The sequence below is a fragment of the Mustela nivalis genome (assembly GCF_964662115.1).
Source record: "Mustela nivalis genome assembly, chromosome: 11".
NCBI classification, from domain to species: Eukaryota; Metazoa; Chordata; class Mammalia; order Carnivora; family Mustelidae; genus Mustela; species Mustela nivalis.
The window spans coordinates 73395143-73467231 of NC_139030.1; the positions used below are offsets into that span (position 1 = coordinate 73395143).

Consider the following 72089-nt stretch of genomic DNA (forward strand, 5'->3'; position numbering starts at 1 on the left):
ACCTGCCTAGACCCAGAGACCACGGCAGTCAGCATATGGAAAGGCCCGCCAAAGGAGAACCCATGGTTTGCATTTATGCCCAGTCCAGCACAGCTCGCCTGGGTCTACCAGCAGAGGTCCCTGGGAAACAGAGTGAAGGAGCAGGAAGCAGCCAGGTCTGGTGGGCTTTGAGAATGGAACCTCTGTTCTTTCCAGTTCAAGACCAGTGTGAACCTATAGCCTGTTGATGTGAGGAGAAAGGGAGAGGAGGAAGCCAGGATCATTTAGAGGCTGTAGCCAACTTACTTGTTCAGTGGTAACTCTGTACAAGGGGCTACAGATCAGAGGTCCCACAATGCAGGAGAGGAGAGGGTTGCATTTTTGTTCTGTTGCACTCAAGGCAGGTCAAACAGTTAAACGTGTCTAGGGGGCATGTGGGCAGATCAGGAGTCAAGATGCAGGGAGTTCAAAAGGAGGAATGGAGGCACCTGGGTGGCTCAAGCGGTTAAACGTTTGACTTCAGCTGAGGTCATGGTCTTGGGGTCCTGGGATCGAGCCCCATATCAGGCTTTGCACTCAGCAGGGAGTCTGCTTGTCCCTCTCCTGTTCTCTCTCTCTCTCTCTCTTTCAAATGAATAAATAAAGTATTTTTTAAAAATTAAAAAACTTTGGGGCATCTGGGTGGCTTGGTGGGCTAAAACCTCTGCCTTCGGCTCAGGTCATGATCCCAGGGTCTTGGGATTGAGCCCCACATCTGCTCTGCGGGGATCCTGCTTCCTCCCCTCTCTCTCTGCCTGCCTTTCTGCCTACTTGTGATCTCTATCAAATAAATATATAAAATCTTTTAAAAAATTAAAATTTTTTTAAAAATAAAAAATATAAAAGAAAAGGAAAAATGACATTTTTGCTGGCCCCCCTTTCTGCCCTCTTGTCCTCCAACAGCTCGGCCTCTGAGGGCATAGCTTCCTGAGAGTAATTTCTGAAGAGACCTTGGCCCACGCTTTCTTGGTCCTTACCCTTAAGAGTGGGGCAAGGGGCGCCTGGGTGGCTCAGTGGGTTAAAGCCTCTGCCTTCAGCTCAGGTCATGATCTCGGGTCCTGGAGGTCCCTGCATCGGGCTCTTTGCTCAGCGGGGAGCCTGCTTCCTCCTCTCTCTCTCTCTCTGCCTGCCTCTCTGCCTACGTGTGATCTCTGTCTGTCAAATAAATAAATAAAACATCTAAAAAAAAAAGTGGGGCGAGCTTCTGCCTCAGGGAGCAAGAGGTAAACAAGGAACAAGGGCAGAGCCATCATCTGTGCCTCCAGACCCCAGCTGCACAGTGGGAAGCTCTTGTTTCCGGACTGGGCAGTTTATAACAAAGCTGGCGCTATCCTCCCATGCTTCTGAGGTATGTGGCGCAGCTCAAAGTGCACTGATTAATATTTCATCTCGTGACGGTCTCCGCTAGAGAGATCATGCCATCACAAACGTCAGAGACTCGCTGGGGAATGATTTTCTTGCTGGTTCAGTTGACAGGCTTTCCTGAACACGTGGGACATGAGGTGTGAGCTGTGAAATTTGCTGCGTGGGTGAGAGAGTGGGCAAATGAACCGCGTGAGCTGGTGAGACGGTCTTCGTGGCCAATCTCAGGGCAACTACTGGCATTCCTTTTCCAATATTTGTTTATACAGCATCCAATATTCCTTTCCCAATATTTGTTTATACAGCATCTCCTTAGCTGTTGCAAAAGAGGTTGCTGTGAAATCCGTGAGCATTTTCTAAGACATGGAGAACAGGAAGCTGTGTTTAGCCATGCAAAGTGGTTAAAAAGTGAGTTCTAGGAGCTGGACCATTCAGGGTGACTCTGAGCTTGCCTCTGGACAATTCTGGGACCGTGGATGACTCTCTTCACCTTTTTGTACCTCAGTTTCCCTTTCAGCAGTGGGGAGAGTCAGAATATTTACTCCACTTACAAAGCGGTAGGACAATCTCTATAAAACACCAACTCTCTACAAAACATGGTTCCTGGCTCTAAATGCTCCAAAAATTTAACTAATATTATTTTTGTAAATTATGCCTCCTTCTGAATTCCTTGCTATGGTTTCAGGTATTAAAAACAAAACAACATGGATGCCTGGGTGGCCCAATCAGTTAAGTGTCTGCCTTGGGCTCAGGTCATGATTCCAGGATCCTAGGATCAAGCACATGTAGGACTCTCTGCTCAGCAAGAAGTCTGCTTCTCCCTCTCCCTTCCTCTGCCCCTGCTCATGAACTCTTTCTCTCTCTCTATCTCAAATAAATAAATAAAATATTTTAAAACACACACACACACACAATAATACAACAGGTCCCAAATGGAGTCCCTTACGCTAAACCCCACATCACCAAATCGAGACTTGACTTAGAGTTTCGGCTCTCCCCGAAATAGAACTTTTAACCAGTCAGTCTGGTCTCGCCTGACCAGCACTAGGTAGGTCATCTCCCTGACAGACCCTTGCCATCTCCTAAGAGAAAGTGGCCTTGGATAACCAACCGTGTTTTTGCAAGTATAAAATCTCTCATCTGTACAGCAACTCGGACGGAGCTCCTTTCTATCTGCTAGATTGGATGCTGCCTGATTTGAATTGATTTTTGCTCAAATAAACTCTTAAAAATTTTAACACATCTCAGTTCATCTTTTAACACAGTTGCCCACGGGTATCTGTCATGTCTTTATTATCTAGTAACAGTCTAGTCTCCTTCTGCTTCCGTGTCCGAAGGATGTTTAAAAGGAAGAACTGTAATTTGGGGTGTTCTGCGTATGTGTGTGGATCTCTGTTTTCTAAAGCCCCCCATGGAACCACAGCTAGGTTGAGTCCTATATGTCCAACAATAAGGAATTTATTATATAAATGTTAATAAATGCATACAATGGAAACAGCTATTTAAAATAATTTTTTTTTTCAGAAATTTTCAGTGAGTTAAAAACTTATTAAGGAAAAACATCCAGAAATAGCATTTGAACTGCAGTATGACCTCAAGTCTGTGAAATACTTAGGTCAAGAAAAAAGGCTGAAAGGTAAAGTGTGGGTGCTCCGGCAAAGGGGTGAGCCTTGATGGGGGAGCTGGTGCTGTGTTCTTTGGGAACATCACGGCCTGGGGGGAGACAAGATGGCGGGGAAGTAGGAGGAGGCGCCGTTTCAATCTGTACCCTAAAGTGAGCTGATTACCTACCAAAGAACTCCGATCACCCATGAAATCCGCCTGGGAAAATCACGGCGTGACATTGCCCAGTGACATGGTAGAAACTGCCAGTCTTTCAGATGTGGATAAAGCTTCCTGCCTCCAGGAAGGTTCTGGAATAACTATCAATTAGATGTTGACTCTACATTTCTCAGGTTCCTCTGAGCAGCATATTTTCTTTCTCCCTGTCCAAGTGTTGATTCAATGATGTTGAGCTGGTATACTTGCAGCCATTGGTCATGTTAATTAAGGCTTGGGAGGGAAGCAAAGAGGGGACGTGAGTGAAGGTGAACTCCTAAGGGTGTTGGACAAGGAACTGGAACTGGAAAGTAGAGAGACAGAGGAGGAGGAGGAGGAGGCAGGCTTCCCCTCCAGCAAGTATTTAAGAAGCATTCAGAAATGGGGGCGGGGGGCTGCAGCCCAGTCTGAGATAAAGGAGCTGCCCTTGAGCAGAATGACCCTCAGTGGGCTTGGGCTCTGAAACCCTGCCCCAGCATCAGTGGGCTGGTCCCACCCACAGCACCCCCCGGAGGTGTTAGAAACATATGCCCCATCCTCTAAGGTGACAGAAACTGCATCTTAAAAGGGTTGTGGGGTGCTTTGTGTTCATCACTAAGGGTCACTGAGGGAGGGGAGCTCCGGAGACTGGCCGCCCCTCGATGGGAGGAAACGACAGCCCAGGGGCTGCCTGCAAGGGCAGGGAGGGTTGGTCAGACAGCCTCGCCCGTGCTGGCAGCCGCTCCTGGCCCAGGCCAGACAGCCGTGGAGACAGTGGGTTCGATTGTTGGCATCTGTTCCAAGGTGAACCATCTCAGCCACATTTTAAACCATTAAGCCTTAAATGATTGAAAGGTACTTCATAACAACGTCGGCTCTTGCAGGACCTGCTGAATGGCGATGCTTGGCGTAATCAGGAATCATTCCCATTCGGCTCCAGCGGGCAGAGCGCTCACCTCAGGATGTATTACAGCTGTCCGGGGAGAGGCATTTGCTGAACTTGATTTCTAGAGTGGGAGGGTTGCTAGCCTCTGAAGTTTTTTCTCTGCCTTCTCTTTGGAAATCTGCCTCAGGCAACCGCATGGCCCCTGCTTCCTAGAGAAATGGCAGGAAAAACCTTGCCAAGTTTGAAGGGTGAGAGAGACCAGCCCTCCCCCATCTCTTAACACTTCTGGAAACATCTGGGGACTTCCAGGGAAGTCTGCTTCCTGCAGGGATAGATGTTTACTCTCCACTGGCCCCAGGTCCCTAAATGGCAGGTGATTTCCTGGGTCCAGAGTCCTTTCTTGGATTCTGTCTCCCCATCTCTTAGGGAGTAGAACAGAATCTTCCGTTTCTACAGTGACATGCTGCCATGAGCGCTGTCATAGCCACGGGAACAGATAACTCAGTGGTCAGACCATGTAACTGCTCAGAACAGGTAACTCAGTGGTCCCAAGTAGCCCAAGCCTCGTCTTTCAATGTAGTGGAAACACTAAAAGCCAGGGGAAAGCCTGGGAAGATTCCAGGAGAGCAGCATTCTGGAAACTGAACCCCACGGAGTCACGGTCCAAGGGTGGAGGGTTCTCAGCCCTAACCAGGACCCCTGGCTTACAGGGAGGTGGTAAGTCAGCCCTCCACCATACTTCCCCTGGGCTGCACCCCAGGCGGGGAGCCAAGGTCCCAGTGCCCCAAATTCCCTCCCTCCCCCCGCTCCTCCTGTCACACTCCTTGAAGCTCCTCTTCCTCCAACACCCAGCTGCCCAGGGAACCCTCCATGGTCTGCACTCCTCAGGCTCTTCTCACCAGAATCCTTGTGCCCTCACCTGGTATCTCCTTCAGGCTGACCTGCCCTCCTCCCGCCATCACTCTGAACCTGGGCCAAGAGGGACCTAGAGGACCTGCCACCAGCCATTCTCCTGCTGGATGGATTTCCCTCTTCCTTTCACAGTAGGGCCTGTGGCTGGCACTGCACTGACCGGGGCAGTGTGGGAGTCGGCTCTCAGCACTGTGGCACCCTGAACCCAGAATTCTCCTGAACTTCATTTCTTAGAGCGCGGGTGACTCACACCCATGTTAAGAGTGGGTTCTGCTTCCTCATTTTGAAGCGTCCCCTGCTGGAATCGAAGCTTCGAGTCCTCCTGTTCAATGACCATGTCCCTCCTCTCCCCAGTCCCATAGCTCTTTGCTCTCATTGGGAACCACTGCCAACTTCACCAATAAAAATTTATTTTTACCTCTGCAATCTACTTGCTTTCTCCCCTAATGGTGTGTTAGCTTTTGGCCGCGACATCTAAATGCTTCTGCAGCTTCTGAAACTCTTGCCACTGTTCAGCCATTTTTATACTTCTTGGAACATTTGAATTTTGAATAAGCAGATAAGTATTCACGTTTGCATAAAATCCTTTAAGCGGGCAAACAAGACAATTACAAGTCTTAGATATATTTTCAGGCACTATGGTAAATTCAAAATCAGTGACAGTGACATGCTTAGAGTTACATGTTACAGAATAAGGAAGTGCTGGAGGAGTTGTTTTTATGAACTCACATACCACTTACACAATAGTGCCAGGATGTCTCAGGCCTCCCTCTCTCCACTGCATTCTAGCTAAAGGGGATGTTCTGAAGTTATATTTCCATCATTGCAAACCGTGACCTTTTCCCAGGAAGAGGGGAAAAAAAACCAAGACTTCTCTCTAGAAATCACATCCCCGTACCTTCTCTATTGCAGGCAGACTAAAGTTATGCTTGGTTTGCAGTTAATAAACAGCAGTTAACAAGGGGCCCTAGCCATGGAGGTCAGAGGTTAACAACAAGGTAGGTGCTGCTACTGCTGAAACTTCCTTCTAGCCCATACCTCCTGCTTTTTGGTTTGAGACCCCCCCCTCCTGGGCACCCACCCATCAGATGTGATCAAGCATTTCTATCTGTGCTGGTTCATTATTGTGTCAACATGGCTAGTCTATAGTGCCAAGATGTTCAGTCAAACACTAGTCTAGATATGGCTATTAAAGTATTTATTTAGGTGAGGTTAACATTTAAATCAGCAAACTTTGAGTAAAGCAGATTACTCTCCATACTGTGGGTGGGCCTCATCCAATCAGTTGAAGGCATTAAGAGAACAAGAGGGAGGTCCTCCAAGGAAGTAGGGATTCTGCCTCCAGACTCCAACTGCAGCATCAACTCTTTCCTGAGTGTTCAGCCTGCCAGCCCACCCTGCAGATTTCAGACTTGCCAGCTCTCACAATCACATGGGTCAATTTCTTTTTAAAGATTTTATTTATTTATTTGACAGAGAGAAAGATCACAAGTAGGCAGAGAGGCAGGCAGAGAGAGTGGGGGGAAGCAGGCTCCCTGCTGAGCAGAGAGCCTGATGCGGGGCTTAATCCCAGGACCCTGAGATCATGACCTGAGCCAAAGGCAAAGGCTTAACCCACTGAGCCTGGATGGGTCAATTCTTTAAAATAAATCTACACACACATATACACACACATACACACACACACACCCCCTACCGATTGTTCCTCTGCAGAATTCTAATACACTATCCAATGACATTTTCCTTCCTGAAATTATATTTAACCCTCGTTTATTTATATTTAACCCTCATGAATAACATCAGACAAGCCCCAGTTGAAGGACATTCTACACAGCCCCTGAATAATACTCAAAATTGTCAAGGTTATCACATCAAGGAAAGTCTGAGAAACTGTCAGGCCCAGAGGAGCCTAAAGAGATGTGACAACTGAATGCAGGGTAGGGTCCTAGAGGGGATCCTGGGACAGAGAAAGCCTGTTATGTAAGAACCAAGGAAATACGAGTTAAAGTATGATCTATAGTTAATAATAGTGTATCAATATTAGTTCGTTGGTTGTGATAAATCCTAGTAACACAAGCTGTTCATGGTAAGAAAAGGGGTGTGGATTATATGGGAATTCTCTGTGCTTTTCTGCAACTATTCTGTAGATTTAAAACAATTTTAAATAAAAAGCATATCTTAAAAACATATTTATTTCTGGACTGCCTGGGTGGCTCAGTCAGTTGAGCGGCTGATTCTTGATTTCCGTCCAGGTCATGATCTCAAAGTCGTGGGGTCAAGACCTGTGTTGGGCTTCGTGCTGAGCATGGAGCCTGCTTGGGATTCTCTCTCTCCCTCTGCCTCTCCCTCCTGTTTTTTTCTCTCTCTCTCAAACACACACACACACACACACACACACACACACATATGCATCTATATATATCACTTTACTTCCCATACATGAATTCATTTAAAAATATGCATTGAATCATAAAAAAATATATTTTTAAATGTTTTATTTTACTTTTTTTGTACATATAATTTGTTCAGAAAATGTGTCTTGAACATTGGGCATCTACCAGACATAATGTCACATGTTGACTATAGTGATGAACAAGATTAACAAGGGATCCAGGACGCTTGGGTGACTCAGTGGGTTGAGCCTCTGCCTTCGGCTCAGGTCATGATCTCAGGGTCCTGGGATTGAGCCCCACATTGGGCTCTCTGCTCAGCAGGGAGCCTGCTTCCCCCCTCTCTCTGCCTACTTGTGTTCTCTGTCTGTCAAATAAATAAATAAATAAATAAATCTTTTTTAAAAATGAGGATCCTATTTAAAAACAAAACAAAACAAGGTGGGGAGGACATGGGGAAGGGGAATGACAATCAGCCAGACATAATAAATTTGGGAGCACATGGGTAAATGTGTGAGGGGGGTTAGAGGCAAAGAACAGGTGGTCTTCTACAGTAGGTGGTCCAGGAGTTTCCTGGAAGGAGTTTAAGGATAAGAGGAAACTGGCCTGCCAGAAGTGTTGGAGGGAAGCATGGCGGGAGGAGCAGGGATGGCAGTCCAGGCAGAGGGAACAGCATGTGAGCTGGCCTCTTGGAGAAATTGAACAGAGACCTCTATGCTGGTGGGGAAGAGCAGGTGATCAGAGATGAAGAGAAAGCAGGCAGGCACAGGGCTTGTACCTGACCTTTCTGAGTTCGGAATGTTTTTTCCCCTGCACCAGGAAGCCATCCTTGGGTTACACAATCTGATTTACCTTGTAAAATACAAAAAAGGATAAAGAATTAACATCTCTAGGGCACCTGGGTGGCTCAGTGGGTTAAGCCTCTGCCTTTGGCTCAGCTCATGATCTCAGGGTCCTGGGATCGAGCCCTGCATCGGGATCTCTGCTCAGCAGGGAGCCTGTTTCCCCTGGCCCCGACCCTCTCTGCCTGCCTCTCTGCCTACTTGTGATCTCTCTATCTGTCAAATAAATAAATAAATACATCTTAAAAAAAAAAAAAAGAATAAACACTTCTAGTCTCTTTCTTTCGAAATAACATTTGTTAACCTATTGGTATATTTCATGCCATTTTTTATTCTGTTGTTTTCTTGGTCTTTTTTTTTTTTTTTTAAGTATATATAGGGCATCTGGGTGGCTCAGTCGGTTAAGCATCTGCCTCTTGAGTTTGGCTCAAGTCCTGATCTCAGGGATTGTGAGATCGAGCCCCAGGTTGAGCCCCATATGAGGCTCTGTGCTGAGCATGGAACCTGCTAGGAATTCTCTCTCTGTCTCTCCCCTCACCCGTACTTAAACTTTCCCTCTAAGATAATTAATTAATTAGTTAATTAATTAATTAAAAAGTTGGAAAAGTGTTTATTACTATACAATGAGAGTTCCCCCCAAACCTAAAATAGTCTACAAAACCATCTGTCTGCTTAATCTTCTGATATATACATATGCCCTAATTTATCTAGCCATTCTCCTGTTTGTTTGTTTTTTTTTTGGTGGGTTTTTGTTGTTGTTGTTGTTTTGGTGTGTTGGTTTTTTTTTTTTTTTTCATTATAAATGGCATTATGATGGACCTGCTTTTGGGCAAAGCTGTCCTGTCTATGGTAGCCGTGTGGTGCTCCCCGTTCGCTCTTCCTGACAAAATTCTGGACACGTGTTTTTCAGTGTGTCATGAAATGTGCCATTAACAAGCTCCCACAAACCATCATGGTTTCTGGTTTTCTGGTTTAGGCCCCAGATCTCGCCTCACAAGGCCATGGACCCACAGCCGTGGCAAAGCCCCTGTCAGCCTTCTGTGCATGACCAGGAGCATGAGGACCTTGTGCTGAGCAGTTACCAAAGCAAATAGAGTTTCTAGTGCTTGCCAAAGACATCACCATTCTCCACAGAAGAAAGAAACCCCAAGCTGACTTATACTTGTCTTCCCTTCAAATTATCCTTCCTCTCTGTGACGCCATGTCTCTCCTCCGTGTATTACTCCATTTATGAGGAAGCAATTAAGTTATTTAGGTACCTCCAACATCAATAAATGAACTCAAATATCCAACCAACCTGATTGTTTTCTGTGTGGACACTGTGGGGCGGATGACGGGGGATGGGGACAAGACAACGCAGGTGGAGACAAAGGTTAATGGCTTTGTGAACCCATGAGGGATGTCGACACCAGTGCTGTGATTCCCCATTTGACATGACTATCACGAACGGTGCTGTGCTTGCTGAGGAAACCCCAGACATCCCCCCGGGTGAGCTTGCCAGCTGTGGAAATGCTGAAGCAGGTCAGACTGGTGAGGAAAAACCTCCGGACAGGACGGTCAGTGGTGCGGGCATGGCAGGCCCCCCTCGAGGCTTCGTTCAGCTCCTGGCACTGTGTGGCTGGTGGAGGTGTGGTGGTCTTTTGGTGTAATCCCGTGGCTACCTTAGCTGCCCACTCTCCATTTTACTCAAGGGGGATGCTCAGTATTTTTGTAACAGCCTTTCCCAATCCGCGTGTCTGTAAATCCTACAGTGTAGATTGTATCAAGACATGACGTACTTTATAAACATTAGAGTAATTATGGCGTCTATTTTAAGGATGCGTATGTGTTAATAATGAGGAAGGTATGATTTGGCTTTTCCAACTTTTTAAAGATTTTATTTATCCATTTGCGACAGAGAGAGAGAGAGAGAGAGCATGAGAAGAGGGAGGGACAGAGGCAGAGGGAGAAGCAGGCTCCCTGCTGAGCAAGGAGCCCGATGCGGGACTCGATCCCAGGACTCTGGGGTCATGACTTGAGCCAAAGGCGGATGCTCAACCTACTGAGCCACCCAGGTGCCCCACTTCTCTAATTTTCCAAAGTGAACTTTTAAAGGAATTTTTTCCCCTAGTATTTCCTGTTTTACCAAATCTGATCAGGGCATGTGACATGAATAAAGGCAACAGGTCGATGCTCTTTTGCAGATGAAGAGGTCTGGGTTTTATCAAGCGAGCAGTGATACCATACCTGTCCCTGCATCACGGGCTGGGCTTCTCGGTCACACATGACAGACGTTACTGCATTACTGCCTTGTCTTGGCTTCTTCCTCATCATGCCGCCCTGGTCCCCAGCATCTCTCACGGACCATTCCCTCTGAATGGTCCCAATCCAGAATTCTGTCCTGGATTTCCTCCTCTCCTCTCTCTACAAGCTTGTCCGTGGCCACCCTGTCTCAGTGGAGGACTCTGAAACCAGTCACTGCCTCCACTGGCAGTGACTTCCAAATGTCTTATCTTTGGCTCTCACCACCCCCCCCCCCCACAACTCCAGACCCATGTCCCAGACTGATGCCCGGTTGTGATCGCAAACTCAGGCTGCACCGCACCAAAGCTCTCTGTCTCTTTTCTCATTCTGTGTCTAGTTCATCAGCAGGTCCTACTAGCTTTGCCCTCAAAACACACCCAAATCTACCCACTTCTGCCTTCATGTCTTCCATCCTGGTCCGAGGCACAGCCTATTCACACGTGGCCTTCTTGATCCTGTTACTGCCTCTGACGGTCCACTAAAATGTGGTCTCTCCATGAAAACATGAGAATTAGAGCTTGATGGCCCTGTGCTTACATCCTTCTGACAGGCCCACACAACACATGCCTGTCCAAGCTCCCACCCAGCTTACGAAGCCCTGACCTGGCCTGGCCACTCTGGCCTCTCTGAGCCTGCCTCATTTCCCCTACCATGCACACTCTGTGCTCTGGTCTCTCTGGCCTTCCTTGGCTCCTCCTCCTTGGCACACTCCCTCGCTCCAAAAAGCTAACACCTTTGTGTTAGCTTTTCCCTCTGCTTGGAATGTTCCTCCCTGCACCTATCCTCAGTTGCCATTGTTCTCAGGGTTCAGCTACATGCTGTCTGTGCAAACCTCCTTCACCACAGTTACATGTCTCCATTCTAGTTCCCTTTCAACCCTCCTCACTCCCTGGTGTTTATACTGTTTGGTTGGGTGCTCATTTACTGGCAGTCTCGTGCCCAGCAGTTCAGCTGGAGCTGGGTCTTTCGAGAACCCAAAGTCCATGCTCAAAGGGTCATGGGGAAAATAAAGAAAGAAATGAAGGATTTGGTTTCACTGCTACAGAAATGTTCATGATCTTGTTGCACTCGTCAGTCCTTGCCTCCCCGTGCATTAGGAGACGCATCCAGGGTGAGACCAAGAAGACAAGCTATAGTCCTTGCTCCTTGTGGGCTGGAACACGGAGGAGATGGATGCTTGGGGACGGGTGCGAAATCTCAGCCCTAGGGTGCTAGCTGGGGTTCTGCAGGTCAGAGGGTAAGGGTAAGTGTAGCTGTCCTCTGACTTAGAAACGTTCTTAGTTACAGCACTTCTCACCTAACTTGGCATTATTGGTTGCTTCCCATATACCACCATTTGGTCCGTTCCTCTAGGTTTCAAGAGCCCCTTCACCACTGTTACTGTATATACTGGGTTTTCTTTGCCATTATGCTCTAGAGGGACACAGAACCTTCACAGGACTTGTTGAATTCAGTCAGAATGGAACAAGACCTTTCAACATTCTTGAACTGATACATTTCCACTTAGCTAAATCATGAATAAAATTATAATGTTCTTTATGGAACATAAGAAATTTAAGTGACATGTCCACCCTATTATTGTGATCTGGGACTCTAGACTGCTTTTTAAAAATGCTTTTGTCCTGTTTGCTTGGGTTGAGTTTTACTTTTTTAATAGTACAGGAAACCTATGCCAAAGCCCTTTTCTATCACATTTTGTAATCAAAGTAAAACTATTATAGGTGTTGGGATGCCTGGGTGGCTCAGTTGGTTGAGCCGCTGCCTTCAGCTCGGGTCATGGTCCCAGGGTTCTGGGACCAAGTCCCACATCAGGCTCCTTGCTCAGTGGGGAGCCTGCTTCTCTCTCTGCCTTTGCCTGCTTGTGCTCTCTCTCTCTCTCTCTCTCTCTGATAAATAAATAAAATCTTTTTAAAAGAAAACTATTATAGGTGTTAATTTGCTACCAATGTACACTGTCATTTTTTTCCATCTTTTATTTTGTATTTTTAAATATTTTTAAAAATATTTTCAATATTTTCCATTGTTGACTCATCTTTGATCACTCACTCAGAAGCTTCTTCAGAGGCCCATTACTTAAATCCTTGCATACCTGAGGCTCTCTGACCAACAGAGGACAGTTTGGCTGCGTGTACAATTTTTCAGTTGGTTTGCAAAAACCGCTTATCTCATGACTTTGAGTTTCTCATTCCTGTAAAGCCCAGAGCTTTGCGATTCCTTGACTGGGCTTTCTTTTTTCTTTTATTCTGACTCTAAATTAAATTATTCCAGAGATAAGTGGACAGGGACAGAACAAGCTGGCCGTTCATGGCCACGTCACCGTGCTTGGTGTGCCATTTAAATCATTTATCACATTAGCTGCAAAACATGTTTGTGACATTTCGGCAGCCTTCCATTTGACTGGGGTCCAATATGCGGCCCTAATTAATCCAGAGATGATGCCAATCATTTCCCATCTGTCTCTTTTGCTGGCACTGCTTCTTTGAGACCAAAGACCCTGCCAGAGGGTTAGGGTATACCTTCCTCCATCTAATTTCATTCTTAGACTCTTTGACCTGTGGCTTGGGATATACGTCTGATAGCTTGGTTCACTGTTACCCACTGTGGCTCTACCACACGTGTCTCTCTACAGACTGCTCATATCTGCCCACGATGAGACACTGTGTAGGTCATCCTCAGACTTGGCATAAGATCCAGGTACATGACAAGATGCCAGTAATTTAGACAGAATCCATTCGCAGTGACTTCTGAGGCCAGTACCTAGAGCTTGGAGTACACCCTCCCCCCCAAAAGTAAGAGCCTCTCCCAAGAGGTTCTCCTACATTGGTTTTCTTCCTGAAACATACCGCGTTTCCTGAAACATACCCCGTTTCCACCCACCCCCTTCATTAGAAAACAGAAGCTTTCAGAATTATTATTATTATTATTATTTTTTAAAGATTTTATTTATTTATTTGACAGAGAGAGATCACAAGTAGGCAGAGAGGCAGGCAGAGAGAGAGAGAGGAGGAAGCAGGCTCCCTGCTGAGCAGAGAGCCCGATGCGGGACTCGATCCCAGGACCCTGAGATCATGACCTGAGCCGAAGGCAGCGGCTTAACCCACTGAGCCACCCAGGCGCCCCTCAGAATTATTATTTTTATATAGTATACCTCTCTTCTCTGCTGTCCGTTCTTATTGTGAAAATATTAAGCATTGAACCCATTTACCTCCCCCTCCTCCCTGCAAAATGCGGTGACAATTGAAAAATCTCTCATCAGCTTTGTTCGGGGATCATGACAATGTAAGGAATCAACAGAGGGCTGCAGGCACCTCCTACAGGCAAAGCCCATTCCATCCGTGTAGAGGAAGAATGGCAGATTGTCTCAGTTTAACAGATCTATCCCTGGCTTTGTTCATGTCCACTCAACTATTTAGAGTCAAAATGGGTTCAGGATTTTGTGGTCGGGGGTGTGCTGCAGAATGAATGGTATCCCCAAAACCCAGCCTCCCAAAGTCCCAGCATACCAACAGTACCTGGGACCAACGGCATGCAAACCCGGAGACCAAATCCAGTAGGTTTTCTTCAGGTCAGCAATCTGTTGTTTTCTGAGAGCTTCCAAGGTGTGTCCGTCATCAGTCATGTGATGAGAGACAGGAGAACTTCTGCATCGTAGAACTGTAAATGCCTTAGGGGTTAAATCATTCAAGTCTCTGAAGGGAAACTGAGGCCCATGACCACAAAGCGAAGAGCCTCGCTGAGACAGGCAGACAGTTGTTCAATATGCCCAGCACGCTCATTTAAGAAAGACAGGAACATTAACGTCACGTGGTCAGAAAATTTGCATCCACGTGGCTTACATTTTCTAAAAGCTGCTCTTGAAAGGGCAAACCCTCTCGCACAACAAACATGTCATCACACCATCCCGAGATGACTTCCTGGGGTTCCAGTGAGCCTGGGTTTCCCTGAGAAGTGAGTGGTTTAAATCAGTTGTTTGGCTGCCCCCAAGAAATCACAACACAATTATTGGCATTTTTACTTTGGTCCTTGAGCTTCAATTTGAAAACCTGATGTGAGCGCGGACAGTGGGTAGTGCACAATGAAGTCTATTCGAAACATGACACAACATTTTTTTTTTTTTTAGATTTTATTTATTTGTTTGACAGAGACAGACACAGCGAGAGAGGGAATATAAGCAGGGGGAGTGGGAGAGGGAGAAGCAGGCTTCCCGCCGAGCAAGCAGCCCAATGCGGGGCTCAATCCCAGGACCCCAGGATCATGACCTGAACTGAAGGCAGCAGCGTAACAACCGAGCCACCCAGATGCCACACAATGCAACATCTTAAGAAAAGATTTACTATACATAATCCTACCTGGAGCATCAGCACACTGGACACTTTCTGAATGTTTCTAGACCACCTGGAAATTCATTTTCATTAGAGGGGAAAGTACGATTTCTTCTTTGTTTCTACTCTGTTGGCTACCGTACCCATTCACTGTGGTGACAATCATTTCTAGAAGGCATTCGGGTGTTTTGAGAAAGCAGTTTTAACTGGGATTTGCGATGTGTGGATTTCTTCTGTTGTTTCCATTAGATTCTTCACTCTTATATTGGGGGATCAGCATGAGCTTCAAGATCTAGATACAAAAATTAAACCCACTAGGAAAAAGATGACAAGCAAACAGTTAATGTCTAGAATACATCTGAGAATGTATGGGTTGAATTCTGGCGTTTCTCCATCAGCCATAGCAACAAAGTGATACTGGGTCAAATTTTTAAAACTCCAGCTTTGCTGGGCACTCTTATGAGACCAAGCCTCTGGCGGTGGCGATTATAGTCCTTTCCCCAACTAGGAGCTTCAGAGCTGGAATGCCAGCTATGCAGGGAAGCTGGAGAGGAATGTGTTCACCTCTTAGCCTCGACCTGTGGGTCAGAAGGAGACATCCCTGGAAGCCAAGCTTTGAAAGCAGAAGATAAACGTGATGGATATCAAGCGACTTAAAAGGGAACAAAGGCAGCTGGCCGCCTGGGGATGTAGGGGCTCCCATTACTCAGCACCTCTCAAAGCCCCCACGTTGTGGGCCCTTGGTACGGCATTCACTCAGACTTCCACAGCAGTAGAAGAGCGAGGAAGCTTAGAAGGGGAACTATCCGTCCAGGGCTGGTGACTTTCCCACTCTACCACTCAAACTGCCTACAAGAGTCAAATGTTTAATCTCGAAATCTAAAGGCCACTGAAATGTGCCTTGATTTGTCCCAAAGGTCTCCCGTGGGGAAAAATCAGGGCCCAGGGCTTGCTTTCTTGGGGGTTAGGGGGATGGGAGCCCACAGCATTCACTGCTGTCCTACTCACCCTGTTGGGGACCCGCTAGGAAAAGCCACAGCTGCTGCCCTGTCTCTGTCACCCCGGGCCATGGGCAGAAGGGACCTTTGAGGACTCCTCACACTGTCATTCCAGGCTCTTTATACTAGGGGGCTTCTGCTGCTTCTCTTAAAATTGCCTGAAAGTCCAGCACATCCCAGAGAACCAGACCCTGCTTCGGGCTCCCCACAGGTTCCCTCTGCATGCTTTCCTGCCTCTGACATTCGTCCAGGGCCCCTGCCTCCCTCCCAACCTTCCTGAGGAATTCTACCCCATCCCTTAGAGCCCAACTCCTTCACCTCTCTCAGACCCTGTTCTCACAGCCCCGAGGACATGCTGTTCCCATCTCTTGGCATGGTCTGCTTTTTGTGGTTCATCCACCCAATTAATTCCAGTGAAAATATTTGTTTACTCAACAATCATTATGTAATAATACATCCTCTGGTGAGCAATTAGCTTTTGGGGCAGCATTAAAAAATCCCCTGGATTGAAGTAACTTTGATGAGAGTTAATCTGTGACTGTCCTTGTTGTCATCAGTGCGGGAGTGGCTGCCTCTCAGACAGGTGGGGGCCTCCCCCGTCCTCCTCTGGAGACTCGCCTCTGGACTTTGATAACCTCTTTGCTCTCTGGGAAGATGTCACAGACTCGCTCGCCGGCCCTGTTCCTGGGTCAGCCATTTCTGCAAGCATCTCTGCCAAATGGTACCTCGTGTGGGTCATAGTCTGCATTTCCCTGACACTCTGTAATACTGTAATGTTTTCCTACACTTATTATTAGTTATGCTTTCTCCTTTGTGATGCCTGGCCATGATTTTTCCAGTTTACACAGGCATGTATATATTCTCACACACGCATACCTGTGACACATATGTACCCACACAGATCGCTCACAGATTCACGGCTCATTGTTTATTCTGCACAACAATCGCTTCACAGTTGTAGGTTTCACAAATATCTTCCCCTCCTTTACAGTTTTTCTTATCACTTTATTACAATTTCTCTCATGGGACAGAATATTTTCATTTTATGTGGGCAAATTAAAAACATTTTTTGTCAAATCAAACACATGGAAAGGAAAACACACTGTGGGGGGGGGGGGACACTCTTGCAGCCACCACAATGTTGGGAAAAAGGCCACCAGATGCTCCTCGAAGAACTGCTCTTCTGACTTTGAAGGTCATACATGCCCACCTTCTGAGCCGTTTCTCTAGACACTTGCCTCTGAGCTCTGTGGCTTCGTGCTGCCTGTCTTGGGGGCCGCCATATAAACAGAGCTACACATTTTTTTTCTGGGTTCTTTCACTTAAATTTTAGGAAACCAACAAATTCTAAAATTTTTATGGAAATGGAAGGGTCAAGAATCACTGCAACACTATTGGATAGTGAGGCTGTGTTGTTTCCAGGTGACGGCCATCATGACCGAAGCTGATGGGACACATTGTGTCTGTGTCCATCTTTCAAATGCATGTGCATGCATTTCTTTGGGGTACATGCTGAAGAGTGAAATTGCAGGCAAGTAGTTGTATATAGAATAACTGTAAACTCCCTTTTCATCCAGATAATTCATGTTTATGCCTAGGATTATGTCCCGGCTTCATGTTGCCTTATTTGAATATCCAATTGTTCTGGAGTCATTTATTGCAAAGATTACCTCTTTCTCACCGTGCTAGACAATTTACAAGTCTTTCTCGTAAATTGTGTTCACGTATGCTATTTCTCCTGCTGTCTCCCCCAGAAACCTGCTCATTCATCATCTTCCAACTTCAACAAACACCTCCCCCACCCCGCCACGCCCCACCCTTCTGGAAATGTTCATTCTCTCCCTCCTAGGTACCCTCGTGCAAGTGGCCCTCCCCTCTCTCGGCTGTCATACAGGAATGCGACTGACTGAGGTTTTGCTGGTGATCAGGCCTGTGAACGGTGCCTAGTTCATCCCCCACCTGCTCAGCCCCTCTCCAAATTACTGAGTGAAAGGGTGTGTAACCAGCAGCCTTCACCCTAGCTCTGGGGATGCTCACCCAGCCTGACAAATCCTTCCAAGCGGAAATAGGTCCTTCTGGTGGCCTGTCCTGCAAATGAAGAAGGAAGTGCCGCGTCCAGGAAAGGAGCTGGGAAGTGGTCAACCAGGACTGAAGGTGGTCCATCTGGCTCCAACGCCAGTGGCTGCTACGATGAAAGTCTCACATTCGCTTCTTTAAGGTGGTGTTGGTGGAGTCCACACCTGGAAGCTCTCCCTTCCTACGGCTGCTGCTCCTCCTTGTCCAGTCCTCCTCTGCACAACAGCAGAGCACATAAGCCGTTTGGACCGACTCTGCCTTCAGACATGCTTCAAGGCGTGCAGGTGCCGCGTCCCCAGGTCCCCCTCAGCCGGCTGCAGGCTGTGCTGACTTCCCCTGCGGTGGCGCGCGGATCCAGGGAACTTATTTTCTTGGCTCTGTGTCAATACAGCACAGCTCCCTGCTTCCTCTCCTTGGAGCTCCATTTCATTTCTCATTGTGTTCAAACTTCCTGCTTTTGTGTAGGGATTCCCCTATTTCCGAGCAAGCCCTTACTTTTTCCTTAGCTGTCTTGTTGCTTAGCCACCCTGCGAGGGTATCAGAAGCTCCCTGCCCCCAGGGCTGCTAAGCCTGAAACCTCAGAATTGACCTAAAGGGCGGCAAAGTGCAGGGGAGGGCCCTCCCCAGGCTGGCAGCTGCATTGCTGTTCTGATGGCACCTTCTGGACTCTACCCTAGCATTCCGGGAGGATCGCCTCAACCGGGCCTCAGCCTTGTTGAAATAGATGGAGGAGACTTCAGAGAACACATTTAATTTGAATTCCTTACACAGGCAGCCTTTCAGAAGGTTCATTTGTTAATTGGTTTATCTGGGAACCAGAAGGCTGTTTTTCAGCTGAAACTGTAGTATACGGGTTGGTTAGGTCCACAGACGTCTATCTAATACATCCTCAAATAAAGGATCATTTCAGTGAAAAATGCAATAAACAAAAGTCTAATCACTAGTAATTATGTAAATTTAAAAGCGCACCCCAGTAAAATTCAGTACGGAGCCAAGTCGGCTCTGGAAGGCAGTGAACACGAACCCAGACATGTACTGGGGTATTAAGTGGGACTATGCAACATTGTAATGAGCTTTATAGAAATGTAATATTATACCCAGTTTCACGTAAGGCAGGCTTTACTTCATCTTGAGCACGTGAACTGGTAGAACCCCTTCACTGTACCCATCAAAGATTGATCATGATATCGTTAGGTTTTAGCTTGGAAGTTTAGTAAATATTCCATTACTCATCAGCGAATTGGAAAGACTAGATCCAAGTGCTTCTCGAATCTTAATTCCATTTAGTCCTCATAATAACCCCATAAATTAGATACTTCTGTTACCACGCAATTACGCTCTTTGTCCAAAGCCGCATGGCAAGCCAGCAGGGAGGCTGGGCTGTGCACTGAACCAGTAGGCCCATCATTCCTTGAGCTGCACCCCCCCACATGGATGGCTTCAGACAGTAAAGGGTGCTGAGAGACAAAGGACAGGACAAGACAGGGTCCTCGGGTGACTGAGGAGCAGGACCACTTTAGCTGCAAGGTTTCTTGTGAGGCTAGAATGAAGAGAGGGCACAGCAGTTGATGGCCCAAGGGATGGGCTTCTCGAGGATGAACAGTTAGGGGCAACTGTGCCCCCCAGGGAGCCAAGCCCACCACCTCCACTGAAACTCAGATTTTCCCTTCTCCCTTGGTCTCTCACATGTGGAAGCCCACGCAGAAGGATATGACAGCATTTGTACATTTGCGGACTTGCCAAGATCCTCGGCAACACCCCAGCCAAGAGTTCGTGAGATGGGAAAAGCAGAGAGAGGTTTGGGTAGAAGAGAGGCAAAGTTTCCACATAGTCAGAGTCCCTCAGAGAGACACAAAGATGATAGACAGACATCTAGGAGGAAGATGATAGACAGACAGACAGACGGCTAGAAGAGAGCAGGAAAGCAGGTGATACTACCCAGGCCGAGAACATGGAGTGCCAGCACTCGAGGGCAGGAGAACATGGGGTGCATGGGCTTGGGCCAAGAACTCATCCTCCCTTCTTCCACCTCTTCATGCCAGTCGGCCCTCCTGGGAGTGGATGACGTGGCCCATTGGGTGAGGGGCACCTTCTTCCCTCGGTCTGCACCTTCAAGTGCCAGTCTGTTCCAGGAACACCCACACAGATGCACCCACCTTTCCGAGCAGCCCTTGGACCAATGAAATCTACAAACAAAATCAGCCATCACAGGTTCTTAAGCCTGGGAGAAGCTCGGCAAAGTCTGGGAACCGGAAAGACCAGGGGAGCTTTGGACACTGTAGGAGACGTAGAAGGAGACAGAGACAGAGAGAGAGACACAGAGATACAGAGAAAGCGAGAGAGTGAGGGAGACAGAGAGAGAGAGAGAGAGAGGACAGAGACACACAGAGATCAAGAGACAGAGACAAAGAGACAGGACGAAGAGAAAGAGACAGGGGCAGGTCATGTAATTATTTCTCATTTCTATGGAGTGTCACTGGCTGATTGACAGGGGAGTAACAGGACCTGACCCTGTGTAACAGTTTAGAAAGACCCTTCTGGGAGGAGAAGAAAGCCCCTCGGGCTGCCTGGGTTGTCCCCATGTCCCTGCCATTTGGGTAGGTGCTGTCCCTGCCAAGCCTTTAGCTCAGGGAGTGAGAGGCGACGTCTGCGCAGCAGATCCTCCCGCAATATGTAAATTTAACTCGAGCAGTATCCACGTGGAAACTCTGGGATGTTTACAAAATGTACTCTCTATCACTTATTGAAAAGAGCATATTTGATTCTGTGCCACATTGGTAACATCTGTACCATACTGGAAAAACATCTATATTGGTTTCCCAACACATCCGGGTGCGTTTGATGGGACTTGGTTTCCGCAGGTGGAAGCTCAATGGTGATTTCCGTGGGTTCTTTCCAATCTTAGGAGGAAACAATGAGCATTAGGTAAAAAATGAGAAGACAGTTAACCCTGGCAGGAAATGGAGGCCATTCTTGATGTAGTCTCCACGTGCTGTCCCGATTTTAACTCTATAAATGTTCAATTCTGTCATTATGAAACCAATCACCAAGGTATATTTCAGAGCAATAAGGTGGCTCCCACATGTGTGTCTTCTGCTTAGAATTATTCTGCAAGCACAGCATGCCAGGACGTTAATATACTTTCCAAATGGACATTCATTAAACATCATGATGGAGGGAAATTCGCAAGTCACAGAGTACCCAGTCTTCTCATGACAGACCCACTGATGGCTCCTTCTCTAATGCACTCCTTGACTCAAAGCATCCGTGGCTGTAATCACGTTTGAGCAGTGGCGACTTACTCAGCTATCAGACTGCCCACATTGGTCTTAAATTCTAAGAGTGCAGAGAGCCTGAGGAGGTGTGTGAGAGTGTGCTGTGGATATTTGTAGCTTGCATTGAGAAGATGGTCTTTATGAACTCCAAAGAAATGACGTCACACAGTCTCCTGTGCCTGGCTCCCGCTAACTCTGCCTCCAGAAATAAAGGCAGGATTCAAGAGTGTTTTCTAACCTGCTGGGCACTGGGCTGTGATCATTTAACCATCACTGATGATGTAGCTATTTTTTTTTTTGAGATTTTATTTATCTATCTTTTAGAAAGGGCAAGCAGGGAGAGGGGCAGAGGGAGAAGGACAAGCAGACTCCCCCACTGAGTGCAGAGCTTAATCCCATGACCCTAAGATCATGACCTGAGCCCCAACCAAGGGTTGGTTGCTTAACCGACTGAGCCACCCAGGAGCCCCACTGATGGTGTTATAACCAACCCTCTGGTAATTGTATAGATGAAGATGGGGAAGAGAGTCAGAGTCAGTGTTGGTCTACCTGGCCATTCCATAGAAGACCTGGGATTTAAACCCAGCCAAGCCTACTTCAGAGCCTGGATTCCCAGCTACTTTACCCTGCGTCTTGGAACTCCCTTCCAACAGAAGAATGTCTTCTCCAAGACAGCCATCCGGACACAGCTCTGAGCCAGCTCTGATGAGGTCCTTGTCTTGGGCAGAGCCGCTTTCTGGGGGACCAGAGGCCCTAATTTACTCCCCCATGTGGCATCTGCAAGGCCCACCTATCTGCTTTGAACATGATTTCACTACTTGCTGCTCCCTGAAGCCATGTGAACATGGAATGAAGATGGAGACAAGTCATAGTTCACCCAGGGTCCAACTTTCAGACCCAAGACAGAGTTTGAGAGGACCTGCACTTTTCCCAGCAGGTTCTAGATTTTGGGGGTGCTCAGACCCACATGTGGCCAGAAGAGCAAAGGAAGCTGTCATAGCGATTTTTATTGGTTTGATTTGTGTTTGTTTAGGGCCAATTAGAGTAAACGAGGACTGTGAATGTCTCTGTGTCCTAAGGGAAGCACACCAACTTTGTGACCAAGTCCTTATAAGGGGCAGTGTGATTCCCTCCAATGGCCCAAGCCCAGAGGACAGGGAGACAGCAAGACAGGTTGAGACTATCTCAGGAGGAGCCCCGCAGCGTTCCTAGCCCGGCCCACTCCTCAGGAGGATTGTGAGACCCTGGGCTAGGGCACTCCTGAGCTAAGAACGTTGCTGACCCTGGGCCTCAGCCTCCTCATCTGTAAAATGGGCATGATGGTAGAAGCAGCTGCAGCCCCAGGACCCAGCTCGCAGACAACTCCACGCTTATCAGGAAGTCCCGTGTTTCTGCACAAGTGACAACACAGGGAAGAAATGGTGAAACGTGCTTGCTTGCTGGCATTTTTACGAGCCTGTGCTTAGCTGTCCCGAGTTGTGTCTGCTGGTTCGGGAGCGGCTACGGAACTGCAGGGCTTTGAAGAGACTGACAGCAGAACACTGGGTAGTTGTTCCTGACCCTCTTATACCGACTGAAGGCTATTTAGTGAGACCTGGAACCACTGAGGGCCTCTGAGTCTTCATCTGTGCACCCAGGAGAAGGATAAGAAAGCTGGGGGTACCACACGGGAGAAATTAAACAGCACTCCTGGGCCAACTCCTCGCAAACACTCAACAACTCAAGTTGATTACTTTAATTTTTATGACTATCACTTGCAGGTAGATTTGGGGAGACATCTCAGAGGGCATTTTGCTTTAACTGTGAGAAAGGGAAGGGCCAGCTACAGTTGCTTATGTGGGACCACTAACGCCTGGCAGGCTCCCAGAGGGGAAACGTCTTGCCTCCCTCTCAGACCGCAGCCCCTCCCTGCTGCTTCTCTCCCCAGCTCCCTCACACGCCCCACCCCCAACCAGACCCCAGGACACTGGGACCAGCATCTCTGCACCCTTTCTGTGCCAGGCAAAGGTGAAGAATGAGTTTTCATGTTTCCATCTTTGGTTTGTTAGGAATGTGGATCGGAACGGTGGTTCTCCCACTGGCTAGTGCTAATCAGGGCCCCGTCAGAAGATTTTTAGGGATACAAATCACTGGGTCTTACTGCTGAGATTTCTACCGGGTGCATCTGGGGTGGAGCCCAGAACCTGCATTTAAACCAGCACGCCAGTAATTCCGAGACCGCGTGCAAAACATGGGTCTGAGGATGGAAACCACGTGACATCTGTGGCCTGGTCACAGGCAAACAGAAATCAGGAGTCACCTCTGCAGGCATTCTTGAGAACTTCCAGGGTGCCAGCTCTGTGCCAAGTGGGGCTTTCTACACAGCCTGTCATTTAATCCCCAGGACAAACCACAACAGGACTTCCCATGCTGGGTGACAAGACAACACAGGCCTCACATGCAGAGCTGGTGCCACCAGCCCTGCACCCGTGCCCCCTCCCTGCCCAGTACCACCCAGCCCTGCACCCATGCCCCCCAGCCCCACATTCGTGCCCCCTCCCCCACCAGTGCCACCTAGCCCTGAACCTGCTCCCCGTCCAGCCTGCTTGCCTCTTACCCATCTGCATGGTTTTTAGGTTCACCCCCTTCCCCCCATCCATCCCCCCGCTGTCCCAGTGGATGTGCTCCCAGAATAACTTGGCCAATGCACCTTTCCTATCAAGGCTTAGGTATTTTGTGACAAGCTCCTGGAGCACCACAACAGCATGTTGCTTTTGGTGGGGGGGTGTCCCTGGAGTCATCCCCAAGTTTGCTGCAGCACCAGTGAGATTTTAGGGGATGCAGATGTTTTGCAGGGTAAATGGTGCTAGACACACATGCTGGTGCTGGGCTGGAGGGTTCTGGTTGGTGGTTTCGGTGGAACCCTTGTGTCTGAAGCGCATGCCAAAGTCCTCGTGGCTCTGACGCAGAGGACATGATACCCCGGGCGGCTTACGGCAGTGGGAGCACAGACCAGAATTTCTGTCCCTTTTTCACAGTGAAAACTCCTGCTAATTATACCCAAGGTTGTGACTCGCCCGGGATGTGGGGTGGGTCCCTCCAGACCTTCCCTGCAGTGACCAAGCTGTGATTAGAGAGCTGGCTGGTCTCATGGCCCCGGGGGAGGCCACCCGACAGCCAGGGGCTGACCCAGAGAGTCAGGCAGGCAGCCAGTCCTCGCCTGGAACCCCCCTGCATCTCAAGGGGGATCAATAAGGCCCTGAGTGAAAGAACAGAGAGAAAACTACAGGCCAGTAACACATTAGGGAGGAGTTGAGACCAATTTGGCTAGGGATTCCAAAAAGCAGCAGCCAAAGGGATCGAAGAAAAATCCCAAAATGAGTGGTAAGCCAATGTGCCTCATATTTCTTGCAAATGGTTCGATTCCAAATATTATGATTCTTGTCCCTTAAACCACGAAAATTCTCAGACGCCGTGATTCTTTGGACTGCAAACTCCCTTTGCCAGAGCCACCTCTAACATGGGAAATGGCCACAAAGCCTTTGTCATTTATGTAGAGAAAAAAAAAAAAATTATGTTCCCTTGGGAAATCTAGTTTGAGAACTGTGGTTAATGTTGTCACTGTCCTGAAGGGGTCAAGGTCTGTCTTAGGATAGCAGGCAGAGCTGTCAAGCTTGAGGGGTGGTGGAAGGCATGGAGAAAAGCACCCTGAGGGAAGCCGGCCTTGGGTTTCCAATAGTTTTTCAGGCAAAGGGGCCTCAGGTCTGCGCAGCTATGGCAGTGAGGGTTTCTGGAATGTCCTGCTCAGCTCTGTCCAAGAGCTGTTCTCCTGGTAATCAGTGCAGAGAGCATAGGCAGGCTATGCTACCTCTGACCTGCAAAGTTCAGCGTGGTCCAGCTGCCAGGACGCAGCTGGGGGTCTGCCTGGACACCGTGCAGCCTTCTTGTACTGGTCGTGCCCCATGGGCACTCAGGCCCCATGGTGTGTCTTGGCCCTTAAGAACCTCTAACAAAAGCAGATGCTCCATCCCCACTGCCAAGCCTGGTGGTCCCTGGTTCTCGCTAGCCCATCTCTCCACCACGGGGCTGCTCCACGGACCCCGGCTGGGGGCCAGCTGGGAATCCCAAAGTCTCCCACGAGCCTGCCATTACCTCGGCCACTTCCTGAACCTCCTGCCAACTGATTAGATCTTCTATGATGGGGTGTATGTTTGGGGAGGCCTCCCCAGCGTGGCCATAGAGGCAGCTTCTTTTCCCCTCGGGCTAAGAGAGCCTCCCTCTCCATCCTAGGAGCCAGGCTTACTTTTCTCTAAATCCCGAACCCAAGAAAAATGTATTGTGTTTCACAGAGGGAGTGTCCCACCTTGATTCCAGAAATCAGCCCTCGGAAGGCCAGAACTAGTCTATTTATAGATGGCTCGGTCTACGAAAAGTCAGCGTCGTTTTAAAATAAATCAAAGGATGGATGCCAACCCAAGTAAAGGTCAAATGGGCGCAACCAGAGGAGGATCTGGGAAGGCTTAGAGGCTGGCCTTCCCCTAAGCAAGCGCAGTGGGTCTGACTCTTCCTAGTTCAAGAATCTGTCTGGGCACCTGGGTGGCTTAGTTGGTTAGGCATCTGCCTGCAGCTCAGGTCATGATCCCAAGGTCCTGGGATGGAGTCCCACATTGGGCTCTCAGCTCAGCAGGGTGTCTGCTTCTCTCTCTCCCTTCTCCATATATAAAATAAAATCTTTTTTAAAAAACAGAGAGAGAGCTATTATGGAGGAAGGGGAGTATACACTGTGATTCCAGCTAGAGGTAACCAGACATCTTTCTGTGACAGATGATTCCCACACTGGAGAGGTTAAACCTTCCAGAGCCTTTTGGGAGGGGCAGCAGAAGGAGAAAGAAGGAAGCATAAATGAATGGCTCAGTGGGAACCCGGACCTACTTCCTCCTGCCCAACAACCTTCCCCAACCCCCTTGTCCTCTGCCATCCTTAAGCTGTGTGAGAAGGCAAGGAGGGTGCTACGAATTTACTTCTGGTTCTAATAATACGCTAAATATGCTGGACATATTTATTCCATGACAGAAACTGTGCCCCACGGTCAAGGTGTCCACATGGAACCCCAAATTTCAACCCTACTGCTCACTGGGTGCTATGTTGTTACCTGCACTCGCCCTCCCCACAGTCTGGAAGAGCACCAAGTTTGAGATGAATTTATTCATATATAGATACTGAGTCACTCAAGGACCCAGCAGGGGATTGTGTAGGTTCCAGCAGGGAACACCACAGAGATGTGACTTTCTGCTCCCTGGTTTGTGAACTGCCTACTGCTGAGATGGGATTTAAGAGCCCACTAGCACCCTGCAAGGCCAGGAACAAATGTCTTCCCATCTTCCATCTCCTTTCCCCAGATGCCTCCAAAATTAAAGGGAAGCAAAAAGAAAACTTCAATGAGATCACATTGTGATGGCTAAACACACCAGAAATGCAGTAAGATAATCTAGAGGGGCACCTGGGTGGCACAGTCAGTTAAATATCCAACTCCTGATTTCAGCTTCGGTTGTGATCTCCAGGTCCTGAGATCAAGTCCCATGTCAGAGTCTCCACTGAGTGGGGAGTCTTCTTGAACATTCTCTCTCCTTCTCCCTCTGCCCCCGCTGCTGTGTCTCTATCTCAAATAAATAAGGAAATAATTTTTTAAAAATAATAATCATTTGAGATTTTAAATGTGCAAATGTTACTGTTCATTTTATTAGATAACAGAAGTTAAATGTTTACATCTTTTTAAGGTAAGACATTTGGTTGAAAAATACCCATGTCATTTGATTTTAAAATATTGAAGCAAAAATAGAAGATCTTTTTAATGGCAAAATGTGAGCAATAGTTATACCAGGATTTATAAGTGATAATTGCATTATTATCCCTACTTTTCTCCATATAAGAAAAATGAACAAAGAGAAGTGTTATTTTTAAAATAGTTCTTATTTCTTTTAAGAACAAATTTTTTGGAGCCCCTGGGTGGCTCAGTGGGTTAAAGCCTCTGCCTTCGGCTGAGGTCATGCTCCCAGAGTCCTGGGATCGAGCCCCACATCGGGCTCTCTGCTTAGCAGGGAGTCTGCTTCCCTTTCTGCCTGCCTCTCTGCCTACTTGTGATCTCTGTCTGTCAAATAAATAAATAAATAACCTTTAAGAAAAAAAGAACACTTTTTTTTTTTTTTTGTGGGGGCCAGTATTGGTCTTTCTTTTTTCCTTCTACTGATTATGAAATTATACAGTTTATTATAGAATTTTTAGCTTATACTGAAAATCAGCAAGAAAGAGGATCAAACTCACTCATAATAACAGCAGTCAGGGGCACCTCGGGGATGGCCATTGTCCGTACTTGGGTGCATTTCCTTCTTTCTATGATATTACAAACCATTAAGCATCATACTACATAAGGATGAATCCATGTGAACTTGCCAATATTTGACCACGCTAACTGACAAAATAGAAATTCACATTGCCCAACTGAACACATACAAGATAAGGAAACTGGACAGCCACAGGCAAAAGAGTGAAACTGGACCCCTGCCTTTACCACACACAGAAATCAGCTGGAAACGGATCAAAGACTTCCACAGAAGGCCTGAAACCGTTAAACTCTTAGAAGAAAACAGAGTGCGTAAGCCCCTTGACATCCATCCTGGGAATTTTTTAGGGTTTTTTTTCTTGTTGTGTTTTTTGGGCTTTTTTTTTTTTTTATTTGACTCCGAAAGCAAAGACAACAAAAGCAAAAATAAACACGTGGGACAACGTCAAACTGTGTGAAGGAAACCAAGCACAAAATCAAAAGGCAAAGCATGAAATGGGAGAACATATTTGCAAGTCATATTTCTGGTAAGGGGTTAATACCCCAAATATATAAAGAACTCAATAGCAAAAAAAAAAAAAAAAAATTCCTTTGCATTAAAAATGGGCAGAAGGACTGAATAAACATTTTTCCAAAGAAGACTTTATAAATGGCCAACAAGTACATGAAAAAGTGCTGAACATCAATAATGATCAGGAAAATCCAAACCATAACCACAATGAGACACCACCTGCCACCTGTTAGTACAGCTTTTATCAAAAAGACTAGAGAAAGCCAGTGCTGGCAAGGGTTTGGAACAAAGGCGACTCTGTTAATGAGAATGTCGCTATGGAAAACCATGTAGACGTTCTTCAAAAAAATTAAATAGAACTGCCCTGTGATCCAGCAATCCTGCTCTATATCCAAAGGAAATGGAATCATGGTCTCAGGGAGATATGGGCACTCCCATGGTCATTGCAGCACTATTCACAATAGCTGAGCTATGGCAACAACCGAAGGGTCTGTCAGTGGATGAATGGATAAAGAAAATGTAGCATAATGGAATATTGTTCAGCCGTGAGAAGGACATCCTGCTCTTTGTGACAACGTGGATGGAACTGGGGAATATTATGCTAAGTCAAATAAGCCAGTTAGAGAATGACAAATACTATATGATCTTACTTAGATATGGAATCATAAAAAAAAAAAAAGGCCAACTCCTAGAAATAGAGAGCAGGAGAGTGCAGGGGCCAGAGGGGTTGGGGAAGAGAGAGATTGCTCAAAGGGTAGGAGTTTTCAGCTATATAAGCCAAGTTCTGGGGGTCTGATGTACAGCATGGTGACTATAGTAAATAATACTGCATTGAAGTGTGTGAGTACACCGTAGGGCATCTTCAGGGCTCTTGCCACAGTCTAAGAAAAAAAACGGTAACCCTGTGAGTGGGCGGATGTGTTAATTAATCTAATTGTGATAACCATTTCACAATACGTACCTATGCCAACTCACCACACTGTACACTTTAAATAGATGCTATTTTATTTGTAAGCTAGACCTCAGGGCATCTGGGCACAGGGATGTATAGTACAGGGAACAAGGGTCTGCCTCTTCAGGCTCTTCCATTGACTCTTCCTGATGAATTTTTATATCCTACTGAAGTTAAAAAAAAAACCCATGGAGAGTGTGAATACGGTCATAGTAAAATGATAACATTCTCGGGGCACCTGGCTGGCTTGGTGGGTGGAGTGGGTGACTCTTGATCTTGGGACTGTGAGTTCGAGCCCCACGCTAGGTGTCGAGCCTACTTAAAAATAAAATCTTAAAACGGGGGCTTGTGGGTAACTCAGTAGGCTAAGCAAGCGTTGAACTCTTGGTTTGAGCTCACGTCATGAGATTGAGTCCTGTGTTGGGCTCTGTTGCTGGGTGTGGAGCCTGCTTAAGATTCTTTCTCTTTCTCTTTCTCCCTCTGCCCCTCCTCAACCCTGTACACGTGCATGTGTGTTCTCTCAAAATAAAATCAAGTAAAATAAAATAAAATGATAGCATTCTTTATATCGTTATTCAAATCTTTTTGTGTCCCTTAGTTAGCAAAGTTTGATGTCCTTCTTATATGACCTAATAATATCTGACTTCAGCTATACTATAGGCAGTTATAATTTTTTTAAGATGGTATTCTTTACGTTTTGTTTTAGGTGGTCATTTTCTCACACATAGGAGAACTGTATGCACACACACAGATATAAATATAAAGGCACACATACACACATATACATATATCTTTTATTTTTAACTTTTGCGTACCATATTCCCGTTACCCTTATTAGTTCTAACAGCTTTTCCATTGCATCACAACTAGGATTAATGATAAATTTGGCTTCTTTTCAGTGATTACATCTTACTTATGAAATTGTCTAGAACTTTCAGAAGTGTTGAATAATACCAATGCTTTTTACATAGCAAGAGGAAAAAAAGGGAAAGAATGAAAGAGAAAATGGTTAATTCATCTCTAGATTTCCATGTGTCAGGATCATAGGCAATCATTCAAGTGACATGGAAATATTATATTTAGTGCAATGGGAATTTAACCATCACAGACTTTCAAATGAGAAAATTTAGTTCCAATGTTTATAAAATGATTTCATGATCATTTAAAAGGAAAAAGTAGAGAAATATAGATATAACTGTGTCCCAGCTGAGCTCCAAATGGATTTTCTCATGAGGAGACCTCACTCAAAGAACAGAACTTGGTTCTCTCCTCAAAAGAGGAGCCAACAAAGTATATCTTTTCAGTAAAATGAAATATTCTTGATCTATGAATCCTTCACAACTGTGTGTTTCATCATCAACTACTGTCATGAGTGTATCAGATAAGAGGACATCTCTATTTGACTTTTATAATAAGAAACTGGTCTGCCCTTGACTGCTATGAAAAATATACCCTCCTCCACCAAGACAAGCTCATCAGTAGGCTCCAGGTGGATGGTGGCAGATGGGGCTCTGCTGGGTAAGATGGGAGGGGGCACGTGCAGCAGAAAAGGCAAAAGTTCCAGAACATCCACTGGTCAGAAGCTACTTAGCTTTTGGTCTCAGAAATTCCTCTCAAGAAAATAAGGGTGATCTCTCAGGTTCATGCATCCTGGGCAGCTGTTATTAGGGAATGCTGGACTCAGGGGTGTAGTTAGAATTAGAATTCGAATTCGAATTCTAGTGGAATTCGAGAATTCGAATTCCTAGAATTCGAATTCGAAATCTAATTCTAGGTGGAATTAGAATTCCGGTGTGTGTTGGGGGGGATCCGGATACGCAGTGCTAGGAAAGGCACTGAAAAGACTCACCTATCAGGAACTTGCCCTATCACACCCTGCCCCAGAAGTTTCTCTTCTGCCTTAGGAGAGATTTTTTTTAAAAACCGGTCATATTTATCACCCTGAATGATGGCCTGGTAGGGCTGATTTTCCAGGTAGCACCACACTGGAGTCCTTCCAGAGAGGCTGAACAGCCTGCACTTAGTAATCATTCCTGATGATGTTGTTCAAATATTTGTGCTGTTGAGCACTGCTTGGATTAAAAGCCTCATCACGGTTTGGGTTTCTGCAGTCATGGAGCTGATAGTGTAGGCATCTACAAAACACATGAATTCAAAAACCAGTGTGACACACAATTTCCTGACACACCTTCTCACCCTCTCACCTATGTATCTGTTGTCAGAGTGGAAAACCCATCAGCACCCCAGCCCTGGGAACCTCCATCCCCTCCAGGGTCCCAGTGTTGTTCAAGAGTTCACTGATCAAAGAGGGAAAAAAGCTCTTGATAATCCTAGTAGGCTTCTCAGTTCCCACTAGAAGTTTGAAAAAATTTTAACAATTACAGAGCAAGCTGGATCCTTCAAACAAATGTGAGTTGCGAAATTTGCCCATGAAAAGTTTTTTTTTTTAATATATAAAAACTAAATCATACTTAATTATGCATTTTGCTCAGCAAATTTCCTGAATATAAAAGTGATATGAAGAGCACGTGGGCAGCTCAGTGGTAGCCTTTAATTCAGCTCTTGATCCCAGGGTTCTGGGATCGAGCCCCACATCGGGCTCCTTGCCCAGTGGGGAGCCTGCTTCTCCTTCTCCCTCTCCCTCTGCTTGCACTCTCCCTGTTTGTGCTTTCTCTCTCTCTCTGTCAAATAAATAAATAAAATCTAACAAAAAGTGGCACGAGATATAAAATTTAGCAATAATAAATGGGCACAAATTTGATACTTATCAAAGTATTTGATACTTATTTGTACTGTTACTTTTTTCGTTCAAGAGTCAGTCCAGCCAGTACTGGATGTCTACACTGACTACAACCTTGGGTCTCCTTGGAGAGAGTCATCAGGGTGCTTTTCAAGTATTAATTTTTGTAATATAAATACTTCAGGGCTGATGAATATTTCAACTTTCATCCATCACTAGGATATTAGGATAAATCTGGCAATCAGATCTGCAGCAGAGGGGTACACGTGCAATGCAGAAAAGCAGGAGCAGAGAGAGAAGAAGGGTATCCTTGCCTCCAGTAACTTCTCACTTGGGAGCCTTCAGACAAAATCTCCTTCCTTCCCTTCCTTCTTTCCTTCTTTCCTGTTTGCTTGCTTCCTTTCTACTTCCTGCCTTGTATTTGCTTTTATTAACCTCCCTTCCATTTTCCTCGGTTGCCCTCCAGTGTATTGTTCGGAAGGGCAGAGGGCTTGAATCCCCTTGCTATTCCTCGCAGGGGACACACCCTGTCCTCTCTGGGCAGGAGCTGCATGGGCTCTTGGTGCTTCACCACTGGAAATTAACTGATACGACAAGGTCCTCAGAAAATCTGGGCAAAATAGAAAATCAAGCTAGACATAAATGCAGAATAAAGGGAGGAATGGGGATGTTTGGGCAGAGATCCAGAGTTTCATCATTTGAGCAATTTCAGAAGGGAAGTATGAGCGTATGAGCCCACTCCACCCCCCACCCCAACTCCCTGCACTGCCCTCTGCCTTCTGTCCCATCTTCCCTCTGCTGGTGTCTTCATAGGAAGGACCTTATCCAGCAATATGGGATATCCACCCCAGTGTCTCATGGAGCCCTCAGAGAACCTTGGTAGGGCCTAAGGAAACTTCCAGAAATTCAGGGAATGTTGCCTTGTGTGGGTGGTATTTCTCTCCTCCTCCCTTTCCTTCCCTTCCAGGGACCTTCTCCTTCCTTCTCCTTCCTCCCTCCAGGGACTTTCCTGATTATGTAGACTCAGAGGAAATGGATCCTCTATGAGTCTATGCATTTGCTTTCACCACAAATCTCCATATCTGAAAGCTAGAAAAATAGCGTCGGGGTCACCTTGACCAAGCTCCCTCTTTATATCCTGCACCCCACACTCCCTGCATAAAGAGAAAAAAAAAATAGAATGACAGACTATTTAGGGCTGAATTTAAGTCCTCCTCTTGCCAGCCACTCTCACACGCAATCCCGTACTGTAGGCACAAGTGGCTGAACCAGTACTTGGCTAATTGTGGAGACAATTAGCATTCGTTACTTGTTTTAATGAGCCAAGCGGATAATTGTTTCTGGCCAGAGCCACTGGGGACACGAACAATTGTCTGCGTTCCTAATTTCTGGGTTAAATCTATGCTAGTGGAGTGCTCCTATCGGAAGCAAGCCTGGCATTGATAAGACGTCCTATCCACCATCAAAACCTTCCAGACCTGAGATCCACGGTCACCCCTACCCTCCCCCCTTCCCTTGCATGGTGACTAGGTGCTCCTGTAGCTCCCAGTTCCCAGGAGGAGGGGACAGAGCACCTGTGCTGCAGGTATCTGGAGTGTGCAGTTCATCCTGGTCCCGCCCAGCTCCCCTCGAGCTGTCTTTGCCCCAGTCTTGCTTCCACCCAACACCTAACCAGGGCAAAAAGTCCAAGTCACTGGGGTTCCTCAGCATTCAGATGAAAACTTGTTCAATCCCATTTTCTTTTCAGTCTCTTGAGCTGTCGGACACCCCCAGGATAGACTGAATTCTGTTCTTGGGGCTCGGGGGGGTTTGCCCCCCCATGGATTTGAGGAGGCAGTGATCCCCACTAGCAGCCCTAAGGAAGTCCTTATTGTGAGCACACTGATATTTCTGAGTAAAGTTTGGTCAAGGTTATACATTTTGTGTTCTTTCATGCTGAAAAAATGTAAAGGGTTCAGAACAGGCTGCCCCCAAATATGACACTTTGGCATATGGATTATTTGAGGCAAAGGGGAGAGAAAATCAGCAGGCGCAGGTAAAGCTCTTTACCGCCCCCTAAGACCCCTAAGAAAAGTATGTACTTCCCCTCTTACAGAGGAAATTTACATTTATAAAGGAAATTTCCCTTAGCAAATACACCAGGAAGAGAGCTACCAGATGTGGTCTTTCACCTGAGAGGCCCTTATCTGCACAACAAGGCTCCTGGGATTTACTGGTTGTGCCTGTTTTCACTTCCGTCTCTCACCCAGGCCAGAATTTGTCTCTTTCGCCTCAAAGCCATGACCACCCTCACCCTTTCCTTTACCTCAAGATGCTGTGTAAATCTCAGTCATCTGAGAATGACCTTGGTCTCATATTTTTGTGAGACCTCATGAGTACGTACGTAATCAAAGTTGGAGTTTTTCCTCCTGATTAATCTGTCCTATGTCAACTTAATTCTTAAACTAGCTGCAGAATCTGGAAGGGTAGAAGGAAGTGTTTTCCTCCCCTACAGTTTCTAGGAAGCCAAAAATATCAAGTCCTTCTTTATTCAGTGGTTGGATTACTCAATTATGCCAAAAACTGAGAGAAGATTTGCTATGAATATTTTAAACTATTGAACTCTTTTTAGAAAGTTGGCTGGCGGACGGATGAATCAGGTACATGCGTGTGTGCATGTGTGCGTGTGTGTGCGCACACGGCAATGAGGGCAGGTGTATATCAGCTGCATCGTTTGTCCCTGTATCCAAACCCGCTCTTCGGACTTCATCTTGTTCTCCTTTCCTTCTCATCCGCAGCCTGAAAGTGGTGGGGAAACAAGGCTTTGCTCACTGCAATGTTTGTGTGTGATTAGTTGCCAACCCAATGAACTTTTCTAACACATCTATCTCCTGGAAATAGAAAACCTGGGAGAAATGGAGGTAAAGCTTTTGGAAACACTTACTGTGCACTGGGGGCATCACCACGATGTCTTACTTAACTCTCAAGGACACCTTGGATACAGGTGTTCACATTTTCTTTTCAAAGATGTGGGATCTGTGGATCAGAGAGGTTAAGTGATAGATCTAAGATCACATAGCCAATAGGTACAGGATTTGAATCCATTCAACTGTATACCATTATATGCAGAGCTCTGTCTACTCTAAAACCGGGACCCTGGGGCGCCTTGGTGGCTCAGTCAGTTAGGCATCTGCCTTTGGCTCAGGTCATGATCTCAAGGTCCTGGGATGGAGTCTTGCATCGGGCTCCCTGCTCAGTGGGGAGTCTGCTTCTCCCTCTCTCTCTCTGCTGCTTCCCCTGCTTGTGCTTTCTCTTGCTCTCTGCCAAATAAATAAACGCAATCTTAAAAAAATAAAATAAATAAAAGTAAAACAAGTAAAACCGGGACCCAGATGTCAGGGGGATCTTCTGGTCTTCCACCATTCCTGTAGTTTCCCAGGGGCTCCACTCCCAAAGTCTCTGCTAAGTGTTTGTGAGTCTGTGTGAGCTGCTTCTGTTCCTTCCCTCAGACACACTGACGCAGTGCAGCTGCTTCAGTGGGGTAAGAGATCCACTTACACCAAGCACTTTGTGGGTTTAGCAATTTGACTAATAGTCAGGTTTGGGGGTGGGATCACAAGCCCACAGGCTGCAGCTCTTTCCTCCTCCCCCATCCTTCCCAATCCTGCCCCTCACTGTTCATCTGTTCATCTCACCCAGGCTCTGGATCCAGGAACCTTGTCCATGTTAGAGATGAGAATATGCCAAGGAGTACAGGGTAGCCTTTCCTTGGTGGGTTCCCAGACAGACTCAAAAGAAGGAAAACCATCCTGGCCTTGAGAAAAGCAACTAATGGGCCATTTGTCCAAACTGCCTAGTGTGCTCTCATCTATACCCTACAGCATAAGGTCCTGACCAAACTTTCCCTTTCCAGAGACTAGCTGTTCTAACTGGAGGTCAGGGATTGCTTTGCTTGGTGGAGCAAGTAGGATACAATGTTTGAGACATTTATATTAAAAATTCTTTGTTGTTTATCTGAAAATCAAATTCAGCTGGATATCCTATATTTTATACAGCAGTCCTAAGACAGAGGCATAAGAAGGGTAGTTTAATTTCATGGAGGTATTTTTCATGGAGGGTGGACTCAGAAATTCAGAATTTGGTTGTGCTGCATTGCATAACCATTGGGAGGGAAACAGTTTTTTAAATCTTTTGAGTTTATTTCCCGTGGATTCACCGTTTAAAAAGTCTTAAAAATATGGTTGAACATGTCTCACTAATTGGAACTATGTCTATTACAATATCTGAGTACATTTTTAAGTGCTTGGATATTGTACTATACACATCAATCAAAATGAGAAAAGAACTCCAAACCCAGGAAGTGCCCTGCAAGAAGGAGAAAAGGGTAAAGAAAAAAACAAAAACAAAAACAAAAAAAAACCAAATAGGGCGATTCTTAAGCTTGGAGCTCACCTCAGCTTCCCACACCCCACAAAGCAGACTTCTTACCTCCTGTGCCAGCCTACCTCCCCCACAGAGCAGCCCATCAGCTCCTGAAGTGAAAAATTGGAAACATACCTGTCCTGGGAATATACTCAGTATTTAAATGTTGCATGTGACTACACTAACTACATTAAGAAGGCTGATGCTTTGTAGACAAAATAGCCAACATCTAATGCATGGTAGTGATCAGCAAACTAGTAAATGGTACAAGCACTTGTGCTTCTGTTTCCAATTTCCTGATGCCAATGAATGGTGCTGGCCACACGCAGCTTGACCTTCACTTGCATTGCCTTTTCAGTTTCCAAAGCTAATGGTTTTTCCTATTAGGTTTATAAAAGTAATGCGCGCTCATTATTGAAAATATAGAATGTTCAAAAAACATGGGGCGCCTGGCTGACTCACTCCGGGGAGTGCATGACTCTTGATCTCGGGGTTGTGAGTTTGAACCCTATGTTGGCTATAGAGATTACTTAAAATAAAATCTTTTTTCCTGAAAAAGATGTTTAAAAAAAACCCCACAGAATCTAGCTTGGTAAATAATATTTATATTCCTACTACTCAAGACACTTTTAACCTCAGATGCCTTTCTTTCCAGTCTTTTTTAAGTGCTATTTTGTGTAGTGTGTACAATATTGTGTTCTTTTTTTTTTTTTTTCCACATTGCTTAGAACTCTTTTTAACCATGATCTTAAATAGCAACAGCATACTGGAAATAAAGTTAATGGTAAGATTAGCAAAGAAATGTATAACAACTTGTTAAAACAAGATAACATGCTCAAAATGGAGTCGCTTATGCTAAGCCCCACAACATGAAGCCGAAACTTAAGCCTCACGTCACCAAACTGAGACTTTTAATTATAGTTTTTTACTTTCCCAGAAATAGAATCTTAAGCCAGTCCATCAGGAATTGCCTGATCCGCGCCAGCCAGATAGATAATCCACCATCCTTTAAAATGAAAGTGACATTGGGATACCCAACCTGATTTTAGTGTCCAGCATAATTTCCTTGTTCTGAGTTGCTTCTGTGCAGTTCCTCAGAGCTCATTTCTGTCTGCTAGGTTGGATGTTGTCTGATTCATGGAACCTTGAATAAAATAGGAAATAGGCAATATGATTTTTATCTCCCTACTCTTGGAATGGGAATCTAGTTTCATTGCCTAAAAAAATAAGATAGCCACAAGTTCCTACTTATGCATAAATATCAATGTATAAATATGTTCAGAATAGTGTTCTTTATAATTTCAAAAGTATAAAATAAAAATCACCTAAAATGTTCAGCATTAAGGGGGTTGGGCTAAGTAAATTACAAAACATGTAAACAATCCTCTCAGAATAGAATTATTCAGCCATCAGAAACAAAGATTATGAAGAACCCTTATCAATGTTAACTTTTGGTGTTTAGGTAATGTCTATGCCCCGCATGGGACATGAACCTGCCACTGAGATCAAGAGCTGCAAGGTAGCTCTAGTGAGCCAGCCAGGGGCCCTGACTCGTGTTAATTTTTTAAAACCTGAATACCCAAAGTTATGTAAGCAAGCATTTAGATTTTATATGCATATGAAAAGGGACTGGAGCCAAATTTAAGGATAATAATAGCCAAGCGATGAATTGGTAAGTGCTTTTCCTCATGGACTCTTTTAGATTCTGGGTAGTCTGAATTGCCTCTCTTATTTGTGGTAATCCTGCTTTTGTTTGTTTTCTCTGCTTCCCTTCTGGTTGTCAGGTGTAAGCATTAAATGGCCAGATCCCTGGAGTAGCACCCCAGACATCTCATTGTCATCCACATCAAGTACCCTACAAGCCTCAAACCCCCTGGAGAGGGCATTTTGCCAATTACAAAGCACTGTTTTTTCTTGGGCAAACTATTTAGTCCGGTTATCATTAGAAAATTTGTTTGCACAGACCTGGCTGTTGCAGCTCCTAAAATTGACTCTTGCTAATAGGACATGGAAAAAGGAGGAGAACAAACACTGGAGAATTGGAGATGAGCCCTCGCTTCTGCAGGTTCATCGCAGATGGAGGAGGGGCCGCAGATAGAGGAGGGTGGCCCCTCCTCCAGCACATGCCCTTGGATGGAAGGCTCTGGGAAGACCCTTTTCATAAGGGAGATCAGCCCTCTTTTCTTTCCTATGCTTGCCATGTGGCTGTGAAGTATGTTAGTACCTCACAGTGGGGTGATGGAAACTAGCAAGCAGCCCGGAAGAGTGAAGATCCTCGTGGAGAGACCAAATGTATTGGAGATCCAGGGAGGGTGGGTCAACAGGCCAAATTAATATATCCAGAATTGATATGAGCTAATATGATAATCAAGCTGATAATGAACTTGAGCGGGACGTGAGTCAGTGTTTTAACATCACTGGGTTATTCCGGTCTTTGAGGCCCAGCCCAGAGGTCATGTTTTGCAGGTGGGAAGCCCGGGGCTCCCAAGTGGCCCTTTACCACATGGAACAGAAATGCAGACAAAGACTAGGAAGACAAGGCACAGTCCTGGAATTAGAGGTCCATCAGAGGGGTCCAAATCCTGTGTAGGGCTTAGAGAGGGAATGCAGTTAGTAGAAAGAACCAGAGGGTGGGAACCTGAGAGGTGAGCCTTTGAATTCCAGTCCCCCATCCCCCACTGGCCCCATGGCAGCCAGCATAATCGCTCCCCTGCCCTGTCCGAAGCTTACTCAGTGGCACCAGCAGCCGTGGCTGCAGGCCCTTGACCTTGTCCTCCAGTTCCCATGCCCTTGATGGAGTGCAGAGGGTGGCACTTGCTTTGCTCCGTGAAAAGTGAGCAAAAGTGATACTCTAAGAGAAAGCTTTCTTGCTCTTTCCTCTTGGCCATGAGAACACCTCCACCCCCAAATCAGCTCCCCCCTCCGCTCCTGATTGTAGACAACATGGAACCACACCCAACTCTCTGCCAAGGCCTAGCTTGTGTGAGAAACGGAACTTTGTGGTTATAAGGGACCGATCTGGGTGTTATGCTGTTGCCAGAGACCTTTCTTAAAAATGCTATCCTCTTAAGCCCGTTTCTTCATCTCCAACAAAGCACTTAACAGACCTATTTCATGTGGCTCTTTTGAGAATTGAATGGACTGATGGTAGGAACACATTTGGCCAAAAAATGTGGAGACATAAAGGGTGACACTGTCCCCTGGACACTATGTTCTGGCAATTGAAAGAGAGGGCCAGTGGCCAGAGTTTTAACTGTTTCTGTTTTGTTTTCCCCTGAATTGTAATTTCTCTCTCTCCTTGGAAAATATTGATCTAGAAATGAAACCCTTAAAACCCATGCAATTTTTTGATGTGTTGGAGAAATGCAATCTTCCTGAGGGAAAAGGCGGTCACTGTGGTTGAAATGGCCCTCTCTTTATTAGCCTGAGACTGACCTCTCTCCAGCCAGAAATTGCACAAGACTTCCAGACCTTCCACCCAGATTTGTTTTTCCGCAAACAGCCAAGCTAGGAAAATCTGCATTGCATAGCCCTCTGGTTCTGCAAAGGACAGCTGAGGCTCCCTGTCTTATGAGAAGCACAAGGTTGTGCCCTCAAGACGTAACATGTGTGCCTGCACAGTGTTCACAGCTGGTGTCTCCCTGTCTGGCCCTTTGCTTTAGCATAGTTTAATCTTTCTTACCTGGTGCCTGCATGGGGGACCTTGCTTTAGGGCTGGGCTCTCCCCAGAGAGACATTGCTCCTACATCCTTCTTCCTAAACCCCAACCCAATCAGAGTCCGGGGACCAAAGTCTTTGCTCACGCCCCATTGCCCATCAACATCTCCACCTCCTTCCGTGGGTCTTGGGGATTCTCTTCAATCATAATTTCTGCCCAGGCAGAAATTCTGCCCATCCATTAGGAGGTGCACACTCTCCTGCATAACAATCTTTTCTAATCTCCAATAATATGTGATTTATCTCAGCCATGAAAACTATTTAACTCTCACACTTCCTTTCAATAAATTTTATAATTATGGTCAAAAATTTGGAAATTAAAGAAAATTATAGAGGAAACAGTCAAACAGAAACATAACTGCACCTCAAGAGAGAATCTCTGTTAAGGTATAATGCATTCTTTCCCAGCAGTGGATAAGGGCTGAACAGAATGACCATCCTCAGGGTTGTCAGAAAAGCAAGAAGTAAAAACTATCAGGGAGAGTGGAACCTTGCAAAACAATAAGGAAATAACAAATTTGAAGCCATCACAATTGAAAATTGTCCATATTCCCTGGGGTGGTGATTCTACTTCCCAGAATTTATTCCATGGAAATAATAGCAGAAATATGCAAAAAAAAAAAAAATCACTTTGAGAAACCTCACTGCACCATTTTTTTAAAAAAGATTTTATTTATTTATCAGAAAGAGAGAGGGGGAGAGAGCGAGCACAGGCAGACGGAATGGCAGGCAGAGGCAGAGGGAAAAGCAGGCTCCCTGCTGAGCAAGGAGCCTGATGTGGGATTCGATCCCAGGACTCTGGGATCATGACCTGAGCCAAAGGCAGCTGCTTAACCAACTGAGCCACCCAGGCGTCCCTGCACCATTGTTTTAAGTGCATAAAAAAATTGAAAACAACTTAAGAGTCCATCAATTGGGAATTCATGTAATCACTTATGAAACTTTTATCCAATGAAATACGATGTAGTCATTAACGAGAAGATAAAATATAGCTTGGATGTACAGTGTGATTCAGACTGCAGTACTGAAAATTTTAAAAAATGTATATTATTTTTACTTACCTAAAGCCAATTCTTTTTTTTTTTTTTAAGATTTTATTTATTTAGGGGTGCCTGGGTGGCTCAGTGGGTTAAGCCTCTGCCTTCGGCTCAGGTCATGATCTCAGGGTCCTAGGATCGGGCTCTCTGATCAGCAGGAAGCCTGCTTCCTCCTCTCTCTCTGCCTGCTTGTGATCTCTCACTGTCAAATAAAATAAAATCTTAAAAAAAAATAAAAGATGCGGGGCTCCATCCCAGGACCCTGGGATCATGACCTGAGCCGAAGGCAGAGGCTTAACCCACTGAGCCACCCAGGTGCCCCCCTAAAGCCAATTCTAAAGTCCCTTGCCTTGAATGTTGTCACAAGCAGAAAATATTTCATATGCGCAGTAAAACTTTTGACATGAGGCACAGCAGTGATTAATGGTGGTTATCTCCTAGGAATGAAATTGAGAGACCTTCTTTTTCTGATCTGTATGTTCCTGTATTTTGTAATAATAATTAAAAGACGAGAGACCCATCCCTAGAATAACAATAACAAAAATCCTTGCCTGGAACTGTTTGAGTGGGCTAATTTATAGGCTTTTCAGAGGCCTTCAATTAAAAAAATAAAATCCTCTTCATAAACAAAACTGTGTACTTAAAACTGCCCCCAGAAATGAGGGTTCATTTGTTAAGTTAAAACAGGTGAAATCCAGAACTACACTCGAATGGGGGGAAAAAAAATAGAATAAATAAAAACAACGAAATCCTAAGCAAAATAGAATCAAATAAGTTAAAAAGCAATAAAATTCTAAGTGGACTTCATAAAACTATGTATGAATGCTTCTGGGAACCCTGCAAATCTGAGTTGTTAGGAGTCTGGTGACCTGGAGTGTTAAGGGGTCAATACTCCATCTTAGCTGTCACTGCCCCTTCCCTGCCCCCTCCCCTCCCTACCCACCACCCCTGCCTGACACACTTTGGTCTCTCTCTTCCAGACAAGGTTCTACTTGCCTAAAGCTGTCACCCTCTTCTGGGTCAATCCCCCTCAATCTAGCACACATGGACAAGAATTTGCATCAAGATGCTTAAAGATGATTGACAGGTAAACAACTTTGCGGCAGCTCCCTGCACCCTGAAAGGCTGGACGGGAGTGGTGAGGCCTTTCTCAAGAGGCTTTATCTCTAATGGCAGGGCATTCTCCCTGCGGGCCGTGGTCATCTGCGATTGCTCAAACGTCCAACGTCAGTGTTTCAGCCACAGAGACTCCGAACAAGATCATCAGCAGAAGCAACCTCACAGCTCGGAGCCCGAGCATTTGTCAACCTCTTGCCCGGGTTATGTAGTTCAAACATGACGTTTTCCCACGAGCTTCTGAGTCTGGAAAAGAAATGTAATTTTCTCCCCGGACACTGGGAGACTTCAGACTATTCTCTTCTAGGGTGATGATCTTCTCTGCGATGCCATTCCTCCCCTTGGGCCCCGGGCTCCTTCCTCAACAAAGCTCAAAGGACAAAACTCAACGCTCCCTGTAGGCGCTTTGGCAGAGGCTGTGGACTATAGGGCTGATGGGCTTGGTTTCCAATGCTTGCTAAAAACCGAAGTAGTAGAGATGAGCAGCAGGCCGACTTCCCGAGGCTTTTCTGGCATGACCAGAAGCTGCAAAATTAATTGATGGCATTTTCTCAAGGGAGTGGCTGAGAAACCCTTTCAAGTTTCTGGGTTGCTTGGCATTCACAGATGCTAAGTAAGGCCCAGGCCGTGGCTCTTTGAGGTTTCTGTCCCACAAGCTGGAGGGCAGGCATGATTTAGGATGGTCAGCAGGGGGGAGAGTGCTAAATCCCACTTGCCTCTTAAACAAATAAACAAATGCAGCCCACAGCTTGGGCAGCCCGGGGTGGAGGTGTGGGGGGAGTTGGGGGGGGCCTTTAGCACCTGGTAGATCCAAGGGGGAAGGGGTCCCAAGGGGGCATAAATACACTCTTCACTAATATATGCTAAGATGACAAGACAATTTGTTTTTGTTTAAAGCTGCTCTGGAATAAAAGAGGTGTTTTTTATGTTGGTTTGTTTTTTGTTGGTTTGTTTGTTTGTTTTGGTTTGGGGGTTTTTTATAGGACTTCTGGAAAGGGCTGGGGTAGGAATTCTACCTACATCAACATTCAATTAGTTCTCTTTGCACTCACTTCCTTCCATGAGCACAGACCCCAGATCTTTAACCTTTTCCCCTTGGCCTGTTCTCTTCTCCCTGCGGAGCGGACTCCCCTCGTGCCAAGACTGAGGTTTATCACCACTCTGTTTATCTGGAGTCCTTACAGATTCCTCAAAGCAACCCCTTTCGCAGTGACAGAGGGTTCTGGGAGTCAGGGTGCAAACTGCCCTAGGATATTTCTGACCCTGGAGTCATTGCCTGGACCTCAGTAACTAAGTTGTATGTGGGGTCTAAGCCAGGAGAAAGGCTGAATCCAGATCCTGACACAGTAGTCACCAAAATGTTGACTTTGTTGTCTCGAGTAAATAGCTCTGTTGTAGTATTTTTCAGGGGGGTGACTGGGAGACTTTACACACCCCATGGGCACACCACGATCACACTCACAGACACGTATATGCAAACACGCACCAATGGACATGTGCCCACGTTCCCCGCACCCCCATACTACTCATCCCGCACATGTAAGGTTTCCACACTCAAGCAAGTTTGGAAAATTCTGCACGTGGCCATAAGGCTTTGTGTCTGGTGATAGACGATGCCCAGCAAAGGCTCTGAGAAGTCCTGCAGTAAAGAAACCTGAACTGCTAACTTGCTCACCTGGTGTGTCCTAGGTACACTGGGCCATACCCTGTTTCCACACAACCTGGACAGTTTCAGTGAAGCACTCTGAGCAAATGGTTCAGGAGAGTATAGCTGCCTGCCTTCATGGACTTGCATTTTGCTTTCAGACTTTAGGGGTTATATCACTTTTCTGCAACAAAGGGCCACTGACCCCTCCTCTTCCACCATGTGCTCCCAGTCCAGCCACTTATGCCTGTGTGTGGGGCGGGGGGAAGTTCCTCTCTGTGTTGTGGAAGGAGACCCTACAACTTGGATAGAAAAAACCAGCATTCACAGGCTGGAGGTCAGTCACATAGACCTGCACCCCCACGTCTTTGGTAAAAGTGCCCCTGATGAAGTCCCAGAACCTTAAGTCAGGTTCGGTGTGGTGAGGAGGTTCGGAGCCGACGACTAAAGAAAGAATTCTTAAGACGTCATTGGTGCAAAATGGTGGTTTATTAAAGCACGGGGACAGAACCCGTGGGCAGGAAGAGCTGCTGCCCCGGGTTGTGAAGGTGGGCATGTTATATACCCCACGGTTGGGGGGAGGTGGTGAAGGAATGGGGGATTTCGACAGAGTTCTCACATGCTAGGGAGGGTCTACAAGGTGCCGGGGGGGAGTCTTTGCCATTATGGCTTGATTAATGTCGTCTTTAGGTCAAGCACTTACATCAAGATAATGGGGGATTCTTGGTGGGGCATTATGATCTGGCTATCATTTACATTCCTTTCTACCCCAGTCTCCTCCAGTTTATGGTGGGAGGGGGACATTAGGGCTTCAGGAACCAAGAGTTATTCGCCTCTGGAAATTTGTGCTATTGATAAGGTAACCTCCCTGTTCAGGTCTCTAGGACATCTTGTAGGGCAAGGGAGATTCCTGTTCTGCCGGATTGTGATCCCTGCAAGTTAACTATTTATCATTTTATGGCAGTCAGGGGTGCCTGAGGAATGCTACACATATGGAGGGGAGCGGGTGAAGAGGGGGTGCAAGGCGCCAGCTTTTGCTTTGTCCTCAGCCAGCCTCCTGCTCCCTCATCACCCCCACTGAGCCTCCCCACCACTACAGGGAGAATGTAGTAAGAACATTTTTGGGCACTTTTTCTGCCTACTTCTTCGTTCTGAGCCCATGCTTATCTAACTCGACTGGATCCACGATGATGATCACACCAGCGTGCTGAGCTATGCAAGCCTGGCGACTGGTGGCTTGATGGGTACCCATGGGAGGTCGCCATCCTGTCTGTCCCAGCGGTGGAAAGAGATCTCCCAGTGCCTGCCTTCAAAGGACAGAACTAGGACCTAGAATCGGGATCAGGAAATCAGGATCTAGATTACCCATCGTGGACCAGCATGTGGAGGCACTTAAATTTAAGGTTAACTGTTATTATGCATCCTCTCTGAAAGGAGAAACAAACATTTAAAAATAGGTTTGGGATTTATAGAAGAGTCACTCCAACTTCACATTCAAAGACCTGGACGGAGATGGGCAAACTGCCTGGGGCACCTGCTTGTACACCTAGAAGAGAATTTCCGGGCCCTTCTCTGGAGGCCTGGTCCCTGCGTGGGCACCAGTGTTTCTTGGTGGACAAAAGCCACGCCATGTCACCTGTCTCTGCAGCCCTGTAGACAGGAATACAGCCCCGCTGAGCACCGGAACCAGACTCCAAGTTGGTTTACCCAGGAGCCCCAGCTATGTAGTGCCACAATATGGTGTACATGCTTGTTTCCTCCTTCCAGGACTATGGAATATCTTGGTTATGGAAACAGGTACAAGCTAGAAGACGGTAAAAAACAACGTATAATAGATGGGATTAAAGGAACAGAGTCAAGACTTAGACAGACCTGGCTTTTATTCCCGAGTTCAGAAGCTTATAAATCTGGGACCATGAAACACACTAAGCCTCAATTTTCTCAACTGTAAAATGGGTATTCTTTTATACGAGTTTTCCCTCTGGTTGTTGTAAGGCATAAGTGAGATAAACATGTAAGTTCTCACCCGGGGCCTATCACAAGATACGTGTTTAATAAATGTAAGCTATTGTCCATGCGCTGCTCATATACAACACATAGTAGGTGTTGACAAATGCTTATTTCCATGCGTTTCTAAGTAAGATAACGCTCACACAAAGAGCCACAGTCCTCCCTGCAGCCATCCTACTAATAAGTTTAGACATAAAAGAGTCTTGATTGTTTGTTTTTCTGGAGATGTTTTTGCATTTATAATTCATGACTGGATGAAATGATCGTGTCTGCATTTTCCCTTAGGAAGCCAGAATTTGACTTGATGCCATGCTTATTTACTCTGCTGTTTGTATGGTCCCTTGAATATGGTAGGATTGCCTCACCAAGAGACCAGCTGGGGTCCCCACGGCAGAGTCTCGGGAAATCAGCGCCCAGGTGAGCTTGCCAGCCAGAGGCAAGAATGTGCCTCTCTGTTCGGCAGATGTTTTCAGAGGCAGGGAAAGGAAGCCCCTGGCTTCTCTTTGTTTTGCGGTTGTTGTTTGGAGCAGGTTGGAGGACACAGGGAGAGATAATGGCCCAAGGAAGGCTTAGGCATCCCTTTGTTCTGGTTTATTTTAAGCCCCTTGAAGAGGCCCTTTTATTGTTCCCTTTGCTCCCAGTACTTCAAAGCTGGAGGGTTTTTCTTTGGGACTGCTGGAGGGAGGATGGAGTTGGTGAGTGAACAGGGTTCAGGGATTGCTTACTGAGAAGCAGTTAAAGGAGGGAGGAAGTTAGAAAAAAGAAACAATTTGATCTTGTACTTACAGTAAGAGGTATTATCTGATTCTTGAGTTCAAAGACTTGGTAAAGAAAAAGGTGGTTTGTAATTCTGGAAACAAACCACCTCACACTTTCACCTGCAAAACAACCACCTGGGCAGCTTGTTTCAAAGGCCATTCCCAGGACGCACTGGAGGGGGAATGCTGTTTCGCTAGGTCTAGAGGAATCTGCATTTTAATGTGAGCCCCCTGGGAAATGTGAGGCTCCTTGACAAGGTTCCCCTGACACAATGAAAGAAATTTGGGGTCCTGGGGCACCACTGTTGCCTGGCCAAAGGCAGCTGTTAATTTTCTGGATTGCTTTGCTCTGGATTCCTAACCCCCTGCGGCTGTTGGGAAACGCTTGCTTTCCCTGTGGTTAAAGGGAGACTGAACAATGGAGGATAAAGAAGGAGCCAGACCCTTTTATCCCTCTTCTCGGAAAAAGAGCTCCAAGCGGCTCTGGCCAATTGACTAGCTGAAGTCAGGCATGCAGTTGTTAGCCCTGGGAAGGAGAAAAAAGAATTGGTCCCCATTGGTAAAGGACTCAGGGCATTGGCCTCCAGACCGCTGGGAGCTCATTACCCCCGTGAACCTGCAGTGCCCCCAGATGGAACCTGCAATGCCTTCAGAGCAGGCCTTCCGCAGGTACAGCTTCTCGAGGGGTCCAGGACCTTGCCTGAAGAGTCAGGTAGATGCACACAGCACAGGTGTCCACAAGCAACAGGAGCTCGAAATTTCAACCATAACTGGAAAGATTGAGGGTTTATGAAAACAACAGCAGAGATTGGCTGCTCTCACGCAGAGGAAGGAGATATATCTCCCTAGATATTGTGAGATTGTATTTACATACAGGTTACACCACAAACTGAGTCACAATTATAAATACCTTCATGAGACCAACAGGAGACTTTGACAGAATTTTCACTTCACAACGCCCAGGGGGAAGGATGACACTCCTCTGGGACAAGTGGGCGGGGCAATGTGTTTTCCAAGTGCTTTGCTGACCTGCCCTGTTGTTTGGGAAGGAAAGGATTATATGATAAAATGCCGGGAAAATGTCGGGATTAAACTAAGTGAAACAACAATTTTCTGTTGCAGAACTTCTCTTACACATCTGTGGATTTGGCCATGAGACCCTTTGGCAAAGATGACTGTTCAAAATTAGTGTCTCCTGAACAGGTTCTGGGAATGCTGGGTCACATGATTCCAAGGGTCCCCTTTGGCTCTTATGACCCACAGGCGGCATAGAAGTGAGAAAGTGAAAAAGCACACAAATGCCCCTGTTTGTGTAGTAGGACGACAGACAGATATCTAAAAACTGGTGAGCACCTATCAGCATAATAAAACAATAAATGCTTAAAAAAATCCATACGCGCCATTCGCAAAATAATTGCCTCCCTGGAGAACATAACAGAGAAAAGAAAGTTGGCTTTACATGTCCTCAAGAATCAAAATAAATATCAGCCTGACTCATACTTGTAGTCTACAAACTACAAAAAGAAACTGTGCTACCGTGAGGGGGGGGGGGAGGGCCCTTTTAAAATAAATGGCAAGTCTCACTGAAGGAGAAAATAAATGGCAAGTCTCACTGATCTTCTGTGACTTCTGTGTACTGAGCCTCAAGAAATCATACATGGTGGGGGCGCCTGGGTGGCTCCGTGGGTTAAGCCTTTGCTTTCAGCTCAGGTCAGGATCTCAGGGTCCTGGGATGGAGTCCCGCATCGGGCTCTCTGCTCACTCCGGCTCTCCACCTGCCTCTCTGCCTACTTGTGATCTCTCTCTGTGTCAAATAAATAAATAAAATCTTAAAAAAAAAATAAGTAGTGACCAACAGGGATTATTACATGCCAAATTTAGTAAAAATAAAATTGAGAGAAGACAGCTTTAATGAAGCTAGGATTACTGCAAGATTAACTTAAATTTAGAAAAAAAAAAAAAAGTGCGGACCTCATTTTGCCAGGGAGATGAGAGTATTAGTTCTAGCTTGAAAATAGCCAAAGAACCTCTGATCTCTTCTTTACATTATAATGTTAGCACACAGCAAAAATTGGACAAGTGTTATGCCTTAAACACGAAATCATATTTTACAGCAAAGAAGAAAAGCTATTTTCCTCAAAGGACACTTAATATCAATTTCAAAGCAGTAATTAGCATCATACTTAAAGCTGAGCTCTCTCGGAAGACCCTTGAAAGATAAGACCAGAAGAAGTTGCCCATTATCACCACCTTCTCCAACATGGTCTTAGACATTGAAGCCAATCCAGTAACACATGTGAGAGAAACAACTTGCAAGATAAATTGCTTAATTGTTGAGAGACTATATCTACCAGAAATCCCAAGATAACCAACTGAAACTAGAATGAAAACTCAAGGAAAGAGCATCCAATAAAGGACTGGTATCCAACATACACAAAGAACTCTTAAAACTCAACAATAACGGGCACCTGGGTGGCTCAGTTGTCAACCGTCTGCCTTCAGCTCAGGTCATGATCTCAGGGTCCCGGGTTGGAACCCCACATCAAGCTCCTTGCTCCGCAGGAAGCCTGCTTCTCCTTCTCCCACTCCCCCTGCTTCTGTTCCTGCTCTCATTATCTCTTTGTCAAATAAATAAATAAAATCTTTAAAAAAAACCCTCAACAATAAGAAAGCAAACAATCCTTATGAAGAAAATGTGCTAAAGTCCTTAACAGACACCTCACCAGAAAAGATAGACAGATGGCAAATAAACATATAAAAATATGCTCCCCATCATAAGACAAATTCCACTCCACACCTATCAAAATAGCCCAAATCCAGGACACCAACAGCACCTAATGTGGGCAAAGATGTGGTCTAACAGGTGCTTTCATTCATTGCTGGTGGGAATGCAAAATGGTGCAGCCACCTTGGAAGACAGTTTGACAGTTTCTTACAAACTGAACATATTCTTACCATATAATCCAGCAACTGCTCTCTTTCGTATTTATCTAAAGGAGTTGGAAACTTAAAGTCCAAGCAAAGACGTGCACACAGATGTTTCTAGAGGCCTTATTCATAATTGCCAAAACTTGGGAGCAACCAACATGTCCTTTAGTAGGACCTTTAGGTGAATGGACGTATCGCTTATGGCCTCCAGACAAGAGAATGTTATTCAGTGTTAAAAAGAAGTGAGCTATCCAACCATGAAAAGACATGGAGGAAACTTCAATTTGTATTGATAAGTGAAGGGAGACAATTTGAAAAGATTACTGTATGATTCCAAATATATCACATTTTAAAAAAGACAAAAAAGGCGACAGTACAAAGTTCAGTGATTATCAGGGATTGGGGGAGGGAGACATGAATAGGGTGAATTTAAGGGCAGTGAAATTACTCCTTATGTAGCACAATGGCAGATACATGTCACTGGAACTGTGTCCAAACCCAGACAATTGACAACACCAGGAATGAACTCTAACTGTGGATGATGCTTATGTATCAGTGTGGGATACTGATAGTAGGGAAGCTATGCATGTGTTGGGGCAGGGGTATATGGGAACTCTGTATTTTCTGCTCAATATTGCTGTTACCCTAAAAAAGTCCTATTACAGGGACACCTGGGTGGCTCAGTTGGTTAAGCGGCTGCCTTAGGCTCAGGTCATAATCTCAGCGTCCAGGGATCAAGTCCCACATTGGGCTTCTTGCTCAGCAGGGAGCCTGCTTCTCTGTCTCTGCCTGCCTCTCTGTCTGTGCTCGTTCTCTCTCTCTCTGACAAATAAATAAATAAAATCTTAAAAAAAAAAGTCCTATAACAGAAAGTCTTTTTTTTAAGCAACTTGGGAGATGTAATTAATGAATGAGAACAAATTATCAACCTCCTTATTCTTTTAAAAAAAATTTGTTTATTTATTTGAAGTAATTTCTACATCCAGTGTGGGGCTCAAACTCATAACCCAGAGACCAAGAGTCACATGCTTTTCTGACTGGGACAGGCAGGCACCCTTCTTAATCCCCTTATTGATGGCAACACTTAGTAGGAGAAAGATCCACTGTGTGTACGTGTACATATATGTGTGTGTACAAATGCAACTGTACATATTATGTATACATATAGAATATATCCAGGAATAAACTGAGCAAAAAAAAAAAAAAAAAAAAAAAGATGTAAGACTCCAGGGGCGCCTGGGTGGCTCAGTGGGTTAAGCCGCTGCCTTCAGCTCAGGTCATGATCTCAGGGTTCTGGGATTGAGCCCCTCATCGGGCTCTCTGCTCAGCAGGGAGCCTGCATCCCACTGTCTCTCTGCCTGCCTCTCTGCCTACTTGTGATCTCTCTCTGTCAAATAAATAAACAAAATCTTTTTTAAAATGTAAGACTTCATTCAAGAAAAGCAAAAGCAAACTATAAGGCATCTAAAAATAAAAAAAACTGGAGAGGTTTGGAGAAAGTTGCCATGTTCCTGCAGGAACAGAGTTCATCAGAGCTATAAATATGACATTTTTATTCCAAATTAACTACAGGTCTAATGAAAGTCCAATTTCTATTGGATTTTTTCTAATATTGAAAGACAATTTCAAAGATAATTTGAAAAAAAATTAATAGGTAAAAGAGGTCATCTTTCTTTTAAAGATGAATAATGATGAAGCCCTTAACACGTGTTATGAACCTGGAGTAATTAAAATATAAACACATCTAAATAACGGAGACTCAGCCAGACAGGAGACACAGAAGACTTAACATGAAACCAGTGACATCATAAATTAGTGGGAAAGAATTATTTGATAAATAATGCTGAGAACAGGTTTAACCCCCTAAAATTTTTTTAAAAAGTGAAATTCAGGGCACCTGGGTGGCTCAGTGGGTTAAGCCTCTGCCTTCGGCTCAGGTCATGATCTCAGGGTCCTGGGATCGAGCCCCACCTCGGGCTCTCTGCACAGAAGGGAGTCTGCTCCCCACCCCCCAACCCTTTGCCTGCCTCTCTGCCTACTTGTGATCTCTCTCTCTGTTACATGAAGAAATAAAAAGTCTTTAAAAAAAAAAGTGAAATTCAGTCTTTATCTGATGCAGTCTAAAACAAACTTTAATTAAAGTAGTAAGTTAAAGAGCTTTAAAGAAAAAATTAAAAACTGTCATATATTTTCTTGATCTCCTAGAAACTATCTCGGGACAAATGGGTGCAAGGATTTACAAATGTAAAGATTGATACTTTCAGAATCAGAAGAAGTTAAATGCATAAAAAAAAGAGAGAGAGACAGAGAGAGAGAACTCTGCGAATGAACTTAGGTTATAGTCAGGATCCAGTTTATAGCCTAAAATTCTTTTACTAACTACAAGGAAAAATTAAAATAAAGACACGAAGCATTCATGAAAGAATGTTAGAGCCAAATTCAGGAACAAATAGGAGAAAAGAGGAGGTCCTTAATAACTAATTTTTGAAGGAATGAAAATAGATATACCACTGGAAAAAGACAACGAGAAGTTTAAAAACAACATAAGTAAACAAAATTAAGAAGAAAAATACAGAGCTGACATGACAGGAAGGTTAAAACCAAAACTACTTCCCTAAACTTCAAAACCTTCATGAAATTGAAAGGAATAGTTATCAAAAGGAAATCAGCTGGAAAAAATAACCCTAAACTAATTTTTCCACGGGAAAATTTCATCAATATGTCCATGTGAGAAAATGGGACTGGACAGGTCACCATGGTACAAGTATTTTAAAAATTTAAGAAGCCTCCAATATCCATGCAAAGTAAACTGCTCCAAAATACATTTTTAAGAGTGAGTATGGAGGTGGGGGAGGGAAGGATTCATGCTGTAAATGTGACAAAGAATATATTTATGGCATTATACATATTAGTTGTCTTAGGGCGCCTGGGTGGCTCAGTGGGTTAAAGCCTCTGCCTTCGGCTCAGCTCATGATCTCAGGGTCCTGGGATCAACTCCCACATCGGGCTCTCTGCTCAGCAGGGAGACTGCTTCCTCCTCTCTCTCTGCCTGCCTCTCTGCCTACTTGTGATCTCTGTCAAATAAATAAAATCTTTAAAAGAAAATAAATAAATAAACAAATATTAGTTGTCTCATAGTTCATGCTTCAAATGTTTTGATTACCATAAAATTAAAGGGTGTTTTTTTTTTAATGTGTCAAGAAATACCATAAAGAGTGATGAGTGAAGTAACAAAGTTGGAGAGCATTGGCCATGCTACTAGACAATCAGAGAAAGAAAAGCAGGAGCTGCCGGACAGCAGCTGACATTTCTCAAATTCTTCATACATTTCTCATCCTGTATTGGTCCTTTTTGTCCAATGTCTTACTAAAAGAATAAATGCAATAAAAAAGTTCCAAATGCACCCTCCACATATGTTGTAAATGTCCACACCACTAGAGACTTTAGAAATACTAAACAACAAGACCAATTTGGAAACATGAAGACAAAAGATAATACTCAGTGTCGACCAGAGTTTTAGGAAATAGTACTCATATACTAGGCCTGTTTAAGTTAAATTTGAGCAACTTTTGTAGAAGGCAATTTGGCAATGTGCATCATGGGCATTTTAAAAACATTCCTATCTGTTGACCTCCAAATTCCACTTTTTGTAATAATGTCTTTGGTCCGGTAATACCATCTCTTGAAATAAACAAATTGCCCTCAAAGATGCATCAAAAATGTTCAGGGTAGCATTGCTTACACTCGGAAACATGGGATCATGCCTGGCATTTTATTGATATAAATGTTTTCAATCACATTTTCTCATTTAACTCTCAAAAATCTCTTCATCTTAAATTTATTATGCCCATTTTAAAATTTCAAAAATGATAAATTAAGAACTTCCTTAAAATCCAAGACTTAATTGGAGCTGGAGCTCGGACTGAGTCCAGGTCTTCGTGGTCTCGTCCAGTGTCGTTTCTGCATGATCACATGTCTTCTAGCATGCTTGGGTATTAGAGCTGAGTCTTAGAAATTACCTGGTTCACACAAATCCCTCAGCTGGACAAGTGACTTGGGCTCATAGGAAGTAAGTCGGCCTGATGAGCCAATGACTGAATGTGGCTGTTCTCTTCTAATACAATATTCTTAGGACAGCATTGAATGTTTCTCTCAGAACAAGGTAGGGAAGGATTTCAAGTAGTGCCTTGGCCATAAAGAAAAGATCTGGGGGAAGCTCAGAAGCAGTCAAGATACTCCAGAACATGGTTTCTACAGATATCCAGCTCCGTCACTACTCTTCTCCACCAAAATCATCCAAAGTCTCTCTTCCAAATGTCATCTGGGGCAGGTATGTCTTCCTCCTTGTCCTGGCAAAAAATCTTTTGACAGATTGGCAGAAATACTCTTTGGGAAATACGTGGTCAAGGATCGACAATTCCTTTATACCAGCGAGTCCTAAAGAATCAGCTGGAAGCTTTATGGAAAATGCAGATTCCAGGGCTCAGTCAGTAATGGCTCTGGCCTGGTGGCTTTGGAGTGAACACAGAGATGTTTTAAACAGCTGGCCTGACTCAACCAGAGGCAAAAAGTCTAAAGAGCCAACTGAAGCAATGTTTCATATTTCTTATTATTTCTTAACCTATAATCATAATTTTAGGCAACTCTCCTGAGCCCGAAGGGTATGTTATTCCAGCCTTTAGAACCATTCTTCTTGTGTCTTCAGTGCATTTTATTTTATTTTATTTTAAGATTTTATTCATTTATTTGACAGAGATCGCAAGTAGGCAGAGAGGCAGGCAGAGAGAGAAGAAGGGAAGCAGACTCCCTGCTGAGCAGAGAGCCTGAGGTGGGGCTCAATCCCAGGACCCTGAGATCATGACCTGAGTGGAAGGCTTTATCCCACTGAGCTACCCAGGCACCCCTTCAGTGCATTTTAAAGCATTGTTCTTGCTTATACTTTTTCCAAGACCTAGACTTTGTCAATTTATCGATGCTCTCTGTAACAGCTGACTTTACCACACTCTTTCCTTCATTTTGGTGTTTGAAGGAGAAATTGCATTATATTCCCATATGGGCCATTGCCACGGGCAATTCATTTATTCAACGTATGTTGAATGGCACCTCCCAGTGGTGCAGAAACTATATTACAGGACTTAAACGGACTTTATTTGCAGGAGACTAAGATCGATGTGTCTCCTGACTAGTACAACACCACCCCCTCTTCTGGTGGTCATGGCCAGCTTCATGGGTATGTGACCAGTACCATTCATCTCACAGGTCCCCATGAAGGCCTGGCGTTTGGTTTGATGTTCTGCTGTCATTGTCTTGAAATGCTTAATGCCTTTTGAAGAAGAGACTCTGCTTTCACTTTTTACTGGACCCTGAAAATTCTACAGCCGACTCTGCAAATTCCATAGCAGGTCCCTCTGATTATAGTCAGAAGTTACATGTCAGATACTCAAGAAGGGAAATTGTATCTGGGGCTCCTGGTGTGTGGCTCTGGTGACTGGTAGTGTGGCACTTGGACTGGTCAGCCTAGGCTGACATAAATTGGATCTTTACTGCACACCACCCTCCTGGTTGCACGTAACAATTCTCTTGTTTTAATGGTGATGAGTCCAAAGTCACTTTTATTTTGGGAAATCTTAATTGAAGCTAAAGTAAGTCAGTCCTTGGCATGGAAAGAGCTCAGGGGACAGGTCAGATGTCTTGTTCTTCCACTCCACAACCACTTCTATCTTGACTATTTTAACCCATGAAGGTCAGAGCTTCATTAGCAACCGATGCTCTTGAATACAAGATAAAAATGTGGCTTTGTACCATGCAAACATGGCTGCGTTCCCTGATTGCTTGGCTGCCAGGGAGAGCCAATCCAAGCAGCCCAGCTTAAACAAAGAGCAGAAGCACCTCCAAAACCCAAAAGAAGTTACAGGCAACCCAGCCCTGAGAGATTCCAGGATCAAGATTTAGGAAGCAATCAGGGGCCAGGAGACCATTCTCCAGCTCTGTCCAGAGAGCCATCTGCTCCTTCTTCCCTGATTTTTGCTGCAGGTCGTCTCTCTCCTTCTTTCTGAGGACTAGCCCTTTCTGTCCCACTTGCACCTGGCAGAAATGTAGCCAACTGAGGCACAGTTTCTCATGGCCTCCCAGCCCTGCACAAATTGCACAGAGTCCTGAGGTGCCAATTCTAAACTTCTAAGAGAGGAAATCAGATCAGTGCTTCGATCACCAGTTGCTGTCTGAGCCTGGCAATGGCGCTAGTGTGAGTCACCAGAGCCGTGACCCACTCAGAAGGGTTCAAGGAGCAGGGAAGGAGGTGGGTGAGAAATCCTTCCAGTGGATTTATATGCTACCTGGGGTCACAAAGGAATGGTGTGATCAATGTGGAGTATTGGAAGGTGGGTAGGCTTTGGGGGAGGGTGGGCTATGGGTACAGCCTACTGCCTGTATAATCTACAACTGATGTATAATTCTGGGGTTGGGTGACGAGTTCACATGTGCTCGTTTCTGTTGTACTTGCAAACAAGGAAACTAACTGACGAAAAGGGATCATGAATCAATGATACTGCATCATGAGCCAAGGACTTGGATTAACAAAAATTTAAGGCACATTAAGACAGAAACCTTACTTTTTATCTGGATGGTGGGTGCACATGTGTTTGTCTTATTACTAGCTTTCAACCCACATACACGTTTCACACATGCACGCACACTGCCCTGAAGTTAGCCAATGCTATTCAGTCCCCCAGGGAGGACCAATTCAGAATTCCCTAAGTGACTGAGGCTCTGATCCAGCCATCTGAGGAGTCGCTCAGGGCTTCAGTGACCCTGCCTAGGGTGTCACTCTTGCTGACCTGTGGCAGTGACCACCAAGCCTCCTGGGTAAGCTTTCACTGCAGCCCAGGAAGCATTGCTAAAGAGGAAGCTTCTCAACAGGGGAATCTGCCCTCCCTGTACTCATCCCTTGGTGGCCAGTGGTTCTTTTCTCCCTTGTCTGTTTCAAAGAGAAGATGCATTCCTCCCATTCATATCTGTATCACTCCTGTCCGGAATTAGGTTATCCTGATAAGTGTGCTGAAACTTCCTTCATGTAACCCATGTGCCCCTAGTTGCACGCTTTCTGACAGAACAGGGGAGATCTTACCTCAGGATGGCAAATGAATGCTCAGGAAGGGTGGAATGAGGAAAACAAAGACAGATCTCAGATCCCCAGCCTGCCCCCCTCATCTGTCCCTTGCTCCCCTGACTCACAGTTTAAACTGTGTTTTGTGACATAGAATGAGATCGATAAGGAAAGGGGCAGGGGCAGGAAAGTCACAGGAGACTAGAGGCTCTGACCCCACAATCAGCCCACCATCCATATGGAGAAGGGGGACAACTGTCTCCTCCAGCCACCTGCACTGCCGCATGATTCAGGGAGATGCAAACACTTCATTCCTGACAGTGGGGGCTCCAGACAGGGGAGGGCTATTTGGGCACCACAGTCAGGACCGGGGAAGCCTCAAGCACAGCTGTGCTGCTGCTGATGGCCTCACTCAACTTGCTTTTCGTCCCTCTTCATGTTTCCCAGTCTCTACATGAGACACTAGTGATGAGGGAGCACGAGGCTGGCTGAAGACAAAGCAAAAGCTGGCGCCTTGCAATCCCCTCTCCAGCCGCTCCCCTCCGTAATATGTGTAGCATTCCTCAGGCAGCCCTAACTGCCATAGACGATAAACAAATAGTTAACTTGCAGAGATCACAATCCTGCAAGACAGGAATCTCCCTTGCTCTACAAATGTCCTGGAGATGACAAACAGGGAGGTTGCCTTATCAATAGCACAAATTTCCAGAGGCAAATAACTCTCCGTTCCTCGAGCCCTAATGTCTCCCTCCCCATCATAAATGAAACTGGAGGAGGCTGAGGTAGAAGGGAATGTAAATGATAGCAGGATCATAACACCCCACCAAGAATCTCCCAACTATCTTTTTTTTTTTTTAAAGATTTTATTTATTTATCAGAGAGAGAGGGAGAGAGCGAGCACAGGCAGACAGAATGGCAGGCAGAGGCAGAGGGAGAAGCAGGCTCCTGCCGAGCAAGGAGCCCGACGTGGGACTCGATCCCAGGACGCTGGGATCATGACCTGAGCCGAAGGCAGCTACTTAACCAACTGAGCCACCCAGGCGTCCTGAATCTCCCAATATCTTGATGTTAATGACTGACCTAAAGACAACACTGATCAAGCCACAAGGGCAAGGCCTCCTCCCGGCACCTTGTAGGCCCTCTTTTTTTAACATATGAAAACTCTGTTGAAACCTCCCTTCCCCTCCCCTTCCCCCAATGGCAAGGTATAGAACCTGCCATCCCTCACAACCCTGGGCAGCAGCTGTTCCTGCCCACGGGTCCTGTCCCCGTGCTTTAATAAACCACCATTTTGCACCAAAGATGTCTCAAGAATTCTTTCTTGGTCATCGGCTCTGGACCTCAGCCCACCGAACCTCACTTAGGTTCTAGAACGTCATCACTAGGTCTGTAATTTGGCATCGTGCCTGACTCCTAAGATTAGTGTTTGCTGTCCTGCTTAGTTCTGGGGTGTTCAAGCAGCCGGTGTGCTGCCGAAAGAAAGCTGGGTCCTCTCACCCAGCACAGAGCAGCTCCAGGGAAACAGGTCACATGATGACATTGCCCGGGACACAGCGCTGGTGGCTCCGCCTGAGGACAGGCAGAATGAGGGAACTTCGCCTGCACCCTGTCCCTACACGTGCCCCAGGACAAACCAGGCATTTCTGTATTCAAAACCATCGAGTCAGCAGATAGCTGCCATGGATCTAGCACACCACAGCCTCCAAGCAGATGCTGATAAGATGCCCACACAAGCCCTGGATTCTGAATAACCTGTGCGCCACTAGTAGGAACTCATTTCTAGAAAGGGACTCGGGAACCTCTGGCAGCCTCCCATGGGGCCCTGGCTTTCTGGTAATTTGGGAGGCAAGACTGCAAATCATGTGTCAATTGGCTGCTTTGGAAACTCCCATGACTTCAGAAAATAGAACACTTCCATGGGTAACAGTGTTGTAGCCCTCAGCAGCTGACCCCCACCCCCGCAAGGGGTCTGACATTAACCCAACCTAATCTCATTAGAATAGTCGAGTATTGTCCTAATATTGAAACAAAATTAGAAGGAATAGGTAGACATCAGGCAACATTTTTCATTTTCCTTTGATTCTTAGCAAGGAATCTAGCAATATTTCCTTAAGGGCAATTAGCTAATTAGCCAAGCAACTAAGTAAGTGACTTTACCACTGTTCTTTCTGTGATGCCCAGGGCCACAGCAGCTCTGGACTGTCCCCCCGGCACATTTACCCGCAGATTGTCATGTTTCCCCGTTGACAATGAAACTCTCCCCATATGTCTAATTAAGGAAGCCCTGCATCTTCCAAAGAGCCACCCAGAATATGAATTATTTAAGAACCTTAACGTTTTGTTCTGAAATTAGTGGTCTTAACATTTTTTAAGTTAACACTTCTCATCAATTCACTCCCCAAACGAGTAAACTGACTGACGGTCTGTTGAAAGGCAGAAGTTATAAAAATTGTGGTTTCTATAACATGGGTGATAATCTTGCTTCTTGGACCAGAATCCCACACTGGACCCAGATTGCGGACGGTGCCACAGGAAGGTGAAGGAGCTCCGTGGGGCTCCATAGAGCAGTGTGCCTTCTCCTCCTGTGAGTTACTCCGAGAGCTTAGGGAGTCTGAGCTGAGAGGGTCAGAGGTCCCATGGTGGCAAGGGGTAGGAACCACTCGCAATTTAACAATAATTCAACAATATGCATGGTCCAAGATATTAGAGAAAACAGGCATCTCAAGGATATAGGGGAGCCCGTGCAGAAGAAGTTGTCAAGGAAAGCTCTTCCTTGTGGGGAATCCTAACCTACCTGAGACACCCTTTTCCTCCTACTTGGCTCCAGACAGACTGCTGCCATTAAGAAGCACTACCGTTGCATTGGAAAGAAGCTGCTTTTCATCAGTGTGTTCTTAAAAGGGTGATCTCCTCCTATTTCATGCAGGAGACATGGAATAAAGGGGGTAGGGAATTCTGAGGCTCATTTTTAGGCTTGTACATGCCCCAGTTCCAGCAGTTTTCTCAGCACTTAGGTCCTTTTTGTCCTATATATGTCCCAGAAGCCTTTTCTGGGCTGTCCTGACCTTTTCCTCTCTCCTGGACATCATGCCAATTTGACCCTCAGGAACTCTGATGCTAGTAGCTGCCTGTACCCTCAGCTTGGGTAGTGGTCAAGGGTCCCAAGAGGTAATTTTACAGGAAGAAAATGCAACCGTTGTCTTGCCTGGGGTGGAATGATACAGTAACCAAGAAATCTGGGACGCCATTCACCAGAGACTTCCAGGCTGAGGAAGAAACTGCTGAGGCTTCTGTCTTCCAGCTTTGAATGTCATAGCAGGGAAATGTGTTGGTTCAGCATTACCATCACTTGGCTCTCAGGGTGGGGTGCTGCAAAACACACCAGGCTTGCCCACAGGACCAGCTACATGGGCAGAGCCCAGTGAGAAAACGTGGGGCCTGGTTCAGAAATTCTTCCTCTTTTTAAAAAGATTCTATTTGAGAGAGAGAGAGAGAGCGAGAGCACATGTGTGAGCAGGGAGAGGGGCAGAGGGAAAGAATCTCCCCGCTAAGAGCAGACTCCCTACTAAGCGCAGAGCTGGACATGGGGCTCGATTTCACAACCCTGAGACCATGACCTGAGCTGCAGCCACAAGATGGACACAACCCACTGAGCCATCCAGGCGCGCCCCTCTCCTCTACCCCTTGTTCAGAAATTCTTACAGCATTTCGAGATGGGAATAACAGATCATTCAAATGAAGTAAGGGGTTCTTTTTTTTTTTTTTTTTAATTTATTTTCAGCCTAACAGTATTCATTATTTTTGCACCACACCCAGTGCTCCATGCAATCCGCGCCCTCTCCAATACCCACCACCTCGTTCCCCCAACCTCCCACCCCCCGCCCCTTGAAACCCCTCAGATTGTTTTTCAGAGTCCATAGTCTCTCATGGTTCACCTCCCCTTCCAATTTCCCTCAACTCCTAGAGGGTTCTTTTGAACTCAGGACCCTATGTGCCTGGACATGATGAAGGTCTCTTCTATGTCCTTGGTTCTGCAGGGTGTGTGACCTTGAGTACGCGCTATGCCTCAATTCTTCACCTGGAAACTGAGGGCACTGGAGGAAGAGAGCTTCCTGAGAAGTTCTCCACAATAAGGGGGAAGGCACAGTGAGGCCAGGGCGGGCCAAGGGGCCAGCACCATGAACAGCCTCAGAAAGGGAGACACAGGATGGCATTCTTAGGGGTGAGGGAATCCCAGGAAATCACCCCCTGAGTGAGGAACCACTGAGGGAGACTGGTGAGGTTCAGGTGGAGACCAAGCAAGGTGCTGACAGGGCTGGAGGTAGACAGTGGTGCTGCTTCCGATCCAGTGGCCAGGACAGAAGAGCACACAGACTGGGGGCTTCACCAATTGGCACTTAGTGAAGCTTCAGAGTCCAAAGTCAAGGTGCCTGCAGATTTGGTGTCTGGAAGGACCCTTCCCTTGGTTTACAGAAGGCTACCTCCTCAAAGTCCTCACAGGGCAGAGAGAGGCATCTCTGGTCCTTTTTCTCTTCTTATAAGGACACTCACCCCATCATTTGGGTCCCACTCTCATGATCTCATCTAAACTTCGTCACTGCCTAAGGCTTGACCTTCACATTGAATGTTAGAACTTCAACAGATGCTTAGGGGACACAGACATTCAGTCTGTAACAGGAGCATGGGTGTGTAGCCACGAGATGCCTGACACTGAACCCCAGAAGACAGTGTACACGGTCCCTGGCAGTGTGTGTAGCCTACACACCCAGCCCAGAGAGAGGTGGTCCTAGAAGCCCCAGGCTCTGTGCCTCAGGGAGGGTCCGGTGAGTTGTGGGCAGGCAGCCAGGCTGGAGAGGGATTGCCTAAAGTTGTCCTATCAATTTTTCTCCCAACTGTCTGATCAGATAAACCCCTCAACCTTCACTGGAAGAATGGACAGGGTCAAGAGAGGCAGGGATGTTAAATCTGTGGAGCTCGTTTTATCTGGAAGGAAATCTCCAAAGCAAGCAATGTACCCCAAAGGGTGTAAAACAGGAATTGTCATGATGCCCAGGTTTTTCCCAAGGACCGTTTGCTTTCATGGCATGTTGCTCCTTTTTTTCTGGAACACCTTGCTCCTTCCCCACCTCCCTAGATGGCTCTGACGTATCCTTCAGGACTCACTTTGGGTCCTTCCCCCCTACTAACACTCCCCATTTAGTCCTTGCAAAGCCTCTTGAGGAGGTCTGCATTCTCCTTATGTTTTCCTTCCATGACATTCTCGAAGGCATCACACAGCACACAGTAGGCACTCCCTGATCTTTTGTTAAATTGATAAATGAATGAATGCACTCAGAGGCCATCAAGGAGTTTGTTTTCCTAGCTAAAGCAGCAGAGGGCAAATTCCTCCCTTGGCCTCGTGTTGCTAGAGCAGGGGCAGGACATGAATGAGCAGAGCACAGAGACCGCCCATGCAGACAGGGGCACGATCAGACTCACAAGCCCGGAAGAAGCCCGCCAAACCCCGGCCAGGATGCTCCGCCCTACAAGACAACGAGTAAGTAGGAGACGCACTATTTTCAGCACTGTTTCAGGGGGTGACTGAAGACAGAACGAGAGTAAGTTTTAAAATAGTCGACATTCAACCATTTTAAATTTAGAAGTCATTTTGAAGTTAGAGCCAACAAGACCTTCTGATGCATGGGATATGGGGGCTGTGGGCAAGCGGCAGTGTTGCTCATGGTCTTGGCCTTGACTGGAAGGGTAATACAGGCACCATTGAATGGACCGCAGAACATGAGGAGAGCGGACTCAGGGGTTTTGTGTGTGTGCACAATACAGAAGGGGAGGGCTTCCTCCAGACTTCACTGCCCAAAGCCCATGTCAGCTCTTGTTTCTGGGTGCAAGTATCTTTCCATCCTGAAGTTTTCTCTTCTCGAGATCTGAGCATTAGGCTCTGCCTAGTGGGGTCGGCTAAGTCACCCCTGAGATGGCATCGCAGTGGGCTGTGCTTCTCCCCACCCCAGCCTCCCGCGCCGACCCCAGTGGGCTCCCCCATAAACCTCCTTCTTGGATCTCCACGCAGAAGGCTCCCAGGGGACACAGATGGGTACAGAAGCTAATTTATTTACATGGAGAAAAAGGCCACCCAGTGGCCCGGAGTATCAAGCCGGGGGGGGGGGCAATAAACTGTCCCCTTAGCCTAGCAGAAATGAAGGCATTACGAGCCTGCGCGTGAGGACACGGTAGCAAGTTAGATGGTGAATCCCGGGCAGTCACTCAGACCTTCTCTCGAGTGCAGACTTCTGGGCTGGTTCTGGCACAAACCTGTAGTGTCAAATAACACAACAAAACACAGGCACACACACACAAAAAGCCCCCAAAACTTGAGCAAGATTTAAAATTGAAAAAATGTTGCTGATCGCCAGTGAATGAAAGAGTATATTTTATTCACTGACGCTCCTTACCATGACATAGGAAACCTCTCCGTCTGATGAACAACGTGCTGCAATTTATCTCACGGAGGGATTATTTCCTAGAAGTAATGACTAACGGGCAACTTTGGTCAAATCCATGTTTTCCTGGCCATGTGATCACGGGGAAAACCAGGGTCAAGATAGTGGTCACAGGCAGTTTTCCTAGGGATCTGCTGACACTTTTCTGGGAACTCAGTCCCTTCTTCTAGAGTATCCTTCCCTCATTCTCTCAAGAGGACCCCGAGATAGTCTCAGCTGAGGTCAGCAATACGGGGGGCTCCCGTCTCTCTTGGGTCCTGGGCTGTGCTCTGTCACTGGGACTGCAGAGCCTGGGAGCTGCTGGTGTGCCAGGGGGCTGCGCTCTGTCAGTGCCCGTCAGTGCCAAGGACTGGAGTCTGCCTGGGGACCCACGTACCTGGGGGGCAGAGCCTTCTGTCACTCCTGGACACCTGAGCAGCCTCTGATTGGAGTGATGGGGGCAGTTCCTTCCCAGGCCCAGCCACAGAGCACCCGGAATCCAAATCAGAGCCAGTACACCCTGAACTTCCTTGCAATTTTAAACTTTTTCTTAAAAAAGCTCTACTGCTTGTTTATTGTATAATTACATCATCATTGTCCAAAATTTAAGAATCCCAAAACAAACAGGAGCAAATTTAAATCACCTATAATTTTACCTCTTAGTCAGTGTTCACAATTGGTTCATGTCTTTTGTGTTTTGTTTTGTTTCTTTTTTTAATTTTTAGCTGAAAAATAGGAGCAAGGAACTGAACTCTTCTTCCGAATCAGAGTTATTTAGAAATATCTTGGTTCTCCAATTATTTTTGTTTTGCTTTGCTTAACTTTCAGTTGTAATCTCTAGTTTAATTAATTAATTTATTTATTTTTAAGATTTTATCTATCAGAGAGAGAGAGCACAAGCAGGGGGAAGGGCAGAGGGAGAAGCAGGCTCCCCCTTGAGCAGGGAGCCTGATGGCGGGCTGGAGCCCAGGATTCTGGGATTGTGACCTGAGTCCAAGGCAGATGCTTAACCGACTGAGCCACCCAGGTGCCCTACAACTTCTAGTTTAATTGCAAACTTCATACAATAGAGCCACTTTTGTAATTCAAGGATTTCCTATGTGTTAATAGTTATTTTTACAAATAATCCTTAAGTGCTTGAAAGAAGGTATAGTCTGAGTGTATTAATGTTAATCATTATCCCTTAATCAACAATATTATTTTATTATCCAAATTTTCTATGCTTCTTAACCTTTTTTTTTTTTTAAGATTTTTATTTATTTATTTATTTGACAAACAGAGATCATAAGCAGGCAGAGATGCAGGCAGAGAGAGGGGGAGAAGCAGGCTCCCTGCTGAGCAGAGAGCCAGGCTTCTTAATCTTTTTTAACCATCCCTTGACTTACAAAGAAAACTTTACCTTGGTTTGTAATAATCTCCTACTCCAAATGTTTTTGGGGTGAATTTCTTCTTAGATTGCTAACAGTTTTTGCTTTAAGTACTATTGTCAATGTTATTTTATTTGGCACATAAATATTCATGATCATTATAGTTTCGTTGTAATTATATATTTACCAACCTGAAAAAAATCTTTCCTGTTTAATGAGTTTCCCTCGCACATTATTTTGTCTAAGATCATTTTTGAAAATCTTGCTTTCTTGTGTTCGTGTGTGCCTAACATAATCTTGTCCATCTTTTAAAATTTCTGTTCTGTCCTTCTGTTTTAGGGGAGTTTTATATCAACAACTTACATTTAAATTTTCTTTTTGATTCAGTCTTAGAGTCTCTGAGGAGATTTTAACTGTTTGGTTAATTATCTCCAAAAGTATATTTGCTTTTGCTTTTTGCCATCTTATTTTTGTGCTTTTCTTTTTTAAATCCACCCTTGATTTTCCTTTCTTTTTGTCTTGTCTATAGACGATCTTTTTTTCTTACTATAATCTAGACTATATATATCCTGTATTTCCCCCCAGTGTTTTCTTAGATTGATATAATTGATGTATAACATTGTGTGAGGTTGGGGTGTACATCCTGTTGGTTCGAGACACACATATATATTGCAATATGATTACTACACTAGCATTAGCTACTTTTTCATGTCCTTCTTTTTAATTTTACTAACATTACCTCTAAGTTGTAAGATACTTCACCGTCTGTCCGAAACCTGGTATCTCCTGACTGACTTCCTATCTACCAAAATGATGTTCCTGCACGGCATTAGAATCAAGCTGGGAAAACCCACTAGAGTGGGTCCCCATGACCCCACCCCAGCCACTCTGGTGCTTATGAGATTCCCTTCTCAGAGCCTTTGCAGCAGGAAGGGCTATTTAGGCACAGTTCTTTTTTTTCTTTTTTCTTTTTTTTTCTTTAAAGATTTTCTTTATTTATTTGACAGACAGAGGTCACAAGTAGGCAGAGAGGCAGGCAGAGAGAGAGGAAGGGAAGCAGACTCCCCAGATGTGGGGCTCGATCCCAGGACCCTGGGATCATGACCTGGGCCGAAGGCAGAGGCTTTAACCCACTGAGCCACCCAGGTGCCCCTAGGCACAGTTCTGGTGTCCATAGGTGTTCACCTGGGCCGTCCTACCTGGAGAAGAGCAGAGTGTGGGTGACCAGGAGTTGCAGATCGCTTCACTGGTGGGTGCATCCTTTTAAAAAAAATACAGATTAGCAGGATTGTCAGTGGCCGGGAGGAGGAAATAGCCCTCTTCACCTCAGGGTGCCATTCCCGTCATGTCCGGAGCTCACTGCCCGGCACTTGCTGGCACCCCTAGGAAGGGCTTGGCTCCCTCTCGTCTGACCTCAAAGCTCTGTTTCAGAAGCCACATTGTGCATCAGCTAATGAGAGTTCCTCCATCTGTCCTCATCTGCACCACTATTGGCAGAAATCCCTCCTAGAATGGGGCCAAGCTTTAATTGATATTCTTAGCTTCTGGTGCAGTTGCAATTTTGCAATTTTGCATGTGCCTTCATGGGTCTTTTAGCAGGAAAGGATGAATCAGGCAATCAGGCACCTGCTGGGAGCTACCATAGGATTCTAGAAGTCTGAAAGTTTGACTCAGAATGACAGAATGAGAACCATGGTTTCAATGTTGTTCTATAAAGCTTATGGCCTTCATTTCAGCAGATACTACTGTCCAGCATTTTCCAAACTCTACATTGAGGGGGAAAGGATCATAAGGAACATTGCATTAGGGAAAAAAAAAAAAAAAAAAACAGGGGAGGAGGAGGTCACAGTCAACCATGTTGGGGCATCAGTGCATTCTATGCCTCTTGGACTTTCAAAACACATTGCAGCATATTAAAGGCTAGGAATATCCTCTTGCAAAGGAATTGATTTAACTTTGTTTAGAGCAGCACATCTCAATGCTCGACTTTGAAACCTTTTTGGTAAGCCTCCTGGGAATGTCTAAGAAAACTGATATTTTTCCAGAATGCACACAGGGATGGATGGCCAGAGCATGTACAAAAGAGGGCCTGGGAGAGAAGGCGGCCGTTTCTCTGGTCCCTGCTCACACGTCATCAGAGACCTGGCATGGATGCACAGCTTGTCATTTCTTCTAGATTATTCATATTAATTACATCTTTGGAAAACAAAAACGCCTGGAGCCTGTTTTCTTAACCTTCAGCAGAACGAATGCTACTGATTTGTAATTAACAACATGTTTTCAAACTTCATAGAAAACGAATTCAGGAAGCTTTCATTTCAGTTGTGTCTCTGTGCCTTACACGAAGCAGCAACTGAGAACAGGGTCTTTTAACATTACTCAATACCCCAGAATAATCTTCAGAGATGGATTTCATCATAAGTGTGGTTGCATTAAAAACACGGATAAATGTGTCTGATTTCCTTTTCAGCTATTGAGTGTAATCTGTGTTTTTCTTTTGGTCTTGGTTACCAAGAAACTCAGAAATAAATATGGTGTTCTTTCCCCAAGTTACTTTTTCAAAGATATCTGGAAGCGTCAGCTTTCTTTGTCCACTTCGCATAACCTCTGGCTTTCGTTTCCAATTTTATTCAGACATAACTGACATATAACGCTGTGTAAGTGTAAGGTATACAGAGTGACCATTTGAAACACTTGTGTACTGCAGAAGGGCTACCTCACTTAGGTTAGGTAGCACTTCATCCCTTCACATAGTTACCATTTGTGTGTGTGTGTGTGTGTGTGTGTGTGTGTGTGTGTGTGTGTGGTGAGATATTTTAAGATCTATTCTCTGAGGAACGTCCAAGTATATGATTCAGTCACCAGCTGTACATTACATCCCAGAAATTACCCATCATATAAGTGGATGTTTGTGACCTTTGAGCATCTCCACCCATCCATCCTCCTCTGCCCCCGAAACCCCCATCTGCCTTCTAATGCCCACATCTGAATCTCAGAATTTTTAAATCCTTAACTCTCCTGTTTTACTTTGTGATTATTTCTTATACCATCAAGGATCCCTTCACAACTAACTCCTATTTAGACTCTCAATCTGCACATTTTGATAAAGACAGGGAGGCAATAAGTAAAAATCAATTTGATTTGTAAAAAGGAAGTCAAGAAAATTTTGACGTTTCCCAGTACAAACACTAAAAACACATCCCTAGCTTTGGAACACAAGAATCAACAGCACAAACAGTAATGTTAACAAAGAAAAAGGACCCAGTAAATCTTATCTTTCTCTGTCAACAAAGTCTTGAACTATTCTCATTTAATGCTCTGAACTCTAAGAATATTCTGACATTGAATTACTTTCATTTCCATAACTGGAGCCAGCTGGAGTTATGACCTTTTTTCTTTTTATTATGGAAGTTTTAAGCGTATCTCACACTTGGAGACTGTAAACCTCCCCGCTGCTACCTACTGCTTCAGTTTGAACAATTACCATCATTTCCCTCATTTTATCTCACACTGCTCTACTTCCTAGTTTTTAATTTGTTTTTAAGCAGGCTCCACACCCAGCATGGAGCCCAGCGCGGGGCTTGATCTCATGACCTTGAGATCAAGACCTGAGTTGAAATCAAGAGTCAGATGCTTAATCACCTGAGCCACACAGGTGCCCCTAGTTTTAAAAAATTTTTAAAGCAAATCTCATACACCATTTTTATATAAATATATCTCTAACAGATGACTTTTTTTTTTAGCATAACCACCGTGTTATTATCACACCTTAAAAATTAACCGTAATATTTAATATCATCTTGTATACATTTCATAATTAAAAGTCTCCAGGGTTCTCAAAAAATCTCTTTTTCATTGCTGGTTTGTTCCAATCCGATTCCCCATAAGGGGTGCACGCTGCCTTTGGCTGTTATGTTGGAGGCATTCTGAAGTATCACGGCAGATGCTGAAATGAGAGGTGTGTAAGGGTGTTCAGGTATTTTCTCTGATTAGGTAACTTATTAAGAATTCTACAGAATACATCAAAAGACAGTTCTCCCTTCCTTCTTAAACAGTGGGAGGGAGGGAAAGTCCCCCTCGACCTGCTGAGGGTCGCTGGCTGGGTCTGAAAATTAAGATGACGGAGAGACAGAATCACAAGAGAAAAGCATACGCAGTTATCTAATATAAATTTTACATGACACGAAGAAATAAGGCCCAAAGGAATGACTGAACCCGAGTGTTCTGACCGTGTTCTGGGTCTGATGACGAGTGGGCGTGAAAGGAGGCATGAGGCAGAGAAGGCGCTAAGGGTCCCGATCTCGTGAAACAGGAAGGCTTTGTTTGTGGCTGAGATTCTTCTCAGCATCCCTTTGTCTTTGGAGCTAGGGTGCTCCTTTCCTCCTGCATGGGAAGTGCTCCCTGCATGGGAGGGGCTGTGACCTGCATCAGGGAAGAAGGAGAGGGAAGATCAGAGGGATCTTCCTGCTTCTGCTTTTGTCTCAATCTCCTTCAGCTTCAAATATCGGTCTGCCAAGGTGGCAGAGTTGGGTGAGCTCATCCTGAGCCCAAGCGAGAGAAAATAAAAAACCATAGTATCACCAAAATACTGCCCTCTTTTTATTTTTTATAACTGCCAACACAGTGCGCACTGATTTTCACATTCTGCTTTTATCAGCTGATGTTAGACCAAACCAATTCTCTGTTGTTGCCAGTGTCTGTATAATTATCATTTGTAACAGGTGCACATTATTTCACTGTCTTGGCCACTATTCTATTGCTTTAGCATTTTTGTAGCATTTGCTCAATCCATATGAAGTATTGGAAGGGGAGATGCTAGCCAAGGCTGAAAATGTTTGGCACCTCCCCCAACACACCCCCCTCCACATTTAACCCTGTGTTTGATGGGCTTATGGGTCTATGGAGGAAAAGAAGTACAAGGCAGAGAGGGGCAGGGGGAGTAGAGAGAAGGTGGTGGTTTGCCTGGGATATGTTTGAAAGGTTTGTTTTTCCTCTATCCTCTTGATTCATGCAGGGCCAGCCTGGGAAACCGTGCGTTTACCTGAAATTAGTTCTTGTTATAGAAGAGATCCAAACTGCCAGTTCTGTGTGTCTACTGCAAGCCTGGAGTGTGCAGACTCCAATCAGCAAATAATGGGTATAAACCACGCTCTCCTGTGCAGAGGGGTGGCCTCTGCTCTGACTCCAGCAGGGATGAATGAGTGATGGGCACGGAGCTCCAGATTTACAGAGAGTCAAAGTATTTCATATCAAACAATGTGATATCTCATTTATCGTTAACTAATCTTCCTAGAATTATCTTGTGCCCAATGACCAAGTCTTGCCAGGTATGATATGCGGGGAAAATCATCACTACATGAATTGTGGCAAATAGTGTACTCTGTATAAAATAAAGTGGGGTATGGACAAGGATCATAAGCTGAGTGCCCTTTGTGGTGACAATTGTAAGCAATAATATTTAGATTCATTATTTTTTAAAGATTTTCCTTTTTTTAAAAAAAGATTTTATTAATTTATTTGAGAGAGATAGACTGAGCGAGAGAGAGAGAGAGACTGGGCATGAGCAGAGGGAAGTGGCAAAGGGAGAGAGAGGAGCAGACTCTCCGCTGAGCAGAGAGCCTGATGCAGGGCTAGATCCCTGGACCCTGAGATCATGACCTGTGCTGAAGGCAGGCATTTATCCAGCTGAGACACCCAGGCCCCCAAGATTTTCTTTTTAAGTAGTTTCTACACCCAATGTGGGGCTTGACTCGGAACCCTGAGATCAAGGGTCGCATGCTCCACTGACTGACCAGCCAGACACCCTGATAATAATGATTTTTACTGTTACCAATTTTTTTTTTCTAGGAATGTTTTGTGCATACAGATGTTTTTGGCTGAAATTTTTCTTTAGATTTGATTTTTAGGAACTGGACTATTGGATCTCAAATGAGACATGTTTTAAGAGAGAGAAAAGAGAGGGAGAGAGAGAGTCATGTTCCTTTCCAAAAGAATGATGCTGATCACGTAGATTACAAATGTAAATAAAAATCTGCAGCCTTATTTATATGCTAGCCACGGAGATTTTAAACAGCAGGCACACAGAAGTTTGGAGAAAGAAACACTGAAAATATTTTTGTCACACCCTGAGTGCTTGAAATGAAACCTCTCTAGTACCTCTCTGTAATTCCGTTTTAACAATAGGAACATTGACAATAGAATTAATTAACTCAGTTGGGAGGGACCTACACAGTGGAAGCTCCCAGAGAGGGTCAGATGAAGGGAGACCAGCAGACTGCAGGGGGATGAAATGGCCCAAGTCAAGGAGTGGTTCAGGATCTTGCATATTAGTATTTTGAATCTGCAAAATCTAGCCCAACTAAAAATGCCTCAGAAGTCACATAGTGATATCATTTTTATTTTCTAAAGCAACAATGAGCAGTCCTGCAATATCAGCATAACTGAGCCAGCGTAATTAAGAAGCCTGTGAGTGAGGCAGACAGGTGGCACAGTTTGCATTCAGATTCACACAATTCCAGCCATGAGCATAATTGATGTTTGCTCAGGAATATTGAGCTATGTCACAGAATCTGTGAGACGATGCTTATCTGACAGCTATAAGAAGTGCCAAGTCAAGTACTAGGCAAAAAAATATGTTCCAGACAGTAACAGATGTTCTCAGATCAAATATTTTTCTGCAAAATCATGTAGGAGAATCAACTGATAAAACAGCAGAGACTATTTCAGTGGCTCACATCATGGTAAACACACACACACACACACACACGCACACACACACACACACACCAAGAAAAAGCCTCTTATCTGAGCTCAGTTTCCCCACCTGCAGTAGGCAGGCTGAGGTACCCTCATGTCTGAAGTCAGAGCTCTAGAAGCAGTTCTGGGCAGAGGTAGGGCTGTTGTTCCAGAAGCGACTGTTTTCCCAAGAGGGATAGATTAGAAGAAATACTACCAAAGAAAGGAGCCAGAAGAAGAAAACACATCTAAAAAAAGGAAGAAAAGCAAGCAAGAATGAAGAGTATAATGAGGGGTGGGGAAGGACTCTGGGATAATTGTTTGACTTAGTTATCCTCTCAGAGCTAGGATGCCTTTTGAAGGGAAAGATATTATTGTCCCACCTAACACTCTTGGGGACCACTGAAATTTCATGGCATGTGGAATTTTTGCAAAGTTTTGAGTGAGAAACCAGGAATCACACAAATTTGGCATTCATGGGGAGGCATTATGACAGAGCCATGAGGTCCCTCCCCCACCTCAGGACCTCCTCTTCCTTCTACCGGTCACCCAGGCTTAATACTCAGCTCCTTCCTTCAAGAAATCTGTCTCTCTAAGCTCGTGAATGCTCAAGATGATCCTGAAGATGTGGGTAGGAGGCCCAGGGAGGGGGACTTAGCCACCTTTCTGGCCCATCCTCCTCTTCTCTTCCCTCTTACTTTTTCTCCTCTTCCTTGAGTGGCAACCAGAAGCTCCAAATTCTTCTCCCCACCCTGGCACAGCAGTGGACTCTGCCCCACTCCATCTGTGAACCTGCTCATCCTAACGGGTCAGGCTCTGCTGCCCATGGTTTCCTGTTTGTGGGAGCATTCTCCTAGGGGCCTCCCCAGGCCTGGGACCTTAAAACCCACTGCCAGTCATGGGATTTCTGGATTGTTCTGCATCACCCAGTTTCTCAAACCAAAACCTGGGATGGGAGGTTTCCCCTTTCAGCTTCCTCTTCTTCAGGACTCTGTTTGCCATACAGCATTAAGCCACTAGACAAATCTGTCTCAAGTATCACTCCAGCAACCCCATCCATAACTGCAGTCCCCATTTCCCTGTTACCCCTCATTCTCCTTTCTATTTCTCTATA

At 45.5% G+C, this 72089-nt stretch overlaps 1 long non-coding RNA gene across 1 annotated transcript; it reads right to left on the reverse strand.

The window, feature by feature from the left end:
• Positions 1-34196: 34196 nt before the first annotated feature.
• On the reverse strand, positions 34197-38903 carry LOC309843594. The gene is made up of 4 exons (XR_014300237.1): positions 38815-38903; positions 37124-37228; positions 34607-34698; positions 34197-34461 (listed from the first exon to the last, which is right to left on the reverse strand). It is a non-coding gene; the product is annotated as an uncharacterized lncRNA (long non-coding RNA).
• Between the last annotated feature and the right edge of the window lie 33186 nt (positions 38904-72089).